Genomic DNA, 72,089 nt, shown 5'->3' on the forward strand with positions numbered 1-72,089 from the left:
ATGCTCATCACAATAATGACAGATCCAAGTGGTGTTCAGTCTGATTGTTGCTACAAAGCAACATCTGAATTATCTGGTATATATTGAATATATTAATAATATAATAATAATATAATAATATATTATTAGGCTTTTATCTGACAGCTTTATGAAGCTTTTTTTTATCAAGCTTTTCCTTAAAGCTCTACATTAAAGTAAAAAGCATTGTCTGGTGTTGTTGTATTTTACTGATCCAGGCCGTGAAGATGGCAAGCTTCCTGAAAAAAATGGTAGAACTTATAATTGGTAAACCTTTTTCATCTGACATTAAATATATTTGACTTTTATTGCATATAATGAAAATAAACAGATTGATAAACTTGTATTTGTTGTATAACAGAGATCCCAAAGGTAGTATTAAGTGTACACAGAGCTGGCTGACTGAAGGAGACTCAGTGACTCTAAACTGTGGCTGGACATTTAGCTGGTACACAGTTAATCCCAACAGAGAAATAAGTCATGGTGATTATGTTTATAGAGACTTCTACACTATCAGACCTGTTGCTCGTAATTACATAGAAGTTTATCAGTGCAAAGCAGACAGACTCATATTGTAGACTTTCATCTAATCTATAGCTATTGTGGATCACTGGTGAGGAAAAATGACACTGTTGTATTGGAGTGTTGAATATAAAATATTTGTAAATTAAAATTCTTATCTATACGGTACTGTTTAATTAAATGAGGTGTAAATGTGTTCAGTGTAAGTTATGTCACACAATCATGATAAGACATGTGAATTATAATGTTCTGTGTTTAAGGTGAATCTCCTCCAGTCTCTCTGATCATCAATCCCAACAGAACTCAACACTTTACTGGTGACTCTCTCTCACTGAGCTGTGAGGACCAGAGTAACTCGACTGGATGGACAGTCAGACGATACACACACAGTGAGAGAGTGTTATATTGTTCATGGTGGGGATCAGTTACAGGATCTACATGTAAAATCAGCTCCCTCTCCACATCCTACACTGGAGTTTACTGGTGTGAGTCTGAATCTGGGGAAAACAGTAATCCTGTCAATATCACAGTGCATGGTGAGTCTTTATCTAGTGTGTTTATTATTAAAGCCAAAAGGAAGAAAATGTAGAAATCTAGAATTCCAACTGGGAAATGTTTTTTTTTTTTTTTTTTAATTCTTACTATTTATTTTGTAAAAAAAAAGCAGGTGGAACAAAGACTGTAGCTTGTTTTGCTGGATGCTATGTAAAACAAAGCAGATAATGTATTAATTAATTTATTAACTGCACAAATTTTATCTAAGACTTTATTTTAAGCAAAGAGTCAAGAGACCAATAAGTGACTTTGTTTCATTAATTACTTTTTACTGCCTTTTTTTAGGATTGCATAACTTTTTGAAGATATCCTTATTCTATACAGTAGCAGTTATTTACATAGTAAATAGTTATGATGCTGTATGTGATTTGTAGTATTAATGATATTAGTGATCCATTAGTACAGTGGAACCTCAGATTGCGATTAACCCGGTTTGCAAGCTTTCCTCAAGCGAGTCTTTCATCAACGTCTTTCAAAGGTTTTTTACGCCAAGCATCACATGATCACAACTGAGCCAATGTTTTTTTTTCACTCTCATGCTGTGGGATTGTGGGTATTCTTCTCCCATGCTCTGTCTCTTATGTGCGCCACTTGTAAAGTTAACATCCGTCCTAGCGTGTACTGTTTACTATAACATTGGCCACACATCTTTTATTTTGTGCTTGTATATACGTGTGTGCTTGTGTAAGGGTGTGTCTCTATTCGAGGGTGTGTATTAGTAATACAAAAATGCATCAGAATATAGACAATACTGTTCTCTACCTTGCACAATATGTCATTTTAACAGAATGAATCTTTTTTTCCATATTTACTGTATTTTCTGCTGAAATTCTCATTACCGCAATGCGCCCAGCTCTGTTTGCATTTATGTTATGTTGTAATTTAAACACATTAACAAAAATGACTGTTCTACTAGATTATTTTAGATGACAGAAAGAAATATTTGCTGAATATACATTTATTATAATAATGACAAAAAGTAGGGAAACGATGTGTCCATGCCTGATTTTTTCATCCTGCACAACACCTTTTAAGGACTCTTTAAACACACATACAGAATCTTTATAAAGTTTGATCATGAGTGATGGAGCACATGGGACAGTTACTTCAAGATGGCTACCAGGTAAGATCATCTCGCCAGTAAAATATTAAATATTCAATTCAATTTAATTTTATTTGCATAGTGCTTTTAACAATTGTCATTGTCTCAAAGCAGCTTTACACAATCAAAAGAATTATTTAAGTTTGTATGGAATTTGAATGTGTATAAATCTAAATGGTCAGATAGTCCCTGGTGAGCAAGCCGAGGGTGACAGTGGCAAGGAAAAACTCCCTGAGATGGCAATAGGAAGCAACCTTGAGAGGAACCAGACTCAACAGGGAACCCATCCTCATCTGGGTGATAACAGAGCAGGAATTGATCTGCATTCATACTGTGTGTTAGTTGGCTGGAAGTTCAATTATAACAGTTGATGTTAATTGATGTTAATATGGAGTCCAGGTAGTTATTGGAGACTCAGGTAGACTTGTAGGAAATTCCAGTCCTGAAGTATCGAAACAGCTGTCAACACCAGTCGAGGCCAAACCTGTCTTTATGGTAGAGTGAAACCATCCCCAGACATTAGACGCATCCCAAAGAGACACACGGGGCATCCATTTGACAAGATCTCCAACCAGAAATGGGTCACCAGGATGGGTCAGACAGGTTTAAAGGGCAGATGGAGTCTGGATCACTGGCAGCTCAGGAACGACATTTGTAGCTCGACAGAGAGAGGGAAGGAGAGCAGATAAGGAGAGATAACAGTTAGGTATGGTCACGTTGACATAATGTACAACTTTATATAATTCTTTTGATTATGTAAAGCGTTGCTTTGCGACAATGTAAATTGTTAAAAGCGCTATACAAATAAAATTGAATTAAATTAAACACAACATGAGGGTTAAGAGGAGAGGGAGAAAAGAAGGGGAGGTGAGAAGTGAGGATGTGCATGTGCAGGTCTAGAAGCTGTGCCTAGATGGCATATAAGCACTCGTCCCGACCCCTTCATCCCATCCCAAAGTGCAGAGGAGTCTAACAGATATTATTAAATTGTCCATAATGTACGTGTGTATGTAGGCTGCAAGAGGTTGCAGCCTCAGTAAAGTAACTTCCCCTAACTGTCATGACTGTTTGTTTAAACTCTTCAGTCATAAAATGTTTACTGGGTAGGTGCTGCATTAGTTGTTGATGATGCAGTTCTTTACCATAAACCGAACAAAACCACATTTTCACACCTTCTGAAATACTGATGACTATGTGTCATATTAACATTATTATCAATGTGTGAATCATTCAGCACTGAGAGACGGGTACAAAAGTATGAAGCAAAAATCAATGGACTTCCCAGTCTAAAATTATATATAATTTACTAATGATAAAGCACATACAGATCAAATTTAAACTCATTTAAGGGAAGAAAATCACTGTACATGCACGGGCAGCACCATAAAGTATGGAAACGAGACGAGGTCTTACGGAAAAAAGGGTAGTTTATTTAGGATAAATAGGGAAGGAAATGGTTAAAGGAGGGAGGACGGAAAGAAAGGGTAGCTTTGCTAGCTTGTAGCTTTTCTGTGTTGTTGCGCGCGTCGCACTTACACCTCGTAGTAAAGTCCAGTAGCCCAACAGACCCCAAGCTACTGTACACTCCCCGCTGTGTTTTATAGTGCGCCCCACCAGAAGTGGGGCACCAAGATGAGTCAGACAGGTTCAGAGGGCAGATGGAGTCTGGATCACTGGCAGCTCAGGAACGACATGTGTAGCTCAACAGAGAGGGGGAAAGAGAACAGGAGAGGGGAGAGCAGAAGAGGAGAGATAACAGTTAGGCATGGTCAAGGTCACTCAATGTGAATGTATATTTAGTGTATACATTCTTTTAAGGTATCTCCCAGATATCAGGGAGCCCTCATGTCTCCGTTTCCTTCTGGATCTCCCTTTTAGTTTTGATGACATAGTTAGTCCTTATGGAGTCTCTGCTTTCACTCTGCACTAAATATACATTCAAATTATACATTGTTTGACTGTCACCATACCTAACTGCCATCTCTCCTTCTTTTCAAACTCTCCTCTTCTCTCTCTTCTCCTCTCTTCTCTTTTCCTTACTCTCTTTTCCTCTACCTGTCTCTTTGTCAAGCTATACATGTCGCTCCTGAGCTGCCAGTGATCCAGACCCCCTCTGCCCTCTGGAGCTGTCTGACTCATCCTGGTGTCCTGCTTCTGGTTCGCGATCTCGTTGCATGGATGCCCACAAGGTCTGTCTGGGATGCATGTGGCAACTGGGGACGGTTCCACTTTACCATGTGGTACCAACATGGTCCTGTCCTCGACTGATACAGACAGCTATTCTCTGAGGACTTGTGACTTCAGTCGCTTGATAGTTCAGGACTGGAGTTTCCTACAGTCTACCCGAGCCTCCGATAACAAACTAGACTCTATTTTAACTTAAACACATCTTCTGTTATACTGAACTTCCAGTCTTACACAGTATTAATGCAGATCAATTCCTGTTATCCGTTATCACCCAAATGAGAATGGGTTCCCTGCTGAGTCTATTTCCTCTTAAAGTTTCTTCCTATTACCATCTCAGGGAGTTTTTCCTTGCCACTGTCGCCGTCGTCCTCGGCTTGCTTATCAGGAACAGTCTTATTATTTTGATTCATACACATTCACATTTCATACAAACTTAAATAATTATTTTAAATGCGTAAAGCTGCTTTGTGACAAGGACATTTGTTGAAAGCGCTATACAAATAAAATTGAATTGAACATAACATGAGGGTTAAGAAGAGAGGAAGAAAAGAAGGGTAGGTAAGAAGTGAGCATAAAATGTTTACTGGGTAAGTGCTGTATTAGATGATGATGCAATTCTTCACCATAAACAGAACAAAACCACATTTTCACACCTTCTGAAATACTGATGACTATGTGTCATATTGACATTATTATCAATGTGTAAATCATTCAGCACTGGGAGGAAAATCAATGGACTTCCCAGTCTAAAATTATATATAATTTACTAATGATAAAGCACATACAGATCAAATTTAAGCTCATTTAAGGGAAGAAAATTACTGTACCACCCCTCCCCTACTATCAACCTGATATAATTATATATCATAAATCAATTAATCAATCAATCAAAATTTATTTATATAGCGCCCTACAACAACCAAAAGGTGCCCAGGGCGCTTTCCAGTATAAAAACAAAAAACATAAAACACAACAATCAGAACAGGACAATATACATAAAAACAACTATCAAATCAATAGCTACATATCAAAAGCAAGTCCAAAAAGATGTGTCTTCAACTGCAATTTAAAAGCACTGAGCTCAGTGATACTTCGAAGCTGTCATGGTAGTGCGTTCCACAGTTTTGGGCCCTGAACAGCAAATGACCGACCTCCAAACTTTTTATAATTAAACTTGGGTATGACCAACGTGGTATATTCAGAAGAGCGCAAAGTTCTGGCTGGGTGGTGGACCATTATCAACTCCGCGAGGTAAACAGGGGCCAGACCATTGATGGCCTTAAATACAAACATCAGGATCTTAAATTCCACCCTAAACCGCACTGAAGGCCAGTGGAGCGAGCGGAGGACTGGACTGATGTGAGAGCGTTTAGAGGTGTTGGAAAGAAGATGTGCTGCAGCATTCTGTACCAGTTGAAGCCGATTGAGCAGTGATTGACTGAGTCCAGAGTAGAGGGCATTACAAAAGTCAATCCGCGAGCTGATGAAGGCATGAACAGCTTTTTCAAGATCAGCTTGGGTCAAAATTGATTTGACCTTACTGAGAAGCCTTAGCTGGTAAAAGCTTGCCTTCACAACTGCACTTATCTGTTTATCAAAAAACATGCCACTGTCAAAAATAACACCCAGGTTGCGCACTACCGGAACAAACCGAGGTGTTAAAGGACCAAAACTGGGAGAACTGCTAAATGAATCCGGAGTAAACAAAATGTACTCAGTCTTTTCTTCATTCAGGTGCAAAAAATTATGAGAGATATGAGCCATTTTCTGATGTCAAAAATACAATTATAAAGAGAGTCCAATGCAGAACAATTACTCAGAACCACAGGAAGGTAGATCTGAAGATCGTCTGCATAGAAATGAAAACGGACATTGTGATTGGAGATGAGTTGACCCAATGGCAGCATATAAAGTGAAAACAGAATAGGACCAACAATTGATCCTTGAGGGACACCTGATGACAAAGGAGCAACTGAAGAGGAAAAGTCATTTAGCATAACTGAAAAAGTTCTGTTTGTGAGATATGATGAAAACCATTTGAGAACCATGCCCTGTAATCCAATAGTGTGTTGAAGTCGAGAGATAAGAATGGCATGATCTACAGTATCAAATGCAGCGGTCAGATCTAATAACACCAAAACCACAGAATTTTTTCTGTCCAGGGCTCCAAGAATGTCATTATGAACCCTAAGTAGTGCAGATTCCGTGCTATGCCGAGACCTGAAACCAGACTGAAATTTATCAGCAATAGCATGCAATTGGAGATAAGACTGAAGCTGGGTAACAACAAGCTTCTCCAACAGCTTAGCCAGAAAAGGCAAATGAGATATAGGACGAAAATTGGACAATATAGAAGGGTCAAGGTTTGGTTTCTTTAACAGTGGTCGAACAATGGCATGCTTGAGGGCAGTTGGAACTGTGCCCGAACTAAGACAACTGTTTATAAAGGCCACAAGGCTGGGGCCCATGATGTCAATAGATTCCTTCATTATCCTCACCAGAACAGCGTCAAGAGGGCAGGTGGTGATCTTCAATTCATGGACAGCTTTTTTGAGGTCCACAAGAGTAACTGCCTCAAAGTTCTCCAGCACACATTGTGCTTCTTGTGAAGATATGACAGCAACAGGGACTTGTGTGATGGCTTGCCTGACAGACAAAACCTTGTCCAAAAAGTACTGTTTGAATGCATCACAGGAGTGCTCAGATATATTATTCAAACCAGTAAACACCGGATTTATCACATAATTAATAGTGTTGAATAAAATTCCAGGGCGATGACTATTACTGTTGATGAGATTAGAGAGATACTGTCCTTTAGCCTACCTCACAGCTCTGTGATAGGTGAAAAGACTATCTCTAAACATTTCCAGTGACACCTGCAACCTATCCTTCTTCCATTTACACTCAGTCTGTCTACACCGACGCCTAAGGGCTCGTGTTGTATCATTGAGCCAGGGGTCTGAAGGGCTTTTGTTTATTTCCTTATAAGGGGCCACAGAGTCCATAATCTGGGAACAAATGGTGTGGAAGGAGGAAAGGAAAAGTTTAGGACACGGAGAAAATGTCAAGTCAGCAACCGAGCAAAAATCAGAGGCAGTTAAGGCAGTAACAAAGTCATTAACTGTAGAAGAGGTAATGATTCGCCGACGTTTGGGGGCAGTAATTATAGGTGCAGATGGAACAGCACAGATATCAAACCGTATAAGAGAGTGATCAGATACGGGAAAATCCAGAACCTCACAATTTTTCACTATCACCCCACGTGAGATGATAAGATCAAGGCTATGACCTAACCTATGAGTCGGGCCGGATATGGACTGGGTCAGGTCTAATGAATGGAGAAATGCATTAAAATCATTTCCAAATTTATCAGAGGGGCAACAAACATGAATGTTAAAATCACCACAAATTAAAATATTGTCAAACTTTGGCATGAACTCTGACAAAAACTCTGACTGAAAATTCATTAAAAAAGTCTTTATTTAATTTGGGCGGCCGGTGGATTACTGCACATAAAATAGGACAGGGCAATGTGAGCACAAAAACTTGAAACTCAAAACTAGAGAACCCTCTAGTGGACAACTGGCGACACTTCAGTAACTGACTGTATATGGTGGCTATCCCTCCGCCCCTACCCGTTTGTCGCGGGGTGTTGAAATAAAGATAGACAGAGGGGAGAAGTTCTAAAAAGGCACTAACGTTACCTGGACAAAGCCAGGTTTCAGGGAGAAAAAACAAATCCAGATTATGAGAGGCAATGACATCATTGAGGGCAAATGTTTTGTTATTGAGCGATCTAGTGTTACAAAGTGCCATACGGAACGTAGCCAGATTAAGAGGTGCTAGCGATGTCACTCGAGGTATTGTACAGAGATTTCCCTGGACGCAGCCCCGGGCGACTGTTCTTTTGTAGCGAAGACAAACAGATGAAACACCGGTGTTAGGGCCAACCATCCGAAGCCACCGGTAACATTCCCTCGATCTTCCCGTACTGTCAGGCTCCAGTTGATCTCCACACCTCAACTGCGAAAAATCCAAGTGAGTCCTCAGTCTAACATGTAATCCACCTCCCCGTCCGCGTCTTCTGCACCTTCTGCCTATTAGCAGATAGACAGGGCGTCTCAGAAAAGGAGAGATTGGTGTCATCAATGGCGGTGGTAGTTTAAAGGACTGGGCACTTGAAAATCCAATTGATGCAAAACGCAATTCCAACAGCGTAGTCCGATCATAAACTATAATAGGTGAAACAACAGCTAAAACAAACAATAAAAAACAAAGTAACAAGTGGCAAGCCAAACATAGCGGCGCCATCTTGGATCTGATATCTGATATCTAGCATAAATCACCTTCATAAAGTGTCTTGTTTTAGAACAACACACATTAACCACTATGAACTCAAAAATCATTCTCTCTCTCTCTCTCTCTCTCTCTGTCTCTTTCACATACATACATACATACATACATACATACATACATACATAGTGTAATGGCTATATTCTATTTCTGTAAGAACACAGGAAGTGTTGGGGCTTTAGATCTCACACCTCTGCTCTGTCAGTCAGTCATTATAGGGACAGGATGGAGTTCAGTCCTCTTCGTGTGATGTTCTGTAAGTAAACTAATGCACAACATTATTTAAATTATTATAGAAAAAATAATAAGTATGTAATTAATTATCCCAGCAGCTGTGCAGTAGCAAACACATCTTCATAGTCCTGTTAACACACACAGGCCTGCTGTACTTCTTATTATTTATTTATTTATTTATTTATTTATTTATTTTGGTGCTGTAAGAGAAAGGGAAGAAGGCGTTGAACTGAATGCAAGAGAGGGAACCTGTCTTACTAATGGTTCTAAATATGTGTGTGTGTGTGTGTGTAGTGTTCCAATCCCGCATGTGAATGTGCTCTCTCTCTATGTGTGTGAATTTGCTCCCTCCTGTGTGTGAGCATGAAACACAAAACCCTTCATATAGACTACAGTGAATTATACCATGATTACATTATAATTTTCACTTCATACTTTAAAGTAATCAGGTGATTTATGGATGCAGTGAGAGAGGACATGAAGTTAGTTGGTGTAAGAGAAGACGATGCAGAGAATAGGGTTAGATGGAGGCAGATGATTCGCTGTGGTGACCTCTGAAAGGGAACAGCCGAAATACAAAGAAGACTTTAAAGTAAACAGGTGTTACTGTTCCATTCACTAAAATTAGTGAAAAATTGCTAAATTTGGAGAAAGGCTAATGCTAAGGCACTGGCTGGGGAAAAAATGGAGAGCCAGGTGTAAATGCCTGCCCTTAAAATATCTTGTTTATTCTATTAAACACACTGGTGTAAACATCTAGCTACATGGTACCTCTGTAATATATGTCCAAATATGTATTAATAATCAAGCTAGTATGACTAATTCTTAGATACGCCTATAATTGATAACATTATAGATGATAAGTGTAGCAGTATATGAATAGTATATTTAGTGGTATTTATTTTTTGGTCATTTACTAATGATATTGTAATGTCATATAATTTACTGTGTTGTAAAAAAGTAAAGGACTTTACATATTCACATATTTCTCACATATTTTAATATTACACATTAATGACCTGAGTAAATACAAAATGCAATTTTTAAATGATGATATTATTTATTAAGGGAAAAAAGCTGTCCAAGCCTGACTGGCTCTATGTGGAAAAAGTAATTTGTCATTTTTATTAATTCTTTGCCTTTGAAGTCATGCCACTCTCTGTATTTAATCGTACTCAGTGCAACTTCCAGGACCTCGAGCTAAACTCCCTGTCTCATTTTTATAATGCAGATGAAACCCAATGATCCAGTAAAGATGATTCTTCTCCAGCTATGCAATTTAGATGCATGACCATCACTGGAACATGTCTTTACACATTTACAGTTCAAATTAGCATATCTTCTCTTTCAGTGGGCCGATTGTAATGAAACAAAGCCTAGACTGTATGCTACCTCAAGCTCAGCCAAATACACATGTGAAAACCCCTATGAAACAGTTCATTCAGTAGTTTTTTGCGTGATGCATGCACAAACAAACAAACTATTTATAATTTATGTGATCTATCACTCAAATCAAAGTCCCCAAATTTATTTTCACAAATACAGTGGAACCTCGGACTACGAGTAACGCGGTTTACGAGTGTTCCGGAAGACGAGCAAAGATTTTTAATAAATTTTGACTTAAAAAACGAGCGTTGTTGTGGTTTACGAGCTCCGAGTATCATGTATAACGCATGCGCTTCTTGTTTTGACACTGAGCGTCACGTCATCACAACTGAGCCAACGTTTTTTCTCTCTCTTGCGCTGCGGGTATTCATCTCCCCTGCTGGGTCTTAGTGCTCTGGGTCATCTGTGCACGTGTACTGTTTACTATAACACTGTGACTACGTGTGTGTGAAACATATTTTATTATGTGTTCGGAAGCGCGTGTGTATAGCGCGTGTACTGTTTCTTATAACACCCGTGTGTGCGCGCGAGTAAGGCAAAAGAAATTTTCAATACAGAGGTTAAAAATCTATTTTCTTCCTCATCGCGGTGTGTGTGTGCGTGCGCGAGCGTAATTAGACACTGTGCCGGCTGTGTGTGTGTGTGTGTCTGTGTGAAACCCTCATTCACAAACACAAACACGCACAGAAATGAAGGCAAGAGACACACACTCTGCTCTCCGGAGAAACTCTGTCGCAAATCTTTTCAGAGGTGAGGTGCTGGGTCATTTGTTTGTTTGTTTTACTTTACAGCAGTGATTCTGTTAGTTCACGCTCACACGAGTGTCATTAGCGATGTTTATTGTTAATTTCAGATAAAACAGTGTAGTGGGAGAGAGACGTTGATTTATGACCTCTGTTTACAGAAGTGTAGTCCAGTGCGGGAGATGCATTGTGGGTAATGCAGTCCGGTGTGTGTGAACACGAATGTGAGATTTAATTTGGGATATTGAGCCTGAGTTTTGTTCTTCAGTAGTTTTTTTTGTTGGATTTAAGTGCAGGATCGACCCGAAAGTTTGTACTATAACCTGACAATGCAGAAAATAAAAAAACGGAGGCATCGACGAGTTTGTCCATCTCATTATTACACGAGCATGGATTAACAAGCTGTTACGCTGTCACGAGCAACATTAAAATAAAGCGGAGAAGCTTTAATAATTTAGAACAGAACAACAGTCTTTTTCCGTTAATGTGTTTGAGTGTGTTTAAACGAGGGAAGAAAGTTTTAATGTGTAAGATGAGGTAAGGGAGACAGGAGGGGCTGAAAGCAAGAGTCTCCACTTACTCTAGCCTCACACACACACACACACACACATACACAGCGCCTGCATGCACAAAGGTAAATGCTTATCTGCCGGGATTTATTTTTAACTTAATTAAAAGGTAACGTGCAGGGTAATTTGTTTTATTTTTACTTAATATTTTGTATTAATTATTTTTATGTATTTATTTTTTTGGGCTGTAAAACGAATAATTAAAGTTTTCATTATTTCTTATGGGAAAATTTAATTTGGTTTACGAGCGTTTTGGAATACGGGCCCACTTCCGGAACGAATTATGCTCGTAATCTAAGGTTCCACTGTATCATTAATATACAGACATGCCCACTTTACAGTTTATTTTTATATGTATAGATTGTAGTATCAGCATAACTCAGAATTTAAACTTAAGACAAACATCAACATCAATTTTAAAATTTAAATAAAAGTAACACATCAGTAGTAAGTCAGAGTAATAATTTCCCATCTTAATCCTAAAAACAACGTAATGCATATAGAATCCATCAGTGTGTCATATAACCACAGCTGTGTTTCATGCATCTATTATACCTCTACACCGCTGTACACTTACTGTATTGTAAAACTCTCACAATGAACCTGAACCATGTTTGATTACTTCAAACATAGTGAAAATAATTACATTCAAATAGTTAAATAATTAAACATATAAATGTAAAAAAAGATTCTTGATATGAATGTATAATGAATTAATCTGACCACACGACCTTTATCTATTGCTCCAAAGTTTGATCTTTTTGCTCCCTAGCAATGTGTGTGTGTGTGTGTGTGTGTGTGTCATTAGTCTTTCAAGAACTTTTTGAGTTTTTTTAAGTTGGCTGTTGTCATATGTGGTTTAACCTTTTTTTTTTTTTTACTTCAACGCTGCAAGCTCAATAGTGATAAAACAGTGATAAAACAGTGAAAAGGCGAGAACGAGATGCTGCGTGAAAACGCTACGGGAAACATCTTGTCATGTTGCCGGTTGTGAAGCATGTGTGTATCAAACACGCCAAATTTTGGCTTTTATAACCTCGGTCAGGTGACGTCATCTGATGAGGCGCACCTACGGGTTATAAATAGGAGTGAACCGGAAACATTCCTCAGATTGATTTGTCTGAACGGACGTCCGGTCACGTAGGCAGTGCGGCATCTTGTTCCCGCCTTTTCAGGGAACAGGGTTACAGCAAAGTAACCAGAGACGTTCCCTTTCAAAGGCTACACTCGATGCTGGTCCCAGGTTCAAACCCCACAACCACCAAGTTGCCACTGTTGGGCCCTTGAGCAAGGCCCTTATCCCTCAATTGCTCAGATGTATAATGAGATGTAAGTCGCTCTGGATAAGGGCGTCTGCCAAATGCTTAGATGTAGACATCTAAATACATATTTTTAATCTCAGGGCTGGCTTCCTGCCAAACTGAAATATATTGTACAGCAGGAGCAAACGTGACTCTAGACAGTTCATCGTTGGGTAAAAGAAACGTTGCTGGTAACCGCAGCCTTGCAAAAGTCAACGGCTTCCTCTCTGCGCGTGATAAAGCATGACTGAACGTTAAACGTTTGAGGGGCCTCTGCTGCAACTTCTCTCGTGGGGCCTCGCCGCCTCTTCCTGCGTCTTTGTTGAGTTTTTATCCGTGAAAAATATTCAGCTTCATGCAATACATCTCCCAAAGTAAGCTGGAACATATGAAAACTTATTATATTAGCTGGTTCCACAACACTATACATTTACAAGAAGCGCAGAGGCGCGCTTGAGAAGTGGATGGAAAACCTTCTGATCCAGCGAGAGCGTGAAAAAAAGGGGGACTCCTGTCTCGTGCATGAATGGACTATGTATGAATATATATTCATACATGGTCCATTCAGAAACATATGGCAATATATTGTAAAATATAATGCAATATGTTAAATTATACATTTCAAATATATTTTAATATATTGGAAATGTAATATATTGCATTATGTTTTACAATATATTGCCATATTTTTCTTTCCGTAAGGGATTCACCTTCACACTAAAAACACCGTATATAATTGTAAATATTGGTATCTGGTGCACTGCAGTGTCTATTTTTGTACAAACTCGTGCGCTACTTCTGCAATTTGTTCGAATCTACAAATATTAAATGCACAAATATTAAATGTCTTTTGTATCTGCAGAAATTCGTAACTTGAATGTTCATAAGTCGGGGACTACCTGTATTTATAATTGTTTTATAATGTATTTGTATGTTTGCTTTCTTGTTTTGTTTCAGTATTTTTTATCTTTCAGATGGATTGATTTGTTGAATATAATGTTCAATGTCACTAAATGTTTACATACCCTGAATCTTTTCTGTGTTTTCCTCAAGTTCTGTTTCTGTTCTCTTTTTAGTGCTGATTTCACTTAGACCAGTGTCACATGTTGAAGGTGAGATATATCAATTTAGTCACTACTACCATAAAAGTACCGTTTTTAAAATGTGACTTGTAGTTAACTCAAGTAGGCTTTTTATTGTCATCCCAACCATATACAGTTCAGTACACAGTGAAACGAAACAACATTCATCCAGGACCAATGGGCTACATACATGCAACAACATAAAGTAACAACACAACATAAATTAACAACACACTTTACCAGAACCAGCTAGCTAACGAAGAGATCTAATTAGCTAGCTAGCTCAGATATAACTGATTTACATTCTTAAGTTAATCTAAACCTATAAATTTTTATACAAAAAAGAGAAAAAGAGACAACAATAGACAACATACAACAAAGTGCACATGCAAATGTGCAAACAAAGAGCTACAGAACAACATAACACAACAACATAGCACGTTACAGTACTTTGTTTTTTTTTTTTAGTAATGAGGTATGGGTTGAGGAAGTGGGAGGAGAAACAGTAAGCGTTGACATTTTTGAAGTAGCAACAATGATTTAAAAAAATATTGTATGCAAATAGCAGTGAAATTAGATATAGTGCAAATATTGCAAAGATCAGTTCAGGTAGGTGGGCATGAACAATTGTGAGATGGTTGTAGATCAGGGTGATTGTGCATGTGTGTGTTTATTAGTTCAGTCCTGGTGTTATTTAGTTCAGCTGAGTGATTAGTGTGTGTGTATGTGTGTGTGTATGTGTGCTTATCAGTCCAGTCCCTTTGTGTTGAGGAGACGAATGGCTTATGGGTAAAAACTGTTACATAGCTTGGATGTGAGGGCCCGAATGTTTCGGTACTTTTTTCCAGATGGCAGGAGGGTGAGGGGTGTGTGTGAGAGGTGTGTGTGAGGGGTCTGTCCGGTCAGCCACAATGCTGGTGGCTTTGCGGATGCAGCGTGTGGTGAAGATGTGTTCGATAGAAGGTAGAGAACCCCTGATGATCTTCTCAGCTGTCCTCACTATCTGCTGTAGGGTCTTGCGGTCTGATATGGCACAATTCCCGAACCAGACAGTGATGCAGCTGCTGAGAACGCTCTCGATAGTTCGACTACAAAAGGTGGTGAGGATTGGTGGTGGAAGCTGGGCCCTCCTCAACTTTCTTAGGAAGAAAAGACTTTGTTGGGCTTTTTTTGTGCAGAGAGCTGGTGTTGAGGGACCAGTTAAGGTTCTCCACCAGGTGGACACCCAGGAATTTTGTGCTCTTGACAATCTCCACAGAAGAGCCATCGATGCTGAGCGGAGCGTGATTGCTCTGTGTCCTCCTGAAGTCAACAACCATCTCTTTTGTCTTATCGACGTTCAGAGACGGCTTGTTGTCCCCTAGTACGGGTACAGCCTCTGTACGGGTACAGAGACAACAGCCTCTCCACTTCCTCTCTGTACGCTGACTCATTGTTCTTGCTGATGAGACCCATCAAAGTCGTGTCATCAGCAAACTTGATGATATGATTGGAGCTGTGTGTTGCTACACAAACATGAGTCAGCTGCATGAACAGCAGGGGACTGAGCAAACAGCCCTGAGTAGCCCCAGTGCTCAGTGTGGTGGTGCTAAAAGTATAGTTCCCAATCTGCAATAACTGAGGTCTCTCGGTCAGAAAGTCCAGGATCCAGAGGGAAGTGTTCAGGCCCAATAGGCACAGCTTTCCGATCGATCAGGTGCTGGGGGATAATTATTTTGAATGCTGAACTGACATATATTTGCAGTGTGTCAGTGCTAGGTGGAGTGTGATGCAGATGGCGTCATCCATCAACAGTTTAAACAATTCGCAAATTGCAGTGGGTCCAGTAAGGGGGGCAGCAGGGTCTTGATGTGCCAGCTGTTTGCACATTCTCTGAGGACTCTGTCTGGGATGTTGTCTGGTCCAGCACCTTTATGTGATGTCATCCTGGAGTTGGGGATGGCTTATATGCCCTGCCACATGCGCTGTGTGTCACCGCTGTCCATGAAGTAGTTGTGGATTCTCTGGGCGTGTGCGCGCTTTGTATCTCTGATGGCCATGACAGTTTGACCCTTGCTGTTCTTAGGGCCACCTTTTTCCCCACTCTGAAGGCAGAGTCTCGGGTCCTCAGAAGTGCACGCACCTCCGCAGTAATCCACGGTTTCTGGTTGGTTCGTGAGATGATGCTCTTGGAGACAGTGACATCATCGGTGCACTTGTTGGAGAGCTGGTCATTAATGACGTGTACTCCCCCAAGTCGGTGAAGTCGCCGTTATTTGCAGCATCCCTAAACATGTTCCAGTCAGTGTTCTCGAAACAGTCCTGAAGAGCAGAGATGGCTCCTGCTGGCCAGGTTTTCACCTGCTTCAGAGCCGGTTTTGAACACCTGACAAGAGGTCTGTATGCTAGAATTAGCATAATAGAGATGTGGTCTGAGTAGCCGAGGTGAGGGTGGCAATATGCACCAGAGATGTTTGTGTAAACAAGATCATATCTTCCAATCTGAGTCGTTCTTTTTTATGTATCTTTTGCACCGCAAAACCTCTATATTATATTTACAGGAAAGAGAAATGAGTAGTTATTTTGAGTCTTTTTGGTCCAGAGTCTTTTGTTTTTTTGTCATGTGACTCCCATAGACGCTATGCAGTGCAGTACACAGGAAACAAAATTGAACGGTTCTCGAAGAATCTTTAAGTCCCGAGTCATTCGTTTCTTTGTCATGTGACTCCCATAGACGCTATGCGATGCTTTGCGCATTTGCGCTCAATAGAAAATGAACAAATCACTCGTACAAGATGACTCGTTCGAGTCATGGTAAAGATTCGTTTAAAAAGAACAAATCGTTCATCAAGATTCAAGATTTAAAGAATTTTATTAATTCCAGAGAGAAATTGCTTAAACAAACGACCCATCACTAGTGTTTTTCCCTCTCGTTGCAAAGTTCACATACTGATAGAATTTAAAGAGCACCAACTTGAGCGTTGCATGGTTGAAATCTCCAGTGACAATAAACAGTTCATCGGGGTGTGTGTCTGTAGTTCACTGATCCTAGCGTACAGTTCACAGAGTGCCTCCTTAGCATTAGCGCTAGGTAGAATGTACACTCCGATAATGAAAACAGTAGTGAATTCCCATAGTAAATAAAAAGGTCTGCATCTACAATCACAATCTCCAGCAACGATGAGCAAAAGTTATAAACAAACACATAGTTCTTACACTAATCCGTGTTGATGTAAACACACAAGCCGCGAGACTTATCGCACAAAGCTGGGTTTCTGTTGGGGTGAAACGAGGCTAGTCCGTCTAGCTGAATGGCGGCATCTAAAACTCTGTCGCTGAGCCAAGTCTCCGTGAAAACAAAGACACAGCAGTCTCTGACCTCACGCTGTGTAGCCTGCTGGAGTCGGATGTAGTCCAGTTTATTGCCCAGGGAGCAGACGTTAGATAAGATGATGGACGGGAGAGCCAGCCGGCTAGGGTTTGTTTTTAGCCTAGCACAGACTCCCGCCTGCTTGCCGCGCTTCCGCTTCCTTGCGCGCTGTTTAGAATGTCCCCTCCTCCGCCCACCGGCATCAGGCAACGCAGAGGACTGGAGGTCTGGTTTCTGAAACAAGCCGAGGTCGCGTGTTTACTTGTAATTAAAGGTTGTGTTTACTTGTAATTAAAATGTATTTTATAAAAGGCTCTGTTCTAAAATTTCTTTATAGCTTATGTAATTTACATTCATTAATTTGCCAGAAGATTTTATTCAGAGGAACTTACAAAAGTGCTTTGTAGTTCCAAACATTGGAGAGATCTTTACACTGAGTTACTAGCTTACTAACTAAGTAACACTTATTTAAGCAGTTGTTTAATGTGGTGTGCTTTACAGGGAGTCCTAAACCAATCCTGTTCATACACCCTGATACACATGTGTACGGAGGAGAGAGAGTTACTCTCATATGTTACATACAGGAAGACACTGAGTGGACATACAGCTGGTATAGGAACAATGACAGACTTGGCCCTCGCATACCCTTCGGAGACTATACATACAGCACACGGCAGGAGTTCAGGATCTGGCATGGTATTGCCTCTGACAGTGGTAACTACACCTGCCGAGGATGGAGCAGAGACACTCAGATCTCAGTGATCAGTGATGCTGTTACACTGACTGTATCAGGTGAGTCTGTGCTAACAACATTTTTATAGTTTTCATGGTTTTATGCGTACAGTGTATGGGAGGTAAGTAGCGCTGTATGATAATGTGTGTGATAAATATTTAGCATGGTATAATAATAATATTTATTGTAATAAATCAGAGATTAACATTTGCAATATCATTCAGTTTTAGATCACACGTTTCACAGCCAGGAATTCAGCACACCACAGATTTAGTGTTACAGTGGTGTGAAAAACTATTTGCCCGCTTCCTGATTTCTTATTCTTTTGCATGTTTGTCACACAAAATGTTTCTGATCATCAAACACATTTAACTATTAGTCAAAGATAACATAATTGAACACAAAATGCAGTTTTTAAATGATGGTGTTTATTATTTAGGGAGAAAAAAAATCCAAACCTACATGGCCCTGTGTGAAAAAGTGATTGCCCCCCTTGTTAAAAAATAACTTAACTGTGGTTTATCACACCTGAGTTCAATTTCTGTAGTCACCCCCAGGCCTGATTACTGCCACACTTGTTTCAATCAAGAAATCACTTAAATAGGAGCTACCTGACACAGAGAAGTAGACCAAAAGCACCTCAAAAGCTAGACATCATGCCAAGATCCAAAGAAATTCGGGAACAAATGAGAACAAAAGTAATTGAGATCTATCAGTCTGGTAAAGGTTCTAAAGCCATTTCTAAAGCTTTGGGACTCCAGCGAACCACAGTGAGAGCCATTATCCACAAATGGAAAAAACATGGAACAGTGGTGAACCTTCCCAGGAGTGGCCGGCCGACCAAAATTACCCTAAGAGCGCAGAGACAACTCATCCGAGAGGCCACAAAAGACCCCAGGACAACATCTAAAGAACTGCAGGCCTCACTTGCCTCAATTAAGGTCAGTGTTCATGACAGTGTTCTTATGGTTCATGACCATAAGAAAGAGACTGGGCAAAAACGGCCTGCATGGCAGATTTTCAAGGCGCAAACCACTTTTAAGCAAAAAGAACTTTAAAGCTTGTCTCAATTTTGCTAAAAAACATCTCAATGATTGCCAGGACTTTTGGTAAAATACCTTGTGGACTGACGAGACAAAAGTTGAACTTGAAGGTGCGTGTCCCGTTACATCTGGCGTAAAAGTAACACAGCATTTCAGAAAAAGAACATCATATCAACAGTAAAATATGGGGGTGGTAGTGTGATGGTCTGGGGTTGTTTTGCTGCTTCAGGACCTGGAAGGCTTGCTGTGATAGATGGAACCATGAATTCTACTGTCTACCAAAAAATCCTGAAGGAGAATGTCCGGCCATCTGTTCGTCAACTCAAGCTAAAGCGATCTTGGGCGCTGTAGCAGGACAATGACACAAAACACACCAGCAAATCCACCTCTGAATGGCTGAAGAAAAACAAAATGAAGACTTTGGAGTGGCCTAGTCAAAGTCCTGACCTGAATCCTATTGAGATGTTGTGGCATGACCTTAAAAAGGCGGTCCATGCTAGAAAACCCTCAAATAAAGCTGAATTACAACATCTCGACTCAACATCTCGACTCTGCAAAGATGAGTCAGCCAAAATTCCTCCAGAGCGCTGTAAAAGACTCGTTGCAAGTTATCGCAAACGCTTGATTGCAGTTATTGCTGCTAAGGGTGGCCCAACCAGTTATTACTTTTTCACACAGGGCCATGTAGGTTTGGATTTTTTTTCTCCCTAAATAATAAAAACCATTATTTAAAAACTGCATTTTGTGTTTACTTGTGTTATCTTTGACTAATAGTTAAATGTGTTTGATGATCAGGAACATTTTGTGCAAAAAGAATAAGAAATCAAGAAGAAGGGCAAATAGTTTTTCACACCACTGTATAAAGTAAATGTACAGATTTATAATTTTGTATTTTCTGTGTAAAAGAGACTCCACAGGTAGTACTGAGTGTATCTCCACAGAGCTGGCTGACTGAAGGAGACTCAGTCACTTTAAACTGTGAGGTTAAAGACTCCGCCAAAGGGTGGAAATTTACCTGTTACAAATTTGATCCATACAGAGAAATAAGAGACAGTCATGGTGATTATGTGTATGGAGACTCCTCCACCATCAGTCCTGTTGCTCATATTCACACAGGAGTTTACTGGTGCAGTGCAAAGAGAAGAAAATCAGATTTAACATTTTCATCTAATCTACAACCACTATGGATCACTGGTGAGGAGAAATGACACTGTTGTGATGGAATTTTGAATATAGCATATGTGTGAAATAAATTCCAGATATGTAGAATTACAGCTGCTTTAATATTTGGTGTAAAAATCTTTGTTTTATTTAAGGCAGTTGAATACGGTAAACACTAATTTCTAAACACTAAACACTCTTTCTAATTAAATAAGGTGTAAATGTGTTTTGTGTAGGTTATGTCAATGATATGATAATAACATGTATCTTATCATAATAAGATATGTGAATTATAATGTGTGTTTAAGGTGAATCTCCTCCAGTCTCTCTGATCATTAATCCCAACAGAACTCAACACTTTACTGGTGACTCTCTCTCACTGAGCTGTGAGGACCAGAGTAACTCTACTGGATGGACAGTGAGACGATACACACAAAGTGAGGGAGTGTTAGATTGTCCATGGTGGGGATTAGTTACAGGATCTACATGTAAAATCAGCTCCCTCTCCACATCCTACACTGGAGTTTACTGGTGTGAGTCTGAATCTGGAGAAAACAGTAATCCTGTCAACATCACAGTGAATGGTGAGTCTTCGTCTAGTGTTTATTGTTTTAATCCCCCAACCTTCCGAGCCGTAACCCAGTAACCCACAGCCTTAAATATTTGAGTGTGTTCTTTAAAAAAATAAAATTACTGACCAAAATAAGGCCTCAGTTTTTGTCACCACTAAGTGGTGCATGTGAGCAAGTGCATGTGAAAAAAGCATCATTAACCACCTGATAAATTTAAAGGCTGCTATTTGCTTTTAACAAGAAACTCTCTTAACAGATAATGAGCTGCAAAACCTTACAATAAAAAAATATAACACAACATTCTCACAAATGTATAATAGTTCAATTCATTTAGATTTTATTTATATATTGCTTTTAACAATGGTCATTGTCTCAAAGCAGCTTCACAACATTATAAAAAGATTATGGAAATGTGAAGAAGAAGGTTAAAATGTGTATCGATCATGGGGATCTGATTGTCCCTGATGAGCAAGCCAAGGGCGATTGTGACGGTGGCAAGGAAAAAAAAAAAATTTCTGGGATGGCAAAAGGAAGAAACCTTGTGAGGAACTAGACTCAACAGAGACCCCTTCCTCATTTGGGTCATAACAGATATAGAAAGGGATTGATCTGCAGTCATACTACTGAATGTGTTAGACAGCTGGAAATTCAATATAACAGATGATGTCTAAGTTAACATGGAGTCCAGTTCAGTTCGGCACCAGCATGGCACCAGGTTGAGTCAAGCAGGTTCTGAGGGCAGATGGGGGTCTGGATTGCTGGGAGCTCAAAAGCAGCGTGTGTAGCTCCAAACCATCATGAATCAGAATCCAGCTGGAGCTGGTCCTTGTCTGGATGGGTTGGCCTCTGTCTACTGGAACTGGAACAATTTACAGGTGCCTCAGGATGGGTAGAAAGAGAAAGAAAAGGTGGAAAATAACTAGAATAGCTGCCATTCATTATATTAGCAGGTTAGATTAGATTCGTGGGAGCTAAATCATTTAGAGTCTTGTACGTACAGTAGTTAGTTAAGGGGAGTGTCTTTTACTGCCGCGCTTTCTGTCACGGCAAAATGGCAATGGTCACATCTCATGTCATTCATGAAATGATTGCCAGGTGGTGCAAAGTGACATTTTCATTTGATGCAGTTTTTTAATATGATTTAAGCTTAAGTCATAAAAAAGTCATGTTGTATTGATAAATAATTAGGATGGTAATTTCCACATCAGAGTACTTAATACAACTAACATGAAAAATCATTGCAGGTCTATTGACATTTATTGTACAATAATGAATTTAAAAACAATAATTAAATGTTGTTTAGACAAACAAGTTCACTAGCTAACAATTTTATTCATACGAAGATTTTACTGTTACATAGCCTCTATTTGTACACTCTAAAAAATAAGTTGTTGAATAAACATAATTAAATTATGGAAAGAATTTCCACCTGATTTAATGGCTCCCTTTCAGCATTAAGCAATTTTGTTGCCCAACTTAATGTTCTTAGGTTCAGTCAAATTAATTTTATTAGGTTCATTTAACTTATTTGCTACAGCTGCGTCCAACATAATTTAATACCGTTAACATAAATGAATAGCGTTTGTAAAACAAATTTTTTTTCAGTTGTAAATTAAGTTGATTTAACTGAAGTAAATGTCAAGCCCTGGTCAACAGAATTCTGTGAAGGAAGGAAGCATAAGACAAACGGGATAAAACATAGATTTTTATTTTACACCAGCAGCCACTTACAAATGAGGTCTCAATTTGAAAAAATGTACAAAACATAAAACACCACAAAAAAGTATTAATCATAGAAAGAAAAAAAAAAATAAACACCAACAGATATGTTTTGTACTTTATAACTGTATGTTATGACTTTTAAATATGACCGTTAGATACGGTTGGTGAGGAAACTCCTGATCAGACAGTCAGATGCAGGCAGGACACTTCAGTGGACAGAGATAGATATTCCATTAAAATTCATGATACTTAATTTAGCAAATAAACAATATTTATACTTTGTTTCTCTCGCTTCTGTCACGGCACGTCAAGCCACAGCCCCGTCATGATCACCTGAGAACTCCCATTCCATTCCTCCAACGACCTTTTATCTCTTACCGCCTCACTCTCCGCTCTCCACACACCTGTTAACGATCAGTCATCACCCATCATACCTATTTAAACCATGCCATGACACCACCATGTCGCCAGATTATTGTGTGCCTTTTGATAGCCCAATTCTCCAGCGTTAATTCTATGTCTTGACTACCTGTTACCGACCACGCTTTGTCCTTTTCTCGACCCCGTCCTTGTCTCACGTTTGGATTCCACGCTCACAGACTTTCGTTATCGACCTTTGGATTTTCTACAATGACAACGATTTTGGATCACGGACTTTCTCTTGTCTCTCTGGCTCTGAACCTCGCTCGCCTTCGACCACGATTAAGCTTCTGAAACCCGCCACCAACCTGTGCGACATCTCCATTCTCTCGCCGGCTTTCCACATCTCTGCAACACTGCGCGAGTCGCGCTGCACACACAACTTCCCCGCCGGCTCTTTGCACTTCCGCATTCCTGCTCAGGACACACAAGGCGTGCTCGCTGACTCACGGCGCTTCAGCATTCTTCCCAGGCCCACGTCGCACACAGAGCTCTCACGCGCGCTTCTGCATTCCAGTGCGACTCTCTGCTCACGCCACAAGCACTATCACGAACATATCATCTGTCACTCGGAATCACCGGCCTAATTCTGCACTTGGATCCATCACACCCTCTAGCGCCCCTTGACAGAATAATGTGGCCAAAAGGAATAGATCTAGCAGAGGCTGCCCATCTGAGGGGGGCATTAGATGGCCAAGGAACCCTCTTGGGGACACATCAGCAGGAAATCATACAGATCTCTAATACGCTTCAAACTATCACCGAAATCCTTGCAAGCTCTTTCTGCTCAGATTCAGAATCAGCCACCTCCTGCACCCACTCTGCCACACCCACCCCCCGGTGGTCTCTCCTGTCCATGAGCCACGCCTCCCTGCTCCGCCTACCTATGACGAGAATCCAGCCACATGTCGCTCTTATTTGTCCCAATGCTCTCTCGTTCTGGAACTGCAAGCCACGTCATTTCCCACAAAGCACTCTAAGGTCGTCTACATCATTACCCTCCTCTCTGGAAAGGCGAGAGAGTGGGGAACGGCACTGTGGGATGCTCAAGTTCCGTGTTGCTTTACTTATAGAACTTTTACTGAGGAAATAAGGAGGGTTTTTGATCATTCCTTCACAGGACATCAGGCTGCGAACCAAATACTTCAGTTACGCCAGGGAGCACGTTCTGTCTCTGACTATGCCATTGATTTCCGGACTTTGGCTCCCTCTTGTGACTGGGACGAAAAAGCTCTTTTTGACCGCTTCCTCCATGGGCTTTCAGACTCAGTTAAAGACGAGGCAGCCCTGTCACACACCATGCACCCCTGCACCGGCCTTAGTCACTCCTGAGGCACCCCCGGAACCCATGCAGATAGGCCGCGCCCGCATCTCACCCAAGGAACGCCAGCGCCGCCGAGATGACGGCGCCTGCTTCTATTGCAGCCAGACTGGTCACGCTGTATGATCCTGCCCACTAAAAGGTCAGGCCCCCCTGTAATTCTGGGGATGCAGGAGGGGCCAGCTTCCCATTCGTCCCCGGACCAGCGATCATGTTTTTCAGTGACCTTGACCCATGGTGACTGATCCTATGCCACTTACGCTCTAGTGGACTCCGGGGCGGACTAGAACTTAATTTGCTCCTCCATTGTCTGCGAGTTTCGAAGTCCTCTCTCACTCCTACACCAACCTTTTACTGTTCAGGCAATTGATGGTAGCAGCCTAACTCCCATTACTCATTGCACCGTCCCCATTACCCTACAGTTCTCAGGCAATCACATTAAAACAATTACATTTTTAGTCATTCAGAACGCTCATGCACCCATTGTGCTGGGGCTCCCTTGGCTAAGATTACATAACCCCCACATTGATTGGATAAGAAGGAGCATCCTTGATTGGAGCCCCACATGTCTCTCCTCATGTTTACACTCAGCTCTCACGGGCCGGACCACGCCTTCGTCACGAGAGAAGATTTAACCAAGGTCCCGCCTGAGTATCACGACCTGCGACAAGTATTCAGCAGATCACGGGCCGTATCCTTACCACCTCATCGCCCCTACGACGGTGCGATTGACCTCCTTCCCTGCACCGCCCCACCCAAGGGGCGACTCTACTCCCTTTTTCGGCCAGAAAGAGAGGCCATGGAACAGTACATTAATGAATTGCTTACAGCAGGGATTATCCGCCCACCATCCTCACCGGCGGGGGCGGGATTCTTCCTCTCCCACTGATGTCATCCGCCTTCGAACTCCTCCAGGATGCCCGTGTCTTCACCAAACTAGATTTACGGAACGCCTATCACCTTGTCAGGATACAGGAAGGCGATGAGTGGAAGACTGCCTTCAACACGCCCACGGGCCATTACGAATATCTTGTTGTTCCATTTGGTTTGACCAATGCACCGGCTGTGTTCCAGGCTTTCTTTAATGACATTCTTAGGGATTTCCTTAACGTTTTTGTCTTTGCGTATCTGGATGATATACTAATTTTTTCACGCTCTACAAAGGAACACGAATGTCACGTACGCCAGGTCCTGCAACGACTGTTAGAAAATAAGTTGTACGTCAAAGCAGAGAAATGTGAGTTCCATTGTACCTCCACCTCCTTTCTGGGTTACTCCATCTCCCCGGCAGGCATCCAGATGGACCCCACCAAAGTCAAGGCGGTCACCGACTGGCCATCACCATCCTCAAGCTGCGAACTCCAACGGTTCTTGTGGTTCGCTAACTTCTATCGTCGCTTTATTCGAAGTTATAGCTCAGTGACGACCCCACTTACTGCACTCACCTCATCAAAGACTCCGTTCCGATAATACTCACTGGGCGATAAGGCCTTCAAGGAACTTAAGCGGCGCTTCACCACGGCCCCAGTTCTCATTTTTCCAGACCCTTCCCTCCAGTTTGTCGTGGAGGTAGACGCATCCGAGACAGGAGTAGGGGCTGTCCTGTCACATAGAGCTTCGGAGGATAACAAGCCTCATCCCTGCTGCTTTTTTTTTGCCGCCTTACACCACCTGAATGGAACTATGGCATTGGGGATGGTGAACTTTTGGCGGTCAAACCATGACATTCCAGTGCGACTCTCTGCTCACGCCACAGCACGGGGCTTAACCCGCGCCTACTCCTTAATCAACTCGGCCGGCTCAGTCTGCCCCACACAAGCACTATCACGAACATATCATCTGTCACTCGGAATCACCAGCCTAATTCTGCACTTGGATCCATCACGACCTCTAGCGCCCCTTGACAGCTGCACAACTCATGAGAACAGACCATAACCAGAACCGAACCGCAGATTAGGCACGCACATATAACCGTCGGTATTTTAAGTGTGATTAAAAATACAAGTAATAGCTTAAACCAAAATAATGTGACTAAACATCGCTAAACAGCAGGTGACATTTATGTTCAGTATTTCGTTTCTATTTAGAAAGATGGGAACTAATTCCTGATTACCTTTTCCACACGCCCGCCAAACGTTTGTCTTCCCAACAAACTGTGTTCTCTTCTCGCAATGTTTGATCTGATATTTCCGGTTTTCATAGTGACAAAATCTCTTTGGTTTATCTCAACATAATTAAATCTAATACATGTTAAGTTGTTGAATTTCATGCAAATACAACATGATTTATTTGTTTATCTTGGAAACATGAAATTATTATGTATGTAACGACCCCTTTGACCTAGAATTAGACCCTATAAAGTGGGCGTCCTGGGTTGTCTTACTTAAATCTCCAACGTAACAAGTTATACTAATGTTGCGTTCTTAGGTAACTATTAACTATTAGCTATCTAACTACTTCAATGTATCATAAAACTCCAAAGCAATAATCCAAATATATTAAACACACACAAGACAAACGTTTGCCACTCAGTAGTGATCTTTTGAATGATTGTATTCTTAACAAAAAAAAAAATGGCCAGATAAGTGCTTATAAAACATAAATAAATTCAGTGCAACAAAAATATATATTAGAGCATTCCTGTTTGTTATAAAATAAAATATTAATTTGGCTTACTTAAGTCACTCAATTAACTATGGGCCCTTTTTTAAGCTTAAACTAAGCCGGCATCCCATTTCAGTTAAACTCTCAATCGTTGCTCGTAACGATGAGGCCGTCAAAACTAAAATGGCTGCTTCACGCCAGTGGCGCAACACAAAATGAAATGGTGACTCACCATATTTCATAGAACTCATCGAAATGGTCAATTCTCTTTCTCTATTCCATGCACTCACTCCTTATGCTCCTCGCTTGTTTACAGTCCATACGAAACGGTTGGCGCACAACGTGTTGTCCTCGCTCTGTCGGTTCGAAAAAGTCACGAACTGCAGCATGAGAGTCTTGCTAGCACAATCTGTTTGGATTAGTGTGGCGCTAACCACGAGTCTGTCAAACACGCCGCGAACTAGTTTAGTTCATGCGGGGAAAACTCTTGCGACTCTGTTTCCGGATACCCGCGCTTTTACTCAGTAAACTTTTGGTTATCATTTTGACGACCAGTCAAAGCGTGTTACGCTTTCTTCTCAGCAAATTTAAAGACATCAAACTTTAAATATAGAAATAACTGGAAAAATAGACTTTCGGAATAGAACATTAGAATAACTCAAAGAATACACTCTAAAAAATGCTGGGTTTTTTTCTGCAAACACCTGGTTGGGTTCTTTTGACCCAACAACTGTTGTATTCTTTATTCACTGGTTTCTACAAACAGCCTGCAAAATGTACAAAATATTACTGTTATTCTGTCACAAAGTGTAGTTTTAAGAGTTGTTTAGGCAAGAATGCATGTGTGTACAGCTCAAAAGCTCCATCAGTTATTAAACATAGCGTCTATTTAGAAACAAAATCCCCCAACATTTTTGGAGATTTTACAATCCCCATGTACATGCCTCATGTACCCGCCTAACGCAGCCTCACCATGGAAAAAACCTTCTAAAAAACTGCCGCTGGCTGCAATTGTGTCTGCAATTGTTAAAACAGCGAATGTATTCAACTTGAGGTATTTCTAATCTTCCTTGGTGTTATACGGTTATGGTATAATATATTGCGCCTGTGTGGCACATCCTGTACTCTGTGTTCCAGACTCTTTGGTGGATGTTGATGTTTATTATAAAGGGTTTTTTTTTGTCTTTAATGTTACCTACACAAAGTAGTGACTTCCCACCTGGGAGTTTCTCCAGCATACTGTTTTTCTTTATTTTCTGACGCGCTCAAGTATCCCTGTTTGCTTTCATTATTTTACAACATCATAACGTTTTGTCGTCATTGTGCGTGCACTTAAATAAAAGTAAAGTCTTATAAAGGCTATGTAGCTTATATAGGTTTATTATATAGTTTTTGCCCATTAATCTGACAACACCTGTGACTCACCCACGTTTTCTGATACACACAGCCAGAGTTTTCTGGCTACGCAAGTGTTACACATGATAAAATATAAAGGCTTACCGCGTTAACATTTACTTTGCTTAAATTCGATGGAACTAAGAAACCCCTATATTTAAGTTCGAAATTTGTAGCCTACTGTAATTTTAGTACTGTGATGATAAAATCGTTTAATGTTTCATTTGTATTCTATAAGGTTTTTGCCGGCGGTGATACAGCGCAACGGTGGTGCTGGGATGTGAAAATGTAATTTGTTAAAAAGTTTTCATTATTTATTAAAGAACATTATGATGCTCATAACAGCCTACTGCATTTAATTCTTATAATAACGCAAAACACATCAACATCTGCTGACGCAGTAGCACGGCCTGACAATGTTTTAATTTTTATGGTAATTAATTTTCATTTATTTAAATGTCGCCACCATGAGGCGTGACGGTAAAACCAGAATGAGTAACATCTGTAAGTCTTTGGTGTTTAAGTGTGTGTGGAGTCATTTTGCATTGTTTGTTAGAGCATAGGTAAGTAGTTAGCCTCTGTGTGTCCCTTAGCCTAGCCTTTGAGTGTCCCTTAGCCGAGCTTTTGAGTGTCCCTTAGCCTAGCCTCTGAGTGTCCCTTAGCCGAGCTTTTGAGTGTCCCTTAGCCTAGCCTTTGTGTTTCTGTGTCCCGAGTCCCTAGTGTTGTGGTAGCTATTAAGTAAGTGTAGCTATGTGCATGTTAGGCTAAAGACATGCTTAGCTAGATGTATGTGTAGCTGACTGCCATGGTTAGCTAATGACCATGTTTAGCTGACTGTCATGTCTTTAGCCTTAGTCCTGTCTCGTGTCTCTAGTCCTGTCTCGTGTCTCTAGTCCTGTCTCCTGTCTTGTCCCCGTTTTCAGCTCCATGGTTAGCTTGAGTCTGTGTTTCGTCCTTAAGCATTTGTCTCAACATAGTGCTTATATTTAGTGTAACTGGTATTACAGCCTGTGTTTCGACCTTAAGCATGTGTCTCAACATATTGCTTATATTTTGTGTATTAGAGTCTGTGTCTTGTCAGTTAAGCATGTATTTCAGTATAATGTCTTGTGTCTTGTCCTCTAGCCTGGGTATTGGTCAATTATGGGTTGTATAGTTTAAGTGTTCGTTACCTTGTTTGTTTTGTTTCTTTGGGAATCCTGGGGTCCGTTCCTCGTACATCGCTTGACATGTCTGAAATGAACCGACACATCTAAGATGAGATCATTGTGCTAATTACGATCTGGCTAAGTCGGTTCTTCGAGCTCACCTGTTGGTAATGATTAGTATAGCTGGATTGAGTTGTGTAGGATTATTGCGCGCTCGTGCATTGGTTTAAAAGGCGATATGCATCCACAGTAGAAACACTGATCACAAGCCCTTTGATTGGTTGACGAAATGAGAAAGAGCGACTCAACTTTTTTTTTGCACTACGTGTTATTCTTTAAAATGCCCTCCTGCCATGGATTGCCCCCCCTACATAATTGGTATCAAATATTATATTAGAACATAAATTTATAGGTTAATGGTTTACAAATTACAAATTACATGAGACAATAAAATAAAATAAGCAATATGAAAATAAATATGCTGTATATAAAAATATAAATATACATATTTTTTTAAATACAACATGTATACTTTTATATTGTTTATTTTATTTTAAAATTAGTTTCATCGAATTTATCATTATAAAATATATTTTTTTAATATATATAAATATTTATTTGCATATTTTTTATGACAAACCCCTGAAAAATAAATAAAAAAACATAAATAAATTATAAATAATAGTAATATCTTATTTGATAACAATACACCTTTGAATTTATGTTCATATATAATATTTGATAGCGATTATGTGGGGGGGGGGGGGGGATACATGGCAATACTTTTCCCACGTGAGTTAGTCCATGTCAGTCATGCTCTTTAACCAATTAGATGTGACCTCGCCATTTCAACCAATCATAACCTGCCAGGAGCCTAAATCCTGTTTACATAAAATAAACCTGCTCCCGAGCACTCCTGCCCGGTAAATGATCACACGTGCACCAAACCACTCACACTAGTGAAAATGTAGTACCACTCCACACTTTGGAAACATAAGCACGCCACTCTACAAGCAGCTAGCCTGCCTTCTCCCCATTCCCAGCTCCTATAAAGAAAAATAAAACAAGTAAATAAACAAACACAAAATTATTAATTACCAAAATATTAATTAAAGGAAAAACAAGGAAAATGTATCTGCAGAGCAACCTCCAAACTTGGAGGACAAATAATTAAATCAGCCAGAAAAAGGTTATGTTAGAAAACTGGCCACCAATACCAAGCAAAGCAGCACAACCAAAAGAAACAAAATATAAATAAGCCAGCCCAAGGCAGCAGCACAAGCAAAGCAAAGCTGGAGCAAAGCAAAGAACTGCTGGAAAAGGGCAAAGCAGCAAAAGAAACAGAAAGGAACAGAAAAACAAAAATAACCGTCGCAAGGACAAAAACGAAAGTTAAACAAAAAAGAAAAACAATAAAACTCTATGAACGCTGGAATAAAACAGTCTACTAAAACAAAACAATTCGCCACAGCAAAACAAACACTACGCTGGAGCAAAAACAGCAGTGCTGAAGCTGTAAGCAATGCAACGCCAAAGACAGGTGGGAAAAGCACCCTCGCCAGCCGATCAATTTACCTACAATTTAAGAAAACATTAAAGTAAAAAAGATACAGCACATATCTGTGTGGTGGGCGACAAAAAAATAAATAAATTTCATGTACCGCGCGATGCAGACCACATCTATCTGGCAGCCAATCAACACATTTATTTAAATTCCCCAATGTTGCTTGCGGCAAGTCCCGGCACGCCGCATGCCAAATTGCGCCTTCTCGCGGGAAAACACACACAGTCTTAATGGCGACATCTGTACAGTACAAACATTATGACATGATTTCTGAATGAGTGGGGGGTTTATTTCAAGACCTTCAAAAAGTCCCAGATGCTGGAGAAAAGCATCACACAATATTGTCACTTAATGTGATGTCACTCAATATAATGTCAAAAATCCCTTTGCAATTTTGCACCCTCTGACTTGAGATCACATAGGCACTGTTTGGTGGCACTCGGTAAATCCTCTAGGAAGAGTATATTAAATTCAAAAATAACTGACTTCCTGTAGAGTAGAGCCTATGACACGCAATACGAAAGTTCAGCTCAATGAGATATAAATGTGGCCCTAATAATAATAAATAAAATTCTTTCTTCACATATCTGACTGCAGTGTCAGCCATGATATGGCACCCCTGAAGCAGATAGGGTTAAGGGCCTTGCTCAAGAGCTCAACAATGACAACCTGGTGGAGGTGAGGCTTGATCCGCCAACCATCTGATCAGTACCTCTGTTTTGTATGCCTGCAAGTTTCATTATACAGATGAACCAGCCCTGGTCGCTACTGAAGAAGTTGTGCAAGCAGTAAGCAAGGTGCCTTCGCCGGACTCTTGTTAGAGAATCTTCGCTCCAAATCAGTATCTGGAAGCCAGAGCTCGAATATCCAATGTCCAACTTCATACCGCAACGTCCAACATTACCGCAGTCACAGTCAAAACGGTGCTCGTTTTCTTCCGTATGGACCAAGTGGTTGATCTAACTCTGGTTATATTTTGCTCCAATTTTCTCACAATTTCTTTCTTATGCTCTCACGTTGCCTAGTTCGTTTTTGTTTTATCATTTACTGTCTCATGATTTGGCTTTTAAATTTTCCGACTTTGATCTTACGCTTCCTTGTTTTGACCGCAGCTTTTGTTTCACGTTTTTAAAACTGTTGCTCCGCTCTTTGATTTCCTGGTTACTGATCTGATGCTTTCTCTTTTGACTACAGCTCTCATTTTTTTTGCGATTTGGCTCAGATGCTTTGCTGATTGATTCCCCTGTGTTTGATCCTCGCTTTAGCATTCTGACCACCCTTCTGTCAAACATCGCGTTTCGTGACGAGTTCTACATTTCTGTTTCTGTAGAACTCTTGTTTTTAATTGAGAATTTTGTCTCCTGGCTATTAATATGTATGTATGTGTGTGTACTTCAGTACTCTGGCGGCACAGTGGTGTAGTGGTTAGCACTGTTGTCTTGCACCTTCAGGCTTGATTCCTGTCTCTGTGTGTGTGGAGTTTGCATGTTCTCCCCGTGCTTGATGGGTTTCCTCTGGGTACTCCGATTTACTCCCACATTCCAAAGACATGTAGATTAGGCTGAATTCATGACAATTAGGTTGATCTGCATTCCCAAATTGCCCGTAGTGTGTGACTGTGTGTATGTGTGTGAGCTTTGCAATGGATTGGTACCCTGTCCAGGGTGTACCATGCCTTGTGCCCTAAGTTCCCTGAGATAGGCTCCAGGCCCCCTGTGACCCTGAATACAAGATAAAGCTGTATAGATGATGAGTGAGTATTTTTTTTTTTAAAGACTTTTCAGATAAATTAACTTATTCTATTTCTTTCACTGTTCTCTTTCTGTTCCATCTTAGGACTAATTACATTTATACCAGTAACACATGCTCAAGGTGAGATGTATTCATTAACTTGTCATTACCTTAAATATAAAAGTGCCACAATTTTTAAACTTATGTTTTAAGAAAGGCTCTGTTCAATTATGTACACATTTAAAATCTTTTACAACCTATGTCATTTATTAAAATAGTTTTTTTTTTCTTTCCCTTTTCTATTACAGAAAGACCAAAAGCTGTGGTGTCCATACAGCCTGATACACATGTGTACATAGGAGAATACATTACTCTCGGATGTGACATACAGGAAAGAGGAAACACTGAATGGACATACAGCTGGTATAAGAACAATGACATGTATGGAGTTAACCCATACATAGGTAAATATAGCTGGTCTGTTATTTCCTCTGACAGTGGTGACTACACCTGCAGAGGACGGAGCAATGATTCTCGGATCTCAGAGACCAGTGAAGCTCTTACACTGACTGTATCAGGTGAGTCTGTCAAAAATATTTGTGTTTTATAGATTTATGTTTACAATATATATGTGGTGTGTAGTCCTTCATGATGAATACATGATTAATACATGATGAATATATATATTTTATGGTATTATCCATTTGCAACATCATGCACATCAGCCACCACAGCTCTGATTTACATGCTGGTGGTTACATGATGATTTACATTACAAGGTGTTCATTAGTTTAATTATAAGTAGTTGTGTGTTTAGTTGCCAGGTGGTCTTGCATCTGTTTAGTTACCCTTTGTGAATACTCTATATCTCTGCGTCCTGCCATCCTGTTTAAGTTAAGCTAAATGGTTGTTGTGCTTAGCTCCTATTCTGTTTACATTTACATTTGGCAGACGCTCTTATCCAGAGCGACTTACAAAAAGTGCTTTAATGTTTACATCATACTGTTTTGCTCCTGTTTGGTAAAGTTCCTGTTCTTGGTAATAGTTTTGTTCTGTTCTGTTCATATTCTGTTGCTTAAACTGCTGTTCTGTCATGCTCCATGTTTTGTTTCATTATAGTTTTATGTTTTCTTTGTTCCTGATTATAGTCTGCTCAGTTTAGTTATGATTTGGAGTTTAAACTGTGTTTTCTGAGTAAAGTTTTAAAGTTCCAAGTTTATAGATTGTTTATTTCTGTTTTGGTTCTCTCCTAGTTTCATAGTGTGATCCTTTTGGTTCTATAGTGAAAGCTTGTTTGTTCATGTCTTGTTTTCTTTATTAAAAGACTTTTAATGCAATTCACCTCTGCAATTATGCCTCATCTGAAGCCCACACCCTGATTCCGGAACATACGAAGCATCTGCCACTTGTTAACTCAGATTGTTGTAATTGTTAATGTGATCCCATTAAGAAGTCCCATTAAAGTCCCATTACTCCTATTAAAGACCATATTTTGACATGACACAGGTTTTACCCTGGATGCCCATCCTTATTCAACCCTCCAATGTATCACTGGTGTAAGTAAAGGCTTAGGACAAACACAAATAATTCCAGCCTATTGGCCGGGTTTGAAAATTAGTTTGTTAATGAACCCAGGCTTTCCCAGTAGTGATCCTGTTAGTATGCGCTCACGCGAGTGTGACTAGTGATGTTCCTTGCTAATTTTTAAATGGTTTTAAAAACAGTCTCTCCGTTAATGTGTGTGTGTGTATTCACCCAGGAGGAGAGACGATTACCTACTATTCCGCTGCAAGAGAGAGAAAAACCGTTGGCTCACTTGTGATGACGTGACGCTCGGTGTCAAAATAAGAAGCGCATGCGTAAAACATGATACTCGTTGCTCGTAAACTAAGACAATGCTCGTTTTTAAGTCAAAAATTATTAAAAATCGTTGCTCGTCTTGCGGAACACTCGTAAACTGTGTCACTTGTAATCCGAGGTTCCATATATGTATAAGGTCCTGAGTTTATTTTTTTATTTTCCACTATATCTATCTATCTATCTATCTATCTATCTATCTATCTATCTATCTATCTATCTGTCTATCTATCTATCTATCTATCTATCTATCTATCTATCTATCTATCATTCCAATAGACTTACAATTTTGTATTTTCTTTGTAGCAGAGAGACCAGAGGCAGTACTGAGTGTATCTCCACAGAGCTGGCTGACTGAAGGAGACTCAGTGACTCTAAACTGTGGGGTTACAGACTCCTCTACAGACTGGACATTCAGCTGGTACACAGTTAATCCCAACAGTCGGATAAGAGACAGTCATGGTGATTATGTGTATGGAGACTCCTACACTATCAGTTCTGTTGCTCATAATCACACAGGAGTTTACTGGTGCAAAGCAAGGAGAGGCGACTTAGATTTAATATTTTCATCTAATCTACAGGCGCTGTGGATCACTGGTGAGCAAAAATAACACTAGTTTATTGACTGATTAATGTAGCATAATGTGTAAATTAAATATCAGATATGAGAAATGTCAGCTGTTTTAATGTTTTAAAAATCTTTATATTTACCTGCAGAGGAATTTTAAAGACTATAAATAGCTTTAAGCCCTGGTAGATGATTATTCTCACTCATACACTGTTTAATTAAATAAGGTGTAAATGTGTTCAGTGTAAGTTATGTCACACGATATAGTGTAAGTTATGTCACATGACCTGTATAATCATCATAAGACATGTGAATTATAATGTGTGTCTAAGGTGAATCTCCTCCAGTCTCTCTGACCATCAATCCCAGCAGAACTCAACACTTTACTAATGACTCTCTTTTACTGAGCTGTGAGGACCAGAGTCACTCTACTGGATGGACAGTGAGACGATACACACACAGTGAGGGAGTGTTAGCTTGTTCATGGTGGGGATCAGTTACAGGATCTACATGTAATATCATCTCCCTCTCCACATCCTACACTGGAGTTTACTGGTGTGAGTCTAAATCTGGAGAAAACAGTGATCCTGTCAACATCACAGTGCATGGTAAGTATACATCTAGTGAGTTAGTAATATCAAGTAGTAGTAATTACATAATTACCAGAAAATAATTGATACTCTGAAACATTTAGTCAGTATTGTTTATTAGAAATAGATTTATTCATTTTATTTTATAATGTATTATAAGTAGTATATTTGTCTAATCTGACATATCCATGCTATTATTTTTTTGCTGTACATGTGATTTTCCATGTTGTAGATGGTGATGTGATCCTGGAGAGTCCTGTCCATCCTTTATCTAAGGGACATCCTCTGACTCTACGCTGTTTAGATCGCAACACAAATTCCTTAATCCTCCGATCTGATTTTTATAAAGATGGATCTGTTCTTCAGACACAGACTACAGGAGAGATGATCATCCATAATGTCTCAAAGTCAGACGAAGGTCTCTACCACTGTAGACACTCAGAGAGAGAAGAGTCAGAGAAAAGCTGGGTCTCAGTCAGAGGTGAGAAATTATTTTATGTCTTTATTCACATACATCTGAGACTTAAGCCCAATCCCAATTCTTTTTTCTACCCCTTCCCCTACCCCTCGCCCCTTCCCCTTGTCCCTTGAAACGAAGTGGAAAGGGGAAGGGTTAAAATATTTCCTCTAAGAAATGGGACACCACTACAACACTGTTATACGTCATCATACGTATCCATTCATTTACATGTACACATATGGCCGTAAGCAAACCGAACAATGCATTATCAAATGCTCGGCAAACTGCCGTGCTACTGAACTTTCATATTTGTTTGTAGCATGCAGTAAAGTGTATATGTATTTTTATATATTTTTGTAATATCGCGCAATCAGTGCTATCCGCTAGCAAACTTTAGCGACTTTTTTGCAAACGGGCTTAGTGTAGGGGTAAGGGGTAGATTTGGGATTGGGCTCAAATGTGTTGAACTCAGTTTAAGTGTTTAGTTCATGTAACAAGTTTGTTGTACATGTAACATGTACAGTTTGTGCAAAAAGTTTAATAGGATTTATTTGACTTGCAGTTTGAGGAAACAGGCAACCATATCACTATATCACACATGGCTAATATACAGGTTTTTGTTCAGCTTAGAAAGATTTTTTATTGTAATTGTACAGAATACAACAAAATTAGGCATCACTCCTTATGTGCATAATAATATAAAGTAAATAAATGATAAAAAACAGTATAAAAGAGTACATAAGAATATTAAAATATGTAATCAGATAGTATGATTCAATTGAGATATTTAATATTTAAATTAAATTAATTTAAATATTAAATTCAATTTCAAATTTCAAATTCAAATTCAAATTTTATTTGTCACATACACGGTCATACACAGTACTATATGCAGTGAAATGCTTAGACAACTGCTCGTGACCTAAAATAAGAACACTATAAATAGTAATAGGAAATAAATATGAAACTTAAAATAAAGGGTAAATAAAACTAGGTAAGAATAAAATAAAATATAAAAAATTTAAGTAAAAAATAAAATAACTGTACAACAAAAATACACAATATAGAAAATATTTGAAAAATGTATGAAGAAATATAGAACAATAACAGCAGCTGAATGGGTAGGTATATATTTATGTAATTTTTGTGTGAAATGAAGTTATAATAAATGGTGTGCAATCCACATATTTAAAGTGTCTAGTGCAGTGCAAAATATGCTTAAAAGTGGTTTATTTAAAGTGACTTGTGACAGAGTGATATAATGACCACAAAGTGAAGTTGTGCAGTGGCCACTAGTGTAAACGAATGTCCAGAATGTCCAGTGTGTGTGTAAAAACCATATGTGTGGGTCAGTGCTGTGTGGTGGTGTGATTGAGAGACTGTATCGCCTGTGGGAAGAAGCTCCTCCTCAGTCTCTCTGTGTTGGCCTTCAGGGAGCGGAATCGCTTTCCTGACCTCAACAGAGAGAACAGTCCATTGTTGTGATGGCTGAGGTCCTTCACAATCTTCCTGGCCTTGGTCCAGCACCGCCTTCTGTAGATTGAGTGCAGGTCAGGGAGCTTGGTGCGGATGATGCGCTCAGCTAATTGCACAACCCTCTGTAAAGCTCGTCTGTCCTGCATGGTGCTGTTCCTGAACCAGGTTGAGATGTTTCCCATCAGGATGCTCTCTATGGTGCAGGAGGAAAAGTTCCTGAGCACCTTGGAGGGCAGTCGGTAGTCTCTCAAGCGTCTGAGGTGGTAGAGACGCTGTTGGGCCTTTTTCACCACAATGTTGATGTGACAGGACCATGACAGGTCCTGCGTGATGTGAACATTGAGGTATTTGAAGCTGTCCACTCTCTTCACTGGGCTCTCGTTGATGAAGGGGGTCTAGTAGTTCCTCTCCTGCTTAGTGCTGAAGTCCACTATCAACTCCTTTGTCTTACTGACGTTTAGAAGGAGGTTGTTCCTCTGGCATCAGTTCTCCAGATTCCTAATCTCCTTCAGGTAAGCCGGTGTCGTCAGCAAACTTAATGATGGTGGTGGAGCTGGTAGTGGCCATACAGTCATATGTGTACAAAGAGTACAGCAGGGGGCTCAGAACACACCCCTGGGGGGCTCCAGTGCTGAGAGTGATGGAAGCTGAGACATGTCCGCCCATCCTTATTGCCTGTGGTCTGCCAGTTGGGAAGTTGGAGATCCACTGACACATAGATGAGCTGAGTCCCAGGTGCTCCAGCTTGGTGGTAAGTGTGGAGGGAATTATGGTATTAAATGCAGAGCTGTAGTCGATGAAGAGCATTTTAACATAATTCCCCCTTTTAGTGTCCAAGTGAGTAAGTGATGTGTGGAGGAGATGAGAGATGGCATCGTCTGTGGAACGATTTGGACGGTAAGCAAACTGTAGTGGGTCCAGTGTGTCTGGTAGTGAAAAAATGATGAAGTCTCTGACCAGGCGTTCAAAGCACTTCATCACTACTGAGGTGAGGGCTACATCATTGAAAGAAGTAGGATGAGGTTTTTTCGGGACAGGAACAATGATGGTCTTTTTGAAGCATGTGGGGATCACCGACTGAGATAAAGAGACGTTAAATATCTCAGTAACCACAGGTGCTAGCTGGTCTGCGCAGGCTCTGAGAATACGGCCTGAGATGCCGTCTGGTCCTGCTGCTTTCCTGGTGTTCACTCTCTTAAGGCTCTCCTCACGTCATGCTCAGAGATTATGAGCGCGTTCCAGTGTCTTCCTGTTTGCAGCCGTTAGCACCACTAACATTAGCATCGCTAGCATCTTTAGCTGCAGCCTCGAAGTGAGCATGGAAAGTGTTCAGCTCGTCTGCCAGAGTCGCGTCTGCGTTCGTCATACCGGATGTTGGTGTTTTATAGTCCGTTATTGTCCTCCTAGAGGCTCCTAGAGTCACTCTGTTGGAGCTGTGACTCTAGTTTCCTCCCATAGTGCTGCTTCACCTCTTTGACCGCCTTCTGGACGTTGTATGACGCAGCCTGGTACGGGTCCATGTACTCCGACGCGAATCTCGTGTTGTAGGCAGCGGTGCAAGATCTCAGAGCATAGCGGATGGTTTTATCCACCCACGGCTTCTGGTTGGGAAACGTTCTAATAGTATTTTTCTCCATGGTATCATCCGCTAGTTTGCTAATGAATCCTATTGAATTCCGTAAACACGCTGACGTCATCATCGGAGCTGTTTTTGAACATGTCCCAGCCTGCATCATTGAGTGCATCCTGTAACGCGACCACCGATTGGTTCGTCCAGCGCGCGTCCTCCCTCTGAACTGGAACTTCCTGTTTCAGCCTTTGTTTGTATTTTGGCATGAGGAAGATTGCGGCGTGGTCAGATTTACCAAACGGAGGGCGAGATTGTGCCATGTAGCCGTCCTTGATCGTTGTATAACAATGATCTAGTGTCCTTTTGCCCCTGGTGGGGCAGGTGATGTGCTGATAAAAGTTCAGCGCTGCGCGTTTGAGGTTGGCACTGTTAAAGTCCCCCGCCACAATAAGCGCAGGGTCCCGGTGTTGTGTCTGGTGCTGTGTGAGTGCCTCATGCAGCTCGCATTAGGCAGTGTCCGTGTCCGCTTGTGGTGGAATATAAACGGCACTGATTATGACCGATATAAACTCCGGAGGTAGAAAAAAATTACGACACATGATGGACAGTAGTTCCAGATTTGGTTGGAGAGTTTTTTGCTCTGCTATGTTAGTGAGAGCTGAATAGCTTGAATGGAGGGTAGTGAGAAGCCACTGTTTCTTTGAGAAGTGTTGATGATCCTTTAACACTAGAAGCGCCGCGCCAGTGTGACCTACTTATAACGCAGATCGCTAGATGGCGCCTTTAGCCAAAGCAAATAGTTTAGCTCCAAGATCAACTTGCACTTGGACAATGTGCCATTCATTCCCGCGTTGATAATCAGCGGTATTTTTTTTTCATACCTACCACAGAGACTCTAAGGAAACATAGGAAGAGGAAAAAAACGGCAAAAGAAAAAAAAACAAGTCATGTTTTGCATTATAACCCATAGTTTTTGGCATGACTTTTTTTTGCAGTTTTTTCTCCTCCTTTGTCCATCTAGGGGCTTCGTACTATAACGAAAAGAAAAGCTCTACTTAATTTTATACCGTATGGAGAAAATTCATTAGTTCGTTTATTCTATTTGAAGCTTCTGAACGTCTCGAATGGAGCAGGAGCTGCAATTTAGTTCTGAATTCGCTTCCATGAAATTATTACTGAAACAATATTAAATTTAAATAAATCAGATTTACTACAGCAGATAATAAACTATGCTATGTCATAACCAAAGCAAACTACGATTATGCCTCGTTTTGTTCAGTTTTACTAGGCAACAAACCACGTGCCTAATCGGCGGAAACGTGGTTCACTTGGCCGCGGTGTATTATAAACCTGCGGAATGTTTCACTGTTTATGCTTACATAAGAATCATGTAATAAAAGCAGGAGAAATTAAATTTTTATAACAGTACAAGAAGTACGCGCGCGCACACACACACCTCCCCTGAGCCCTCAGTAAACATCCAATCACTGTCGGTATGCAAATGAGCTAAGACGTAGACTAACGTAGCGTAGTGTCGGATTTCAGTGGTCACGGAGTGGAAAGACCTTGAAGAAGCTGCAGCGGTTTTTCAGTTACAACAAGCACAGCGATGAGTCCACGTCCGCTGAATTTGACAGACTGAAGACAAACTACCATTGTCTGACAGACCCTACGTAAAGTCTATAGTAAAAGCCAAAGTAAATAGTGAATATAGTCAAATTTACCTCGTGTTTTCAACAATAAGATTATTATAAACCAGATTTCCATTTACCTCTGAGAAAAAATACTGTATTTTGTTTGTTTATATTTAGAATGTGTATAACAGTACAGGACAATAACAGTTTGGTCTGTACAGTTAGTGCCCTTGTAGAGAATAAATAAACAAGTAGACCACCTTCCATAGGGAACAAAACTTGCAAAACATCACTATACATTGAAGGGAACTTCTGAGGTGGTCAGTGATTGATGGCACGGTCGTTGGGAGGGGGTTGTGATCACACCTACAGTTCTTTTGTTCTAGGCTGTTGATCAAATATCTCTTCACTTGAAATGGAAGCACAAAATGGTTTTCATTTTTTTGGAATCTTTATATATATATATATATATATATATATATATATATATATATATATATATATACGCACTGAATGACGCATAGATAGTTGGCGCGATCTCTTGCGCCATCTGCTGAGAGAAATAAGGGTTTGAAATTAGATTCAACACAGAACCCTGTGGAGTGCCAGTACTGAGTGTAAGCATGGAGGAGAGGTGGAGCTCTAGTCTAACAGACTGGTAGTGATTTTTTTTAGCTAAATAAAATATTTTTTGGCATTAATGAAACATTACTATAATTATTGTTTAATCCTGTGTCTGTTCAATCAGGTGTAGAAGCTCCATTCTCAGTGCTCATGCTGATCTGTAGTGTAGTGACGGCGTCTCCGTATCTGCTGGTCACCATCATTCTACTGATCAAACGTTACAGAGCTCGAGGTGAGAACTCTTTCTTTCTATTTTTGTGCTGACACTTAGCTTAAAAACAGGTTCTAGATGAGAAGGTTTTAAGAGGAAGAAGTAGCATTTTAAAAGCACCACAGCAGACTTTAATTAATCATTTGTAATAATTGATAAATAATCTCAGATCTACGTTTGTCAGTTACTAATGATGACTAAATAAATGATGTTCATTTTCTAACATATCTTTACCCGAAGCACTGTCACTTGTTATTATTTACAAGCATTAAAACAGACAAATAAGCTTTTTCATTTCTTTAACAGTTCACACTGATGGAGGCAGAATCGAGAATGCAGTCATAGAGGAGTGAGAGAAGTTCATCTATAAAAAAGGATGTGTTTATTGTAGAACTCATTTCATATTTTTTGTGTGTTTAGTATTAGATTTCTTTAGTAAGATTTTAAATGTAATCAACTTGTCATTAACATCATGCTGTTAGTGGCTCAGCATTCTAACTAGTAAATATACATGATCATTAAAATAAAAGGCTGTTGTCAGGGAAATGTTTGAGACTGTACAAATTTAGACTCAAAATAATCCCTGAAGTGTGTGAATTAAATGTGTCTGCTAATGTAGATGTGGAAGTTTAATCCCAACATGGTGACCTGCACATTTAAACCACGTTACATCACTAATAAATGTTGTGGTCTTTTCTGTAGAGAGATGTGTTGTGTCAGTGTGTAGTGGGATGACCTTTAAGTTTGTGTTTTATATTTAGTTTGACTTTTTTTGAGCTGTGTGAACTTTTGTTGTAGATGTGGGAGGAGATTTGTGGTTGGAATATTTTGATCAAATAAACCTTAAATAACTGCTTCAGTACCAATAAAGAACAATGTGCACTATATATAATAAGGATGTGTGTGACTGTGTGATTCTGTTATTTAACCTGGTTCTATTGATATAGGGATAACTCGTAATACAGAATAATGATAAAGCTCTGACCAACTGCTTTTGTTCTTTCAAATATCAGGATTTTTACCATTTTATATTGCTGTAAATAGAAAATAAAACAAATAAAAGCTCTCACTTTCATGCTCAGCTGCTTTCTCTCCCATGTATCTCACTTCTGCCCTTTTTGCTTTGTTTGAGGCTCAAACTATCATTGAATAAATTTCCCACAGGAGTTTTTCTGGAAAGGTCTGTTTCTTTAGGCACACATCTTGTTTTTGTTTTTCTCTTATTTGATGTATTTTTATGAACTTGTTGAATTAATTTCTGGATTTCTTATGATAACTGACACTTTTTAAACTTCTAGCAATTGATTATTGCTAAGCTAATACAGATGTGATTTTTTTTAGGTCAATGATTGACAACAGATGTGATATTGATTTATGCAAATTATACCTAAATTATACTTTACATCTGATTAGAGCTTAATTGTAGACTACCTTTTTTTCATATTTATGAACGTGTACAATAGTCTCAATTTTAACATTCAACCACAATCCAGTTCTACTAAATCATCAGTGTGTGTGTATCAAATACACAGATGTAGCAACTACAGGACACCACATTCATAAATTAAAGCTGTTTTAAATAAATCAATATCACATCTACCATCACACATAGCTAATATTTTCTGTATTTTCACAGGAAAGATCAATTATGAGCAAAAAAAAATAAAAATAAAAAAACTCCATTATGTTCAAACATACACAAATAGTGAAAAAAATATTCAGTTAGTTTGCACAGATTATTTATATTAATAGTACTGGCAGACGCTTTGCACAAGTGTAACTTATGTACATTTTTATCTTATTATCTAAGCAGTTGAGGGTTGAAGGCCCTATACAGTACAGTATATCTGTGGCATGTATGGTTGTGCTGGGATTTGAATCCGGAACCTTCCGATCAGTAGTTCAATGCCTTAACTGCTTAGATACCCCTGTCTGTTTAGTTCCCTGGGCTGGTATTACTACCTGCTGCAGTAGGTACTTTAGTTTTCAGTTCTGTAAGCAATCATTAATTTTTATTTTTCATAATAAGGATTTAAAAGCCCTTTATTTGCTGATAAAAAATCTCAGATGATTTGAGTTTAGATTGATAAGAAACTTCTTGAAGGTAAATATGCTTTTAAAAACACATTTCATTTTCAGTTAAGACAGATTTCCAACAAGCCCAATAACAATCACACGGACATTTGATTTAAAGTGATAATGGGATAATCTAGAGTGAGAACTGTGTCTACTTCCTGTTTCTATCTGTAACTTTACTGCAGTTACTAACTGCTCAATGTGCACTGTTTGTTAAACTACATTTTACACAGCATTAAATGTAACTATAAATAAAACATGGTAACAGTTAAATGAATAAAATGTGTAATAACTGACAAATTGGTCTGGTATGAAATGAATTACAGCGAAACCTTGAATTACGAGCATAATTTGTTCCGGAAGTGGGCTCGAATTCCAAAACATAAATCAAATTTACTTTTCCCATAGGAAATAATAGAAACTCAAATTATTCGTTCTACAGCCCAAAAAATAAATACATAAAATAATTAACACAAAATACAGTAAAAATAAAAGAAATTAAACTGCACTTCACCTTTAAAAAAACGTAAAAATCAATCCCAACAGATAAGTGTTTCCATTTGTGCACGCAGGCGCTGTGTGTGTGTGTGTGTGTGTGTGTGTGTGTGTGTAAACGTACATTCACATCAAATACCACACAGAGCTTTATCAATAATCTCCCATAGTTATCAACTCTGATTGGATCGCCATCTGACTCCACAGAACTCGATCAAGCGACTAAATATCTAGAGTCAACACTTCGTTATAGCTTAGATAATGTAGCTCCAGTTAAAAGAAAAATGATTAGAGATAAGAAACTCGCTCCTTGGAATAATGACCACACACGCACTCTTAAACAAACCGCTCGGAAATTAGAATGCAAATGGCGTCAAACTAAACTGTTAGTATTCCAAATAGCATCGAAGGAGAGCATCCTAATGATTTTTATTTAATACCATAGCTAAATGAACTAAAAACAAGACCACTGCAGAAATCTCCACAACAACAACATACAGTAGTGAGGATTTCATGAACTTTTTCAATAACAAAATCATAAATATTAGGCAAAAAATTCAGGCTTTGAAACCAGAAAAATTTAAGTCATACAGATGATAAATGAATCACATCACATCAAAACCTAGAATACATTACTCCCCTTGAAGCGAAAGAACTAATTTCACTCATCTCCTTTTTAAAATCGTCAACCTGTATATTAGATTTTATACCGACACATTTTCTCAAGCAGATAGTTCCAGCAATAACACGAACCCCTGTTGAAAGTAATTACCTGTTCCCTCAGCAGTGGGTATGTTCCTAAATCCCTTAAATTAGCAGTTATTAAACCACTAATTAAGAAACCTGACCCTGTCAGCTTTCCAATTACAGGCCGATATCAAACCTCCCCTTTATCTCTAAAATTCTGGTAAAGGTAGTATCACGGCAGCTATGTTCATATTTACATAGAAATAGCATAAACGACTGTATCAGTCAGGATTTAGGCCTCATCACAGCACAGAGACAGCACTCATTAAAGTAGTAAATGACCTCCTAGTGGCCTCTGATCAGGGTTGCGTCACTATACTTGTGTTACTCAACCTCAGTACAGCTTTTGACACTATTGATCATAGTATTCTCCTTCACAGATTAGAAAATGTAGTAGGAATTAAGGGAACGGCCCTCTTATGGCTCAGATCCTATTTGACTGATCGTTATCAGTTTGTAGATTTAGATGGTGACCATTCCTTATGTTCTCAAGTTGAGTTTGGTGTTTCACAGGGTTCAGTTTTAGGCCCACTGCTTTTTTCTTTTGTAACAAGTTAGACCCTTTTCGCATGGGCAGCACCATAAAGCACAGGCACAAGGTGAGTTCTTAAGGAAAAAAGAGTAATTTATTAGGAAAGGGTTAAAAGACGGAGGACAGAAAGAAAGGGAAGGGAATAATGTACGCGCGCAGGTGTGGTAGACAGTGCAGGCACAGGCTGGTGAAAGATGGACAGCAGACAAAGCCGCAGCGTGGGCCCGCGTGGACAGCAGCTCCTGCCTCCTTATGCTCTCACTGACTCTCCTCTCGGCAAATGGCCGAACTGGCCCCCCACAGCTCTGGACGCGATCTTAGGTGGGAATCCTCTCTGATGTCCGGTGGCTGTGTGGCTTTCCCCAACTGGGAGGAAAAGGCCGTGGCGTGACCCTCCTTGGAGCTAACAGAATCCAGCTCCATCATGAGATCGTTGAAGAGCCGCGGGAGGTCCGGCAGTAAGCTCGTGGCTGTCCGTGGCGGAGTTCAGAGGCGTACCTGCCTGTTATACTGAACTACCAGTCTCACACAGTATGATGCTGATCAATACCTGTTATCTGTTATCACCCAAATGAAGATGGGTTCCCTGCTGAGTCCGGTTCCTCTTAAGGATTCAAATTAGCATATCTTCTCTTTCAGTGGGCCGATCGCAATTAAATAAAGCCTATATTGTATGTTATCTCAAGCTCTGCCAAATACACTTGTAAAAACCCATGTCAAACAATTAGTCCAGTAGTCTTTGCGTGATGCATGCACAAACAAACAAACACAAAAATTTCCCCAAAAAAACATCTATTTGTTTTTTTATGTGTTCTATAACTCATCTTACGTCCCCAAAATTATTTTTCGCAAATATTTTTAATGTACAGACACACCCACCTGTTTTTTTTTTTTATATGTATAGATTGTAGTATCAGCATAACCCGGAATTTAAACTTAAGACAAAAATCAACATTGATCTTTAAATTTAAATAAAAGGAACAGTAGTAAGTCAGAGTATCTTAATTATAAAAACACAACGTAATGCACATAGAATCTATTAGTGTGTGTTTCATGCATCTATTATACCCCCACCATTGCCGGTTCCCAAGTGCCGGATAAGAAAGGAGGAGGGTTGGGCGCTGGGCCAGCAACCCGCCCCGTAAAAAACCTAACCGCTACGGAAACAACGAAAAATTCTCTTCAAGTTCAAAATTGCGGCGGTAGCAACGGCCGATCCTTGATGACTGTGATAGATCAATGTCAAGTGACCATCCATAGCCTGATGCGAAGCCATCTGCTCACCGCCAAAACTAAAACACGACTAGTGACATGGAACGTCCGAACTCTTTTTCAAACTGGAAAGTTGGCACAACTGGCGAATGAATTCGACCGATGTCGCTTAGATATCCTCGGTGTCAATGAGGCCCGATGGACAGACAGTGGAAAGATGACTATTGACGGCAAGACCTTTGTCTACTCCGGACACGCCACCGACCACGCCCGCGGGGTTGGCATTATGCTTTCATGTCAAGCAGCGTCATCCCTACTCGACTAGTGTCCTGTTTCCGACAGAATTGTCTCTGCGCGACTAGAAAGGTTACACACAAAGATAATGTTTATCCAAGCTTATGCTCCAATGAAGATGCCGCCGACGCGGATAAGGTCTTCTTCTACGACGACCTGGCAACCGAGCTTCGCCGTACCCCGCGGCACGACCTTGTCATCCTCGCTGGCGATTTCAGCGCTCAAATCGGCCCTGAGAGGCAAACATTTGAGCACGTAATCGGCCCACATGGTTCGGCGGCGGCAACTAAAGACAACGGTATGCGCCACATGACCTCATGCAGCACACGGAATGGCAATCGGCAACACCTACTTTGCACATAAAAAGATCCACAAGGCAACATGCGCTCAAGGCGTACGCAACGAAATCGACTACATTTGTATTTCGAAGCGTTGGCAGTCATCCCTCCTCGATGTGTGCAGCTATAGAGCCGCCAATGTTGGCACCGACCACTTCCTCCTTGGTGCAGCCTGTCGTATCCACATCAAGCGCCAGTTCGCCCTTGCCCCCAGCTAAAACCGTTCAACAATACACCATTGCAGTCCAAGATCGTTTCGACCTGCTTACCCCATCGACCTCGAGTCACAGTGGGCCCAATTTCGGGAAACACGATTGGTCGCCGTCGTGGCACCTTTAAGGAGCGCTGGATCCATTTGTCAATCAGCTAATACTGGACACTGATTGACAAATGATGGCGCGCAAAACAAGACCGGGACCAGGCGCGTGATAATGCAACTCGCCAAACAACAGAAGCGAGATACAGCGACCTGGACCATCAAATCAAACGAAGTTGCCGACGAGACAAACGCGAGTGGATAGACCGCAAGGGGCTTCGTGGCGCAGAAAGCAGCCAACCGAAATGACTCGCAGACGCTATACCGCATAGTATAGCGAACACACTGTTGTCAATGCTCTGACGAACCTTTATAACACATGCTGGTCGGTGGCAGCGGTACCGGAAGACTGGAAACGAGGCGTTATCGTCACCTTACCGAAGAAAGGTGATCCTTCCAAATGCAACAACTGGCGAGGTATCACCCTGCTGTCAGTGCCCAGCAAGGTACTTTCCATCGTCCTTTTAAATCGCCTGCAATGAGCAGTGGATGACCGCCTTCGCAAGCAGCAGGCAGGCTTCAGAAATAGCCGTTCCTGCATTGAGCAAATCTTTGTCCTCCGGCAGGTGATTGAACAGACGCTAGAATACCAGCAACATCTTTCGCTAAATTTTGTGAACTTTGTCAAGGCCTTTGATTCGATCTACCGCGAAACCTTGTGGAAGATTGTCCGAACGTACGGAATACCGGCTTGTTACATAAATCTTTTTCACAACCTCTACCACGGCCCCCAGTGCTGTGTGCGGACAGAAGAGGGGACGACAGACTTCTTCAACATAGAAATAGGGGTACAGCAGGCTTGTGTTCTATCCCCAATGTTCTTTCTCCTGGTTATCGATTTCGTGTGCCGTCATTCAATCGACCAAGCAATGCTGGGTGTTACCTGGGCCGATGGACAGCTTCTGGCCGATCTCGATTTCGCTGACGACATCGTTCTACTTGGTCCGACCCTTAATAACCTCATCGCAATCCTGGAACAACAGTCGGCCAAGGCGACCAGAAGACCAAGGTTATGCGAGTTGGCTACGCACATGCGCGGGTCCCAGTCATCGTCAATGGCCATTGCGTGGAAGAAGTGATGGAATTCACATACCTCGGTAGTGTAATCAGCTCGGACCGGGACACGGAGCGCGACGTCACGTGTCGCATCAGCAAAGCGTCTGCCACGTTTCAGCGCCTTCGCCACATCTGGAACTCCCCATCGCTTTCTATGCAAGTCAAACTCCATCTCCTTGACTCCATTGTAATGCCCACGGTGACGTACGTGAGTGAGACGTGGAAGATGACGGCGGCTGTCATCCGGAAGCTAGACGTTTTGCATCAGCGGTGCCTGCGACTGATTACTGAGGATCAGTTATCTGGACCATAATATGGTTATGATTGAAGAGGTTTATCGTCGAGCCAACACTCGACCCCCCTCGGCAACTGTTGATGAACGCAGATTTCGCTTTGCCGGACATGTCCTACGTCTACCTAACCACTTTTGGCTACCCAAAATGGCGATGCACTGGCAGCCAACCCGAGGTTAACGCAAACAAGGGCGGCCAAGGACTAACTGGCGGCGAACCTTTGCAAACGACCTGAGAGTTATCGACCTCTCATGGGACGAAGCCGAAGCTGCGGCTGCCGATCGAAAACTATGGAGAACACTCGTTGCCCTATGCACCGATCGGTGTCAGAGGCCTTAGGGATTTAGGAATGCACATAGAATCCATCAGTGTGTGTTTTTTGCATCTATTATACCTCTACATCGCTGTCCACTTACTGTATTTTAAAACTCTCACAATGAGCCTGAACCATGTTTGATGACTTCAAACATAGTGAAAATAATTACATTCAAATAATTAAATAATTGAACATCTCTATATATAAATGGAAAAAAAAAATTCTCATTTATTGCCCCAAAGTTCAATCTTCATGCTCCCTAGCATAAATGTGTGTGTGTGTGTGTGTGTGTGTGTGTGTGTGTGTGTGTGTGTGTGTGTATGTGTATGTGTGCATGCGTGTTTGCATAGGTGTGTGTGTGTGTGTGTGTGTGTGTGTGTCATTAATTTTGCAAGAACGTTTTAAGTTTTTTTTTAGTTGTCATTTGTGGTTTAAACTTCTTTTTTTTTTTACTTCAATCCTGCAAGCTCAACAGTTATGAACAAGAGGAGGGAGGGGTTAATGGGGGGAAGTGAGAGAGACTTGAGTGACTCCTTTCTAATGACTAAAAATGATCAAACATAACTCCAATGATATGTACCACACTAAAACTGGAGCAGAGAACTTGAACTAAAATAAAGTGACAACTGATAAAAATCCTTTTTGTCAGCAAACATACATTTTATTTGAAGGTCATAATATTAATAACATGTGCATTTTGTGAGTTCAACACTTTGCATAGTAATTCTGTAGTAAAATTTCTTTTTTTTAAGTAATTATGAGTTTAATTCTATATGACATATAAGAAAACCCAAATGCAAAGTTTACAGGCACTGTTTACTTTATGTGTGTATCTGATTTTTAGAGGTAATAAGCCATATTTGAGCCTTTGAGAAGATTGAAAAAACGGCTAAAATCTTATTTAAGTCTCAAAGCCAGCTCATTTCTGTATATGTGAGTCGCACACTAAACCAATATAAACTGTCTCTGAGATTTAAAGGTAATATGACATATTTGGGACTCCTTTGAGAAGATACATTCAAGTATCACGGCTCATTCCTGTCTAGGAGACAAAGAAGAGATTAACATGAGATCTCATCTTAGAGTTTCCTTTATCAGAGCACACAAAGTAAAAGCGTGTGTATAATTTTTAAACGTGCAAGTTTCAATAATGTTTCAATAAAACATTTATTTTTTTCTTATTTTTTCAAGTGCAGGTTAATTTGTTCTATTTCTACTTTATAGTTTGTCTTAATTATTTTTATGTATTTATTTTTTTGGGCTGTGGACTGAGTAATTTAAATATCCATTATTTTTTATGGGAAAATTAAATTTGGTTTACGAGTGTTTTGGAATACGAGCCTGCTTCCGGGACAAATTATGCTTGTAACCCACTGTATAAATATAATAGCTTTTGTCTGCATTGCAATATATATATATATATATATATATATATATATATATATATATATATATATATATATATATATATATATTCATACATGGTCCATTCATATATTAAAATATATTAATACATCTAAGCACTAGTTTCCTATACAGTATATGGAAATGTATAATTTAATATATTGCATTATATTTTACAATATATAGCCATATTTTTTTTTCCGTAAGTGCATTTACTTACACACTGAAAACATTGTATATAAAATCAATTTCTTATATATGCATGTAAAATCAACAAGTGTGTGTGTGTGTGCGTGCATGTGTGTGTGTGTTTGTGTGTGTCATTAGTTTTGCAAGAACTTTTCAAGGCTTTTTTTTGTTAGGCTGTTGTCATTTGTGGTCTAAACTTCTTCTTTTTTTTACTTCAACCTTGCAAGCTCAACAGTTATGAACGGGGGGGGAGGAAGTGAGAGAGACTTGAGTGACTTCTTTCTAATGACTGAAAATGGTCAAACATAACTCCACTGATATGTACCCACTAAAACTGGGGCAGAGAACTAGAACTAGTTCTGTCTGATAATACTCATTAGGGCCCAAGCACTATGCACTGTCAGAAAAAATTTTGCAAAATTAGTACCTTCAGGGTTACAATGGCTTGTCACTGGGGCAGTACCCTCAAGGGTACACCTGTTGTACCCTTGCAGTATGTACCTCCTGCTGACTAAATTATGTGCTATGGTACCATAGTGTACCTTTAAAAAAGGTGCAAATGTGTCCTTTTAGGGTACTGCCTCAGTGACAAGCCTTCTTTACCCCATACAACACATTAAAAAGGCCAGAATGCTATTCATGACCTTTATTGAACATTCAAAACTTACATTCTCACATTTTTCATTATCACAATGTGTCTAAAGGATGCATAGTTAACATTTTTAATACTCTTTTTAACCATGTAAAACCTTTTATAAAAATTGGAAACAGCAAAAATATCAAGCTTAACATTATAAAATCTGTATATAAATTAAAAAAAAATCTATTTTCATTTCATTAACTTTTTAAAACCTGTATTAAAACATGTAACATTAAGAATAGTAATTTCACTTTTTTAAAACAGCACTAGATCTCATGTTAAGTAAATTTTTCTACAACATTCTAAATTTTCTAAAACTAGTTTTGAACATCAAGAATCACAAAGCAATCTTTTGTACACATTAATTGTAACTTCATACCCTTAAAACATTTGATCATAAACACAGCACTACACATTTAATTTAAATCTTTTAAACATTCTTGAGTATCACAAACAATTTATCATCAGCAAATTACGTATCAAGGACCTAAAAGTCCAACTCTTGCCCTGGTTTTATTACACTCCATTCAAAGTCAACTTTAACTGTCCATGCATGAAAGTGTGAATCATACGACACTGGTATTAAAACTGTCCACCGCACAGAAACCATACAGTGTTGACGTTTAAAATGTATTTAATTTATTCATGGTTGTGAATATTCAATTCAATTTTATTTATATAGCGCTTTTAACAATGGTCATTGTCTCAAAGCAGCTTCACAAAAATTAAAGATTCTTTTTTTTTAGAAAAGAAAATATTTGGAAGTGTGTATGTGTAAGAAAAATGTGTCTAGATAATAATTAGATGAATGAAATGTATCTGATGAGTGAGCCAAGGGTGACGGCAACAGTGGCAAGGAAAAACTCCGAGATGACAATAGGAAGAAACCTTGAGAGGAACCAGACTCAATCAGGGAACCCATCCTCATCTGGGTGATAACAGATAGAGATAACATCATGTGTGTTGTGCAGGTAAAAGTTCAATATAACAGAAGTTGTGTAGATTAACATGGAGTCCAGTTCAGCACAGGGAGTCAGTAGGTGCAGAGGGCAGATGGGGTCTGGATCACTGGGAGCACAGGAGCAGGATGTGTAGCTCTAGCCATCATAAAGCAGAATCCAGCTGGAGCAGGTCCTTCTCTGGATGCCTCAGAAACCTCGCAGGGTTGGCCTTTGTCTACTAAAGCTGGCACAATCTCCAGATGCCTTGGGATGGGTAGAAAAATACAGAAAAGATGGAGAGGATTAGCGTAGTTGCCATTCAGGATAGGTCAGGGGCGTTGCACCCGTGGGGGATGTGGGTGTTTTAACACCCACACTTTTCCCGGTGAGAGGGTTCAACACCCAGACTTTTTTAACAGTTTTCCCGCAGTTTTGAACAAACACCTTCGCTCCTGTGTTTCTCTGGCCGCTCTGTGTCTACACTCGCTTCAGCTGTCCTCTGCCCTCCCTCTCAAACATGACACCGGCTGATGATTGGCTGTTCTGCCTTAAGTCCCGCCTCTCTTGGTGTGTTAGATTTATCGGTCAGCTCGTGCAGAGGAGGCGGGAACTTATTGTTGTTATGATTATTTACATCTCCGTTTTCCAGGTACTTTGAATGTTTATTCCTTTGGAGGTTTTTAAATAAGCTTGATATATGTTTGGGAAGATGTTCTGTTTATGTTATGTGGACATGTCGAATGTTTTCTGTATTATATTTCGTTTTTTAGACTTATGGCAATTGCTAATTGGGATAATGTTCAGTAGCTAACTTAGCTAAATTCGGTTATGTGTGTGGCATCAATGTAACTGTGATGAAGAAGGCAGGAAATTGATGAGGAGGGACAAATTGGCAATGTTAAGCAATGTATTTATAGGTTTATTGCCAGTGAAATTGATTTTGATATTTTGAGCATTGTTTGTTCATTGGCTGACTTGCCTGTTGTGTTTGATTGGATCTGTTGAGGAGAAAAAAGTGAGAAATAATGTCAGTTTGCATACCTGTTGACTATGGAAGAATATTATTTTAATGTGTATATTTTTTTAATGTTTAAAAACAGTAAATTGTTAAATTATTTATACTATTATTTAAATTATTATACTTTTGTTTATATTATTATTTAGAAAAAGCTTTTTGTGAGGACTTTTTTTGTTTTATATCTTCATTGCTTACTTGCTTATCTGCAAGTAAGTAAAATGTAGCAGTCCCAGTCCTGTCAGCCCCATGCCACTATCAAGCTTCCCACGGTCCTTTTGTCACACAGTATCATTAAGATGCAGAAAAGAAAGAGCCAGGAGAAGATTGACACCTTTTTCAAGAGAAATCCTGTAAGTGAAGTTGAGAGATGAAAGTTGAAAAATGTTGACATTAAACAACAGTAGCCTATTACCATTAGATGCTGTTTGCATTTATTTCATTGTATTACTTTTTAATATTCACTGACCCAAACTCGCCTTAACAGTGTTGCTATGTGCCGTGTACATAAAGACAAGCTGGACAGGGGAAACAGAGAAAAGGTTGCTGAGCAGTTTGTCTCTTGTAAGGAGAGCAGAAAGAGCACTTTTGGTTCTTTTAAATGGGATATATAGTTGGTCATATATTATTTGGTCAGTTCTTGTTGTTGGTTACATTTATATATGTACATAGTTGTTTATATTTTAGTTTAGTATGTTTGTATGAAATATTGTCTGTATATTTGGAGATCTGAGATTATTAAAGCATTTCTGATTCTAAATCTTTAGCAAGTCTGGCAAGTGTGTTCTGAGTGTGTTTTAGTATTATTCTAGTATCACTATCACTTATTTAAATTGAAAGCTTTTTATATCTTGTATGTTAATACCTTTTATACCCTTCTGTCATTGTATTCATCATTTTCAAATCAAATTCAAATTTAAATTTTATTAGTCACATACACAGTCATACACAGTACGAAATGTAGTGAAATGCTTACACGACCGCCAGTGACCTTAAAAAGAGAATTAAAACTTATAATAGGTAATAAATATCAATAGAAAAAATATGATAGAAAATTTAAATAAAAAAATTAAAGTAAAATTTAACTAGAAAAAATAGAACCTGAAAATAGAAATATACTGTACACATAGAACTATAATGGTGTGCAAATATGCATAGAAAAATAAAATTTAAATTTTGGAATTTTTTATTGTTAACAAACAAACCACATTCATCCCCCACACTTTTGAAAAGCTTGCTACGCCCCTGGGATAGGTGTACTGAAGTATGAAGTTGTGGAATGAGTTACGTGTATGCCAAATTAAAGAGATGTGTCTTGAGTCTACTTTTGAATTGGGAAACCGTGTCTGCTCCCCGAACACTGTCTGAAAGGCTATTCCAAAGTTTAAGTTTAAGTAGGCTTTATTGTCATTACAACCATATACAGTTAGTACACAGTAAAACGAAACAACATTCCTCCAGGACCAAGGTGCTACATGCAACATAAATTTACAACATAACTTAACAGACACCAAACTAGCTAACCAAGAGGCCTAGTTAGCTGGCTAGCAGAGACAGGACAGAGAGACCTAACACAAATTACAAAATAAATTAACAAAAACTAACTAGCTAAGTATAACATTTTTATAGACAACATAAAGTGCACGTGCAAATGTGCAAACAAGAGTAACAACAAAGTGACAGTGCGCAACCACAACATAACAGAACATAAAATATGGTGTTGAGGTAGTGGGTAAACAAACATTTCTTAAAACAGCAGCAAGAATTGAGGAATTAATGCAAAAAGTGGTCCAGTAATGATCATTGTGCAAAAGAGATAAACAGTGAAGTATTTACAGGTTGGTGTGTACGATAATTTGGTGGTGTAGGTCAGTGTGTCTGCACTTGTGTTGATTAGTCAGTCCAGTCCCAATATTTTGAGGTAGTTGAGTTAAGCTGTGTGATAATGTTTGTGTGTGTGTGTGTGTGTGTGTGTGTGTATCAGTCCAGACCCTTTTTGTTGAGGAGACAAATGGCTTGTGGAAAAAAGCTGTTGCACAGTTTGGATGTGTCTGCCCGAATGCTTCGGTACCTTTTTCCAGATGGCACGAGTGTGAAGTGTGTGTGAGAGGGGTGTGTCCAATCAGCCACAATGCTGGTGGCTTTGCAGCGTGTGGTGTAGATGTCTTTAATAGAGGGGAGAGAGACCCCGATGATCTTCTCCACTGTCTCCACTATCCGCTGTAGGGTTTTGCGGTCCGATATGGCACAATTCCCAAACCAGACAGTGATGCAGCCACTCACGATGCTCTCGATAGTTCCTCTATAGAAGGTGGTCAGGATCGGTGGTGGAAGCTGGGCCTTCCTCAGTCTTCTCAGAAAGAAGAGACGCTGTTGGGCTTTCTTGTGTAGGGAACTGGTATTAGCATAACAGAGATGTGGTCTGAGTAGCCGAGGTGGGGGCGGGGCTCTGCCCGATATGCGCCGGGGATGTTTGTGTAAACAAGATTCAGCATGTTTTCCCCTCTCGTTGCAAAGTCCACATACTGATGGAATCTAGAAAGCACTGACGAGATTTGCATGGTTGAAATCTCCAGCAACAATAAACAGTCCATTCGGGTGTGTATTTTGCAGTTCACTGATCTTTGTATACAGTTTCCATAGCGCTTCCTTAGCATTAGCGATAGGTGGAATGTACACTCCGATAATGAAAACAGTGGTGAATTCCCGTGGTAAATAAAAAAGGTCTGCATCTAACAGTCACAAACTCCACTAGCGATGAGCAATAACTAGAAACTAGCACAGAGTTCTTGCACTATTTCGTGTTGATGTAAACACACAAGCCACCACCGTGAGCCTTACCGCCCAGAACTGCATTTCTGTTGGCGCGAAACGAGGCTAGCCCGTCTAGCTGAATAGCGGCGTCCGGGACTCTGTCGCTGGGCCATGTCTCCGTGAAAACAAAGACACAGCAGTCTCTAACCTCATGCTGTGTAGCCTGCTGGAGTCGGATGTAGTCCAGTTTATTGTCCAGGGAGCAGACGTTGAATAAGATAATAGACGGGAGAGCCGGCCAGCTAGGGTTTGTTTTTAGCCTAGCACAGACTCCCGCCCGCTTGTGCTTCCTCGCGCACCGTTTTGGAGCTGAATATGAAAAAGCCCGACCCCCTTTTGTAGATTTTAAAATTCTGGGAATTACCAGAAGTCCGGAGTTTTGTGATCTTAAGGAACGTGGAGGATTCATAGCGCATCAGAAGACTGGTTAGGTATGTGGGAGCTAAACCATTTAAAGCCTTGTATGTAAGTAGTACTATTTTGTAATTAATTCTAAACTGAACAGGTAGCCAGTGCAGGGATGATAATATAGGTGTTATATGATCATATTTTCTGAATCTAGTGAGAACCCTGGCGACTGCATTTTGGACTAACTGTAGCTTGTTTATTGAGGATGCAGGACAACCACCTAGTAATGCATTACAATAGTCCAGTCTGGAGGTCATGAATTCAATTCAATTTTATTTGTAAAGCGCTTTTAACGATTTACATCATCACAAAGCAGCTTTACACAATCTAAAGAATTAAGTTTGTATGAAATGTAAATGTGTATGAATCAAAATTATATGATTGTCCCTGATGAGCAAGCCTAGGACGACGGCGACAGTGGCAAGGAAAAACTCCCTGAGATGGTAATAGGAAGAAACCTTGAGAGGAACCAGACTCAACAGGAAACCCATCCTCATCTGGGTGAAAACAGATAGCAGGTGTTGATTTGATCACCTGCATTGATGTGCATAATAATATGCGAGAGTGGAAGTTCATTATAAGAGGAGATGTGTAAGATAACAGTCCGGTTTGTTCCTGAAGGCTGAGTAGGACTGTGAGAAATTCCAGTCCTAAACTATTGAGCGACTGAAGTCACAGGTCCTCAAAGAACAGCTGTCTGCATCAGTTGAGGACAGGACCACCTTCATGGAAGAGTGGAACCAACCCCAGTCACCACACGCATTCCAGGCAGACCGCACGGGGCATCCATGTGATGAGATCTCCAAATAGAAGCAGGACTCCAGGATGAGGGCTCCCTGAGATGTAAAGCAACCAATCACCTTACCGTCAACAAACCTGAGTGATCAATGAGAGTGGGTAAGACAGCATCTAAACATACCAGTTCACGTAGTACTCTACGTCCATGAGTCCCCCAGATCTGCTCCTTTACCTAAGGCAAATCTATTTATAAAAATGCTTGGCTTAATAAATAGTTTTTTTTTAACCTGGACTTAAACACTGAGACTGTGTCTGAGTCCCGAACACTATTTGGAAGATTATTCCATAACTTTGGGGCTTTGTAAGAAAAAGCTCTGCCCCCTGCTGTAGTTTTAATAATACGCGGTACTGACAAGCAGCCTGCATCCTTTGATCGAAGTAGGCATGGCGGATTGTAATACACTAGCAGTTCACTCAGATACTGCTGCGCGAGACCATTTAATGCTTTATACATCAAGAGTGGTATTTTAAAATCGATGCGAAATTTCACAGGAAGCCAATGCAAGGTGGATAAGATAGGGGTGATGTGCTCATATCTTCTGGTTCGAGTGAGGACTCTCACTGCTGCATTCTGGACTAATTGAAGCTTGTTTAAGCACCTTGTTGAACAACCAGACAGTAAGGCGTTACAATAATCCAACCTAGACGTGATAAAAGCATAAACTAGTTTTTCTGCATCATTTGGTGACAATATATTTCTTATCTTGGAAATATTTCTGGGGTGAAAGAATGCTATCCTGGTAATATTACCTACATGTGCTTTAAATGAAAGGTTTGAATCTATAATCACCTCGAGGTCTTTTACTGTTGCACTTGATGGAACAGAAAGGCCATTTAAAATCACAGTGTGATCAGAAATCTTACTTCTAGCTGCTTGTGGTCCTATGACTAGAACTTCTGTCTTATCAGGATTAAGCAGAAGGAAATTAATTAACATCCAATCTCTTATGTCCTGCACACATTGCTCAACTTTAGTTAGCTGGTTTTTCTCATCTGGTTTTGCTGAAACATATACTTGTGTCATCAGCATAACAATGAAAACTAATACTATGTTTACGAAATATGTTGCCTAGAGGAAGCATGTAAAGGGAAAAAAGCAGTGGGCCTAAAACAGAACCCTGTGGAACACCAAACTCAATTTGAGAACATGAGGAATGGTCACCATCTAAATCTACAAACTGATAACGATCAGTCAAATAGAATCTGAGCCATAAGAGGGCCGTTCCCTTAATTCCTACTACATTTTCTGTGAAGGAGAATACTATGATCAATAGTGTCAAAAACTGCACTGAGGTCGAGTAACACGTATAGTGACAACCCTGATCAGAGGCCACTAGGAGGTCATTTACTACTTTAATGAGTGCTGTCTCTGTGCTGAGGCCTAAATCCTGACTGATACAGTTCATGTATGCTATTCCTATGTAGATATGAACAGAGCTGTTGATACTACCTTTTCCAGAATTTTAGAGATAAAGGGGAGGTTTGATATCGGCCTGTAATTGGAAAGCTGACCGGGGTCAAGGTCAGGTTTTTTGATTAGTGGTTTAATAACTGCTAATTTAAGGGATTTAGGAACATACTCACTGCTGAGTGAACAGTTAATTATTTAACTGTTATTGCTGGAACTATGTGCTTGAGAAAATATCAGTCGGTATAGGATCTCAAAATTCTAATTTTATTTGTCACATACAGTCATACACAGTACAAAATGTGGTGAAATGCTTACACGACCGCCAGTGACCTTAAAAAGAGAATTAAAGCTTACAATAGTAATAAATATGAATAAAAGAAATACGATAGAAAATTTAAATAAAAAAAATAAAATTTAACTAGGAAAAATAGAACTAAAAATAGAAATGTACTGTACAAATAGAAGTATAATGGTGTGCAAATATGCATGACTTTGTGCAAAGGTTATTAAAGTGTCTTTGTGCAATGGTCCAGAATGTAAACGTGCGTGGAGTTGTCCATAGTGTCCATGGATGTATAAAGATTGATTGTAAAAATAGTGTTAATTCTGCATAGTGGTGTGGTTGAGAGTTTTATAAACAGCGCTGATTATGACCGATGTAAACTCCCGAGGTAGATAAAAAGGACAACACATGATGAACAGTAGTTCCAGGTTTGGTGTGCAGGAGCGTGTGAGAGGAACAACGCTCGCGCTGTTGCACCAGCTGCTGTTCACCATTAAACACACGCCGCCTCCCCTTGACTTCCGAGTCCAGCATTCTGTCCATGCGATGAACCGAGAATAACTCGGTCGGCTGGATGGCGTGGTCCGGCACCGCTGGGTTCAGCCATGTCTCGGTGAAGCAAAGGAGATTGCAGTCCCGAATGTCCCTCTGGAACTTTATCCTGGCCCTGAGGTCATTTTCCAGTGACTGGACGTTGGCGAGCAGGATGCTGGGCCGAGGTGTGCGGTGTGCACGGGCTCTCAGCCTGTTCCTGACGCCGGCTCGTTTCCCTCGGGGCCGCCGCTTCGCGTCGCGTCCTTTGTTTTTCCTCAGGATCTCACTCGGCCAGCTCGGACCCGGAGTTAAAAACGTCGAATTGTGAGTACATTGTATACCAATAGAAACAAGAGTGTCTCTATCATAACTAATGTACTCTATGGTGGTAATTTGACTGGTTTTAAAACGCTAAAAACTAACTTAACGAACAAAAACTAAGAAAAGGTGGTCGGAGCAGTCGTGACGGCAGCCGACCTCACCGGCGCCATCTTGGATACTTGGATCTAATTCACAGGTTGACGATTTTGAAGAGGAGACGAGTGAAATTAGTTCTCTCGCTTCAAGGGAAGTAAAGTATTCTAGGTTCTAATGTGATGTGATTAATTTATCATCTGTATCACTTAAATTGTCTGGTTTCAAAGCCTGAATTTTTTGCCTAATATTTATGATTTTGTTATTGAATTTCATGAAATCCTCACTACTGTATGTTGTTGTGGAGATTTCTGCAGTGGTCTTGTTTTTAGTTAATTTAGCTATGGTATTAAATAAAAATCTAGGATTATTTTTGTTATTTTCTATAAGAGTGGAGAGATACATTGACCTAGCAGCACTGAGAGCTCTTCTATAGTTCAGGATGCTCTCCTTCATGCTATTTGGAAAACTAACAATTTAGTTTGACGCCATTTGCGTTCTAATTTCCGAGCGGTTTGTTTTAGTGTGTGTGTGATCGTTATACCAAGAAGCGAGTTTCTTGTCTCTAATAATTTTTTTTTTAATGGCTACATTATCTAACCTATAATGAAGTGTTGACTCTAGATATTCAGTCGCTTGATCAAGTTCTGTGGAATCAAATGGCGATCCAATCAAAGTTAATAACTCTGGAAGATTATCGATAAAGCTCTGTGTGGTATTTGATGTGAATGTACGTTTAAGGCGGTAGCGCGGTGCTGTGCGTACATTAGTACTATGAGACACTTTAATCGAGACAAGACAGTGATCTGATATAACTTCAGTGGAATTGTAATTAATGTTTCTTATACTTAATCCGAAGGATAATATTAAGTCCAAAGTGTGACCTGCTTTATGAGTGGGTCCTACTACACACCGATTTACTCCTACTGAGTCCAGTATGGACATAAATGCTGTTCTCAGTGGGTCTTCTGGATTCTCAAAATGAATATTAAAATCTCCAGCAATTAACGCTTTGTCTACGGAAACGACAAGGTTTGAAAGGAAATCTGCAAATTCACAGAGAAATTCAGAGTACGGCCCTGGGGGTCTGTAAATGATTAGCGGAATCGTCTGAGCCGACTATGTTACTATAGAGAATTTCAAATGCATTAAATTTAAATCTGTTTTTGTACGATAACCAAATTATCGTTGTAAATAACTGCGTCGCCTCCTCCTCTACCAGTTAACCGAGGCTGGTGTATGTAGCTGTATCCAGGAGGACTAGCTTCATTTAGAGCTACATACTCGTCCTGTTTAATCCAGGTTTCTGTTAAACAGAGTATATAAAACTCCTGATCTGTGATAATTTCATTAACTATAACTGCTTTAGATGCGGGAGATCTAATATTTAACAGTCCTAACTTCAGATCAGAGGTGCCGGCTGCGCATTCAGTGTGAGTTTGTAATATCTATGTTAATTAAATTATTAAAACAGACTGAGTTTTTCTAAATTTGTTTTTAGCTCGGGGAACAGACAGTCTCAATATAGTGAACCCTGAGTGACGACTCTATGCAGCTAGCAGATGGTTGGTTTAGCCTGTCTGCTTCCTGGCCTGGGCTCTGGATTGTCACCGATTAACTAGACCTCTTCTGAGACTATGAGCTATACTACAGGAAATGAGAGCAGCACCTTCCTGAGTGGGATGGACACCGTCCCGCCCTAACAGGCCAGTTTTGCCCTCAAAGGTCTTCCAATTATCAATAAAGCCCACGTTGTTTTCGGAGCACCAACTGGACATTCAGCGGTTCAGCGACCATAACCTGCTGTAAGTTATGTCACCACGTCTCATTGGGATGGGACCAGAGCATATTACGTCATCGGACATCGCCTTCACTAATTTAAACACCTCTATAAAGTTATTCTTACTAACCTCTGACTGACGAAGGCGTATATCATTAGCTCCAGCATGTACCACTATCTTTGAGAACCTATGCTGTCCTAGAGCCCTAAGATTACCTGCTATGTCCGGTGCTCTGGCTCCCGGAATACACCTAACCACTGCCGCTGGCGCCCCTAAAGGCTTAGCTAATTTCACGTGTCTCATTATAAAGTCTCCTATAACCTGAGCTCTTTCAGGTTTCTCAGTGGGTGCATCACTGAGGAGAGCAAACCTGTTGGACACGTGAAGCACAGAAGAGGTGTGCTGCGGTGGGCTAGCCTTAGCTTTGGCTGAACGAGTATGCCGCCGAGTTGTCACCCACTCGCCCCGCTGTGAGGGCTCTAATGCCGGAGTCAGGGGCTGGATATCTCCACCTGCGGCACCCAGACTGTCCACTACGGAAATAACACTGCTTATACACTCTCTAACCCCCTCTAAAGATGCGCTCCTCTAATGCTGATATCTTCTCCGTCAGAGTGCTCACTAACACACACCTATCACAAATAAAATTACCATTAACGCCGGAGGAAGAATGTCTAAACATCCTGCACTCTACACACTGAATGGGCTGAATATTAGACATGATATCGTACCTGAGTAGTTATTTGGTGATGGATTCCGCTTGTTGTTCTCAGATGATACGCGCGTTCTCCGAAAAAGCGCAAAAAAAACCAAACAGAAAAAGGCAAAAATCCAGTAGTATTAAAGCCTTTTGTTATTTAGAATAAACAAGAAAGGTAATGTAATTTTAACCCTGATACAAACAAACGAGGAACTTTCGCGGGAACAATACGAAAAACAGAAAGCTACGTCACCCATGAACGCATGAACTAGCTTTTCTGCATCAGATACGGATAGGATACTCCTAAGTTTGGCAATATTTCTAACATGGAAAAAGGCTGTTTTTGTAATATTGGAAATATGTTTTTTTACTGTCTAATATTACGACCAGGTTTTTTACTGTTGAGCTGGTAGTAACAATACATCCTTCTAAATGCAGGCTGAATTGTGAAAGCTGTTGTGTGCTGGTTTTTAGGCCGATAAGTAATATCTGTCTTATCTGAATTTAGTAAAAGAAAGTTATTGGTCATCCAATCTTTTATGTCCTGGACACACTCGGTTAATCTAGACAACTTGGGCATTTCATCTGGTTTTGTTGAGATATATAATTGGGTATCAGCATAACAATGGAAACTAATCCCATGCCTTCTAATAATGTTTCCCTAGGAAAGCATGTATATTATGAACAGTAGAGGTCTTAAAACTGACCCTTGTGGGACCCCATATTTCACTGGCATTACATTAGACGGTACTTCATTTAAATCTACAAAATGGTATCGATCAGACAGGTATGATCTAAACCATTTTAATGCCTGCCTCTAAATACCTATATAAATCTGTAGGCGATCTATGAAAATATTATGATCTATGGTGTCGAAAGTAGCAGCTAAGATCAAATAAGACTAGTATTGAGATGCAGCCTTGGTCTGAAGCTAAAAACAAGTCATTTGCATTCTTAACTAGTGCAGTTTTTGTACTATGATGGGGCCTGAAACCTGACTGAAATTCTTCTAGGATGTTTTTCTGCAAGAATGTGCATATTTAAGCTGATACTACTTTTTCTAATATTTTTTATATGAACAGAAGGTTTGAAATCGGTCTGTAATTTATTTCATTCGCAACCAAATTAGATTTTTTAAGAAGCGGCTTATTAACTGCCAACTTGTAAGGTTTAGGGACGTGACCTAGACATAATGAAGAATTGGTAATGTTTAGAAGTGGCTCTTCAACCGTAAGCATCACTTCTTTTAAAAATCTGGTTGATATTGGGTCTAACAGGCACGTTGTTGATTTAGCTGAGGTGATAAGTTTATACAGCTCTTCTTGTCCTATACCTGTAAAGCACTGAAAATCTAAATGTAAAGCTATTGGCTGAACTTGATCATGAGATACTAATAGGAGGTTGAACTATCAATAGGAGGTTGATCTTTAATGAAAAAATCAATATTAAGTCCATGAAGTCTTCACTTCTAAACTGTGATGGGATACTCTCTGCGGGCATCTTAGGTTTTGTTGAGCGAGCCACTGTACTAAATAAGAACCTGGGATTGTTTTGGTTTCTTGCTTTCAGTTGGCTAAGATGCTCGGTCCTAGCAGTTTTTAGGGCCTGTCTATAGCTGCACATACTGTTTTTATACGCAATTCGAAAAACTTCTAATTTAGTTTTCCTCCATTTTTGCTCAAAGTTACGGGTTGCTCTCTTTAGGGCGCGAGTATGACTGTTGTACCACGGTGCAAGTGTTTTATCTCTGACTTTTTTCAATCTGACGGGAGCAACAGTGTCTAATGTACTGGTAAAAATAGTGCCCATGCTGCTAGTTCAGATGCGACAGATCCGGCAGATTACTTGTGAATCTGTCTTTAGTAGTTGGATTCATATTTCTAACAAATTGATAACGTGGGGAGACATCAGCTAATCTGTTCTACTGGTAGAGTATATATCAGGAGGTGATGATCTGTGATATCGTCACTTTGAGGTAATCTCTATATTAGAGACATCTATACCATGGGATATAATTAAACTTAGCGTATGATTAAAGCGGTGAGTTGCTCCATTTATATTTTGTTTAACCCCAAAGGAATTTAATAAATGCATAAATGCGAGTGCTAAAGCGTTGTTAGCATTATCTACATGAATGTTAAAGTCTCCTACTATTAACACTTTGTCAGAGTTAACCAGTAGGTCTGATAGCAGATGTCCAAATTCTTTAAGAAAATCGACTTATGACCCCGGGGGTCTGTACACGGTGGCCAGAGTAAAATATAGCGTAGGTTTATTATGTATTTTACTGAGTGCAACATTAATGATGAGCACTTCAAATGAGTTAAACCTGGACATTATTTTCTGAGTAACAGTGAGTACATCATTGTAGATAGTGGCGACACCACAACCAGTTAGATGGGGCTCGTGCTTATAGAAATATTCTGACGGAGTAGACTCATTCAGACCAATATATTCATTTGGTTTAAGCCAGGTTTCGGTGAGGCAGAGTGCATCAAGGCAATAATCTGAGATCATTTCATTAACAATAAGTGCTTTAGGCGCAAGGGGTCTAATGTTGAGAAGTCCAAGCTTTAGAGGTAGATTTTGATTACTTATTTGCCCTTTTTCTGGTTTTATGGTTATCAGATTGTTTCGGGCAGATTTAACAAATTTATTCTCTCTCATTATCTATTCGGGGAACGGACACATATGTTGAACTAGTTTAATTAAGGTGAAGGTTTTTCTTCTACACCTTGTGCATTGATATGGTTGTCATATCTGCTTTGACAAGGACTTGAACCCTCTTGCAGAAGGGAAGGTTAAAAACGAGATGTGCTGCTACATTCTGGATCAGTTGCAGAGGACAAATCGTGGACAGAGGCAGGCCTGCCAGGAGTGAGTTGCAGTAGTCCAGTCTTGAAATAACAAGGGACTAAACAAGCACCTGAGTAGCCTGTGAAGAAAGAAATGGGCGAATTCTTCTGATATTGTAAAGAAGAAATCTACAAGAGCGAGTAAGGTTAGCGATGTGTGGGGAAAATGACAGATTGTCCACAGTTACCCCAAGATTGCAGGCAGTGGTTGAAGGAGTGATTTGGTTGTTGTCCAGGGATATCACAAGGTCTTGACGTGGGAGATTGAGCTTCAGCTGATGAGCAGCCATCGAGGTTGAGATGTCTACCAGGCATGCTGAGATCCGGGTGGAAACCTGAGTGTCAGAGGGAGGAAAGGAGAGAGTAAGTTGGGTGTCATCTGCATAACAATGGTATGAAAATCCATGCGATGATATGACCTTACCAAGAGACCGGGTATAGAGGGAGAACAGAAGAGGACCAAGTACTGAGCCCTGCGGGACACCAGTAGAGTGTCTATGTGGGGCAGATGTAGATCCCCTCCATGTTACCTCATATGACCTATCTTCTAGGTAAGAAGCAAACCATTGTCACGCTGTTCCACAAATTCCAAGGCTTGTAAGAATATATAATAGAATCTTGTGGTTCACCATGTCAAATGCAGCTGACAGGTCCAGGAGGATGAGGACAGATGACAGTTTAGCAGATCTAGCAGCATGGAGCTTCTCAGTGACTGACAGAAGAGCAGTCTCTGTAGAATGTGCCACTTTGAATCCAGATTGGTTGAGATCATTAAGGTTGTTCTGTGAAAGATAGAGACATTTGGTTATAAACAGTTTTTTCAAGAAATTTGGAACTAAAAAAAGAGAAGTGATACTTGTTGCGATAATTGTTAAGTTCTGATGGGTCCAGGCAGGGTTTCTTGAGGATGGAAATAAACCCATGCCCCCTTAAAAGCAGCAGGAACATGACCAGATGATATGGAATGGTTGATGATGGTTGTGGTGAAGGGAAGGAGGACTTGTAAGATGGCCTGGAGCATTGTGGAAGGGATTGGGTCTAATGAACAGGTGGTGGGGTTAGATGACGAGATGATCTGCTGAACCTCATCAGATGACAGGTTGGAGAATTCTGCTAAGGGAGGGAAGGGAAGGTCCTGAGGTTCTGCCGTAGGAGTTTGGTTGGGAGCAAAGGACTGGCGGATTGCTGCAATCTTCCCATCATAGAATGTGGCAAAATCGTCAGCAGTCAGAGAGGAAGGGGCAGGAGAAGTCAGTGGGTTAAGTAGTGAGGAGAAAATGTTGTGGAGTTTGCCAGGATCATGTGCAGAGGCTTTCAGCTTTTCTCTGAAGGTGGTTTTGGCAGAAGTCACATCATATGAAAATTTGGAGAGAAGAGTCTGGTAAGAGATGAGATCTGCGTCAAGTTGCGATTTCTTCCATCTTCTCTCTGCAGTTCTTAATTACCTCCTGCTGTTGCACAGTACATCAGATAGCCAAGGAGCAGGACAAGATGTCTTCCTTGGTTTAGATGACAGCGGGCAAAGGAGATCTATGGATGAGGAGAGAGAGGGGAGGAAAATTTCATTCGCAGTCTCTAGTGGTAGAGAGGAGAAGGAGTCTGGGTCTGGGAGGGATCATAGGGTACAGGAAGACACAGAGGAAGGGGAGATAGAGTGAAGGTTTCTGCAGGTAAAAGAGACATTTTGGTTAGGTTTACATAGAATAGGAAGGGTTATGGTAAAGGATACCAGGTAATGATCAGATTTATGAAGAGGAATAGTAGTGATATCCGTGACTGGGGAAGGGCGTCAAAAAAACGAGGTCAAGAGAATTTCCTGCCTTGTGTGTGGGAGGGCAGCTGTTTAGAGTTAAAGAGAAGGAGTTAAGGAGAGGGAAAAGGAAAGAAGATTGGAGTTTGTCAGATGGAAGGTTAAAATCTTCTAGAACAGTGAGAGGAGTGTTAAGAGAAGGAAAAAGACTAAGAAGCATGTCCATTTCATCCAGAAAGTTTCCTAGAGTGCCAGGAGGACGGTAAATAACCAAGATGTGGAGGTTAACTGGAGAGGTTACTTTTACTGCATGAAATTCAAATGATGAAAAACTGAGATGAGACAGGGGGATAGGCAAGAAGGACCAACTTTTGGACAACAGGAGACCCGTACCACCACCTCTGCCAGTTTCTCGTGGAGAGTGAGAGAATACATAGGCAGAGGATAGGGCAGCCGGTGTAGTTGAGTTCTGAGGAGATATCCAAGTCTCAGTTAGTGCTAGGAAGTCAAAAGAGTAATGGGTAGCTAGGGCTGAGATAAAATCAGCTTTCTTTACAGCAGATTAGCAGTTTCAGAGCCCACCTACCACCAGTGCAGGACAATGTGACAGTACTTGAGGGTAAATTAGGTTTCTGGGAGATCTGCCTTTGCTGTGTGAGTAAAAGCATCTTGGTCTGTGAGAACTGACAGATAGGTTGAAGACACATGCTAGACTGAGGTAATTGTCTATAAAACTTGTAACTTTTTGGTAAACAAGGGTTAGAGTCAATTCTCTGTGCACTTGCTATCTAGATTCTTGACTAACTTTATTGCAGGATATGCTTATTAACCTTCAATATATGTAACTAAGCCCTGCCCACAATTCACACCTTAAGGAAGCCTGAAACTACTCTTGATTAATTACCCGAGAATACAGTAAGAACCAATCGTGTTACAAAAACAGTACAAAAGTTAGAAACCTACCTTACCAGTGGAGAAGAATCCAATTTAGAAAACTAAAGCACACTGAAGTTTGAGCTAGATCCACCTTCAATATATGTAGCTAAGCCCTGCCCACAATTCACACCTTAAGGAAGCCTGAAACTACTCTTGTTTAATTACCTGAGAAATTGTTTTAGACCTACTTCAAATCACACTGCAATTAACTGCAACCAAACAGCAAAAACTAGGTACAAAATCCAATTTAGAAAACTAAAGCACACAACTACATAATCAGAAAAAAAATGTGTCCATAACCAGACCTCTATCAGATTATTACAAAGTAACAGTTTAACAAATAGTTCCATTCCTTTCCCAATGTGATTAAGCTCTTAGCTTTCTCTTTAAAGATGTGGGGCAGCAGAATCAGTGCTGCACGAAAGTCAGAATCTATTGTAAAAATAAATGAAGTACTTTTCAAAAAATTTATATTACAAATAGCCTGTATCTAATTCATTAATTTTTTTTTTTTTAATAATTAAGCTCAGTAAGGTCCATAAACTGCTGATCAGAGTAGGAGTGGGCAATAAAATTTGGACTATTGTCTCCACTGCTAAACACTTGCATGTTACAGTCCAGTGTCTTAAATTAAATGATTAATTTATAATAATTATTATTTAAAACTATTATTTTCTACTTTAGGTTTGAAAATGTTTTACTCTACATTAGACTAGTATTTTTATAGACATTTTTTTAAAGTAGAAGTTCACTTCTAGAACTAAAATTGACAGATTATGTACTCGCCCCCTTGTCATCCAAGACAAGAAATTATATTTTTAAGGAAGAACAAGCAAAAATAAATAAGCAAACCTTCTTTCTAGGCTGGAATCATTTGAAGCTGCATTTAAACTGCATTTTAGAAGTTTAAACATAGAAATCCACTATATGGAGAGAAATCTTGAAATGTTTTCCTAAAAAACAATTTCTTTATGACTGAATTTGCAACAAATATATTTGCTGAGCACCTATAAATTTTAATTAACAAAACTATCAGCTCTAAAAAAATTAATAAAAAGTTTAAACATCATTACAAAAATGTTGTCAATACATGGTAGATCTTCAGCAAGCATCTCTTCTCTTGCTTCTTTGTAGATTTTGGCCAAAAAAGCCTTCCCTGAAGCGCTGGCTTAAACTGACAGGTGATGAATGCATCCGGTCAACTTCATCACAACTGAAAATTGACAAAAAGAGAAATACAATTATTGACATTAACCAGAAATACTCGAAGGTGTGTTTAATAAGGAAGACATGCAAAAAGCTCAGAGCAGAGGGGACCCCAGGACTGGAATTAAGAACCAGTGGTCTAGAAAATTACAATGTTTTTACAAAAGAGTTAAAAATGTAAATCATTTTAGCATACTTTTTGTTTATATCACCATTCACCATTTATTTTAAGCTGAGAGAACCGATTTAAAATCTGTGACATCACTGACCCTGAAGGTGTTTTTAAAAAAGGATATTTCTTAAGTGTATCCTCCACAGTCATTCCATCGCCAATTTACCTTCTCCACGCAAAAGTTCACTGCATTCGGTCTTTGACCACCAAGGTGTCTGGTCACATCTCGCTGTACTGGATATGCAGGACATTCACATGACCCTCAATAGAGGATGCATCCTCACCAATGACAGCAATCGCCTGGTGGATCAAATGTCCATAATACTAATAATAATAAAAGTTAAACCTCAAAAATACACAACGTCATTCACTGTTTCCTTAAAATTTGGTGCTCTGCATTTAACCCATCCAAGTACACACACACACACACACACCTCCAGCGCCCAGGGAGCAATTGGGGGTTCGGTGCCTTGCTCAAGTGCACCTCAGTCATGGTATTGAAGGTGGAAAGAGCCTCCAATACCATGACCTCAATACCATAAAATTATTAAAATTTAATATAATAATTTAATCAATTAACAAATATTGATGAAAGCCAAAATATTAAATGTAATGAATGTTTACTGATGGAGTAGTTTATGTTGGGTGAACAAATCCCTCCAAAAAAAAACACAAAACAAAAAAAAAAAAAAAATAACACTTTTGGTATCTTCATCTCAGCTGAAATGGTAATCACTCCCCTCTATACAGAAATAGTGGTTTACTCAGTTAATATACATCAATGACATTTAATATTTTGGCTCTCTATATTAATGGATTTCTTTCACCAGTTTTTTTTTTTTTTTTATTATTAAAGTATATATTTTAGCAAGTGACTTCTGGTTGAGTTGATTAATAAATCTATTCAAGTCATTTGGTGAAAATGCCTGTATTTTCTCTAGTTTTTCATATCACAGTATATACTGTTTAAAACTGCAAAAAAAAAAAAAAAAAAAAAAAACAACCACACTGTAGTTTTTCATGCAGACCTAAAAATTGCGAAGATTTAACCGAGGACCATAGCAACATTTTGTCAGTGCACAAAAAATAATAATTCTACAGTTTAACCCATTCAGATTTACTGTTAAGTAACTAAAAATTATGATTTGGAAATTGTGCAGCCTTAATTCAATTACTCTTTAACTGTCATTTTTTATTTGGATATTGACTAAAAACAGTTTGAACTACAGGAATCCACTTACCTCCGACTCAGATCTGTGACAGGCTGCTGGTGATTGTTCAGAGAGTCTCACTTTTTTGTGCCCAAACTTCTCCTTACCTCATCATCATGGACCAGAGGTGCACGCTCAGATTTAAATTTGCGTTTGAGGGACTGCTGCCAAGTGTGCTAACACAAGAGGGAAAAATATGGTATAGTTCAGGGAAACCAGCCGAGAGATTTTAAGCCAATGTCATTTTTGTAAACACAAACAGAACCACCAATTTCTGTCAATTAACACTGCTGAGATGTAAACAATATCCAAGACCATATAATTTAGAGGACTTCTGGCATGGTTCTTTGTCATCAAGCTTGGCCTGAAGTTTTCTAGGAATGGGTGGAATGGCAAATCCAGCAGGCAGTCTTCCACTAGTTGCATTTCTGCAGTGGGGAGAGGTTAGTAGTTAAGAACTTGCATTATAATACTGATGATTAACCAGTATGCTGAACATTTCTACTCAGACACTTGTACACATTTAATCATGTACCAATGAAGATAAGTAATTGGATGTGCTCATCATGCATGTTGCTTCAGTAATTCCAGTTCTGTAATAAGTCCCAAATCTCATTCATGGAGCGGCATTTACTACACAGAGCAGTAGTTCACAATACATATCAGGCGATACATCTCTGATAATGCATGCAATATTGCATAGCTTGTTAGTGAACAACGGCTCTGTGTAGTAAATGTCGCTTTGTGAATAAGATTTACAACTAATCACAGAACCGGCATTACTTACAAGATGCACAAGATAATCGCATCTGATTATTTGCACAGCCCTACCTACATTTAATAGTTCAATTCACAATTATTTGCATACCACATTTCCCAATACATATTGTTTTAAAGCAGCTTTACATAGAATGCAAGTCGATATTTTAATTTAGAGTAATCTGTTACTGAGTAAATAGTTGTCAAATAAATTACTAGACAGAACTGTTGAAGTTAACTACCAGAACAAAAATGAACAGATTATCTACTCATCCCTTTGTCATCCAAGATGTTCATGTCTTTACTTCTTTAATCGTAGAAGGGAAACATTTCAGGAATTATCTCCATATAGTAGACTTTAATATTGCCTTTTGAAGTCTGAACTTCC

The 72,089-nt window shown here is 39.8% G+C and overlaps 1 protein-coding gene across 1 annotated transcript; it reads left to right on the forward strand.

Moving 5' to 3' along the window:
- Positions 1 to 20,870: 20,870 nt before the first annotated feature.
- Positions 20,871 to 42,687, forward strand: LOC128508603 (Fc receptor-like protein 5; the record flags this gene model as incomplete). Its single annotated transcript, XM_053480035.1, has 7 exons — positions 20,871 to 20,922; positions 33,124 to 33,393; positions 34,982 to 35,269; positions 35,573 to 35,848; positions 36,063 to 36,311; positions 41,719 to 41,826; positions 42,112 to 42,687. Coding segments are annotated over 7 exons (1,290 nt in total), but the record flags the coding sequence as incomplete, so codon positions are not given.
- Between the last annotated feature and the right edge of the window lie 29,402 nt (positions 42,688 to 72,089).

Source organism: Clarias gariepinus, chromosome 1 (assembly GCF_024256425.1).
Source record: "Clarias gariepinus isolate MV-2021 ecotype Netherlands chromosome 1, CGAR_prim_01v2, whole genome shotgun sequence".
NCBI classification, from domain to species: Eukaryota; Metazoa; Chordata; class Actinopteri; order Siluriformes; family Clariidae; genus Clarias; species Clarias gariepinus.